At 32.3% G+C, this 72089-nt stretch overlaps 7 protein-coding genes across 10 annotated transcripts; 3 read left to right on the forward strand and 4 right to left on the reverse strand.

Annotated features, from left to right (window-relative positions):
• Positions 1–7729: 7729 nt before the first annotated feature.
• LOC133326187 (protein Malvolio) lies at positions 7730–23169 on the reverse strand. 3 transcript variants are annotated; one of them, XM_061534864.1, is made up of 11 exons: positions 22937–23169; positions 22671–22855; positions 22417–22581; positions 22198–22336; positions 19997–20152; positions 19752–19910; positions 19248–19684; positions 18697–18812; positions 18073–18164; positions 16837–16907; positions 7730–7826 (listed from the first exon to the last, which is right to left on the reverse strand). In XM_061534864.1, exons 1-11 carry the CDS (start codon positions 23138–23140, stop codon positions 7772–7774), a joined length of 1779 nt encoding a protein of 592 aa, XP_061390848.1. In that variant the 5' UTR covers positions 23141–23169; the 3' UTR covers positions 7730–7771. The 3 variants fall into 3 exon arrangements, with proteins under 3 accessions (XP_061390848.1, XP_061390849.1, XP_061390847.1); XM_061534865.1 differs by lacking the exon at positions 7730–7826 and adding an exon at positions 10202–10235; XM_061534863.1 differs by lacking the exon at positions 7730–7826 and adding an exon at positions 12659–12781.
• Positions 23170–32180: 9011 nt separating this feature from the next.
• LOC133326188 (hematopoietic lineage cell-specific protein) lies at positions 32181–34275 on the reverse strand. The gene is made up of 4 exons (XM_061534867.1): positions 34087–34275; positions 33357–33771; positions 32339–33271; positions 32181–32276 (listed from the first exon to the last, which is right to left on the reverse strand). Exons 1-4 carry the CDS (start codon positions 34245–34247, stop codon positions 32181–32183), a joined length of 1605 nt encoding a protein of 534 aa, XP_061390851.1. The 5' UTR covers positions 34248–34275.
• A 2323-nt stretch (positions 34276–36598) lies between these two features.
• On the forward strand, positions 36599–38482 carry LOC133326183 (large ribosomal subunit protein uL13). Its single transcript, XM_061534861.1, has 3 exons — positions 36599–36725; positions 37233–37473; positions 38006–38482. The coding sequence occupies exons 1-3, from the start codon at positions 36705–36707 to the stop codon at positions 38359–38361; spliced, it is 618 nt and encodes a 205-aa protein (XP_061390845.1). The 5' UTR covers positions 36599–36704; the 3' UTR covers positions 38362–38482.
• Positions 38483–41033: 2551 nt separating this feature from the next.
• LOC133326200 (3-oxoacyl-[acyl-carrier-protein] reductase FabG-like) lies at positions 41034–41807 on the reverse strand. Its single transcript, XM_061534879.1, has one exon. The coding sequence runs from the start codon at positions 41805–41807 to the stop codon at positions 41037–41039; it is 771 nt and encodes a 256-aa protein (XP_061390863.1). The 3' UTR covers positions 41034–41036.
• A 424-nt stretch (positions 41808–42231) lies between these two features.
• LOC133326204 (meso-2,3-butanediol dehydrogenase-like) lies at positions 42232–43002 on the forward strand. The gene has a single exon (XM_061534883.1). It carries the CDS (start codon positions 42238–42240, stop codon positions 43000–43002), a length of 765 nt encoding a protein of 254 aa, XP_061390867.1. The 5' UTR covers positions 42232–42237.
• A 748-nt stretch (positions 43003–43750) lies between these two features.
• Positions 43751–44671, forward strand: LOC133326199 (3-oxoacyl-[acyl-carrier-protein] reductase FabG-like). Its single transcript, XM_061534878.1, has 2 exons — positions 43751–43802; positions 43893–44671. The coding sequence occupies exon 2, from the start codon at positions 43898–43900 to the stop codon at positions 44669–44671; it is 774 nt and encodes a 257-aa protein (XP_061390862.1). The 5' UTR covers positions 43751–43802; positions 43893–43897.
• A 3868-nt stretch (positions 44672–48539) lies between these two features.
• LOC133326201 (transforming acidic coiled-coil-containing protein 1-like) lies at positions 48540–51410 on the reverse strand. 2 transcript variants are annotated; one of them, XM_061534880.1, is made up of 7 exons: positions 51306–51410; positions 51140–51222; positions 50999–51070; positions 49340–49444; positions 49111–49272; positions 48893–49042; positions 48540–48813 (listed from the first exon to the last, which is right to left on the reverse strand). In XM_061534880.1, the coding sequence occupies exons 2-7, from the start codon at positions 51208–51210 to the stop codon at positions 48630–48632; spliced, it is 744 nt and encodes a 247-aa protein (XP_061390864.1). In that variant the 5' UTR covers positions 51211–51222; positions 51306–51410; the 3' UTR covers positions 48540–48629. The 2 variants fall into 2 exon arrangements, with proteins under 2 accessions (XP_061390864.1, XP_061390865.1); XM_061534881.1 differs by having other exon boundaries at positions 51140–51219; positions 51306–51406.
• Positions 51411–72089: the final 20679 nt, after the last annotated feature.

Raw genomic sequence — 72089 nt, forward strand, 5'->3', positions numbered from 1 at the left:
GATAAAACCTTTTGCAACATTGTATTGTTTTATTAGTACTACTAAAATTTAATTGTTATCTATCGAACTTTTGCCGATTAGTGATCTTTCGAAATGGTTTACATTTTACCGTTTAACTTTTCTTTTTATTTTTTGTCCAACCGGTTGTATTTAAAACCTGGCCATTTTGAAGACCATCCGTTACGAATTGCACAAATTTCAAATTCATTTGTATCGGAGATGAGCCTGAGGCGCGTGAGATGATAACATTTTTTATTGGCAAAGCTGACATATTGGGCAAACCAATGTCAGGATTACCATGGGGATATTTTCTTAATACTTCCTCGATTTTTCGGGCAACACACTCATTGTCGTCAACTTTACATTTGGTTATATTCGGAGCTGGAAATTTGAAATAAAAAAATGGTAAAAAATTTTAGAACATAATATGAGACTTTGGCTTTTGTATTCAGAAAGTACTTAAAACTGGCACCGGATGTAGTTGTAGTTGAAAATGTATTCGATGTGATTAGCACTGTTTTTAGCTTTCACAGGATATTCATATAAGTTTAATTGGTGGGCATAAAACCGGTACAAATTCGGATATGTTTTCAGCGAATAAACTCTATCAACGAGTTTGGAATAATGATATATATTAGTATATGGTAAATATTTTTGACGAATCCGACCGCTCTTCATAATTTATAAGAAATTTATTAGTGTACATAGATTTATGGATTTCTTAGCATGGATCTTATAATAGTGTAAAAGGACGATAAAAACATAAAGATATCGATTTAATATCTTTGAGGACCCTAACTAAAATCTTATGAGCGTCATATTTGAGGATTAAAAATATCGTCCTGTGGTATTTAATTTAAAGTTCAATAAAATAAGATTGAAGGCGAAGACGCACAAGAACTGTAGATGCAAGGAGGACAAAAATATCCCTCATTCGATTCGACTGAACAAAGATTTAAAGCCTTTTTACCCTACACAACTATGTTGTCAGGGTATTATAGCTTTGTGTAGCCCCAAGAGTTTGTAACGCGGCGAAATATTGGTCCTAGACCCACCTTTAAGTATACCGATCGTCATATCTCGACTAGCTGAGTCTATCAATGCAATTATGGTCCAAACATCGCGAATTTTACATAGAGAAGGGAATCGGGCCAAATGGACCCTGACTTTTGTGTGAAAAAGACAAAATTTGTATTCGATAGCGTATAGATTTACTCCTGAAGAACATAGACGCGAGAAGTTGATAGTATTTCAAAGAGGAGTTGAATTGATACCAATTATATTGTCGTATGTACTCGGATGTGGGAGTTACACTTAAATATTTATATTCTTTAGAAACCCATTACCACACTAGAGGGCGAAAATATAGCGCTGATCCCTTTGAAATTTTATATGAGGATCCAGGTATGGTCAAGGATAACACCTATAATTTTCTAATATGATCAGACAATAATATTAGGATGAAGTGGGCCGAAAACTTAATTTGTTGTGTTTTTTTTCGATATAGGGAATCTGTACAAGTAATTAGAAGGGCTTTACTGAATATGTGTAACTTTCGTTGACCTCTAGGCGATCAAGAGATTGAACCACAGAAATTTATATTTTCGTGGAAGTTATGTAGGGTATCATATGGCCGGTCCCGTCCGATAGTGTTGCCAGCAAAAAAATCAAAAACTTGACCTATGACGATTTTGTTTTGTTAAATGTTCTTGAACAATTCCGATCGGATGGTATATCGAGTAAAAACTCTATCGATATCGACTGTCAGATTTTGCCCAACTTCGGACTGGCTGGTGTGTGGATTTTGATGAATTGGAATCTAGTTTTCACATATTCACAAGTTTTCTCTTTATTTAATTTTTGTGTTATGTTGTTTATAACTTCAATCATAATAATAATAATACCTTTGAAAGGAAATCAATTACAAATATATAAAAAAAAATCAAATTTTCGCTACACTTATATATCTCTTTTTAGTTTTTGTTTTTTCTGAATATTTTAAATTTGTTCTTTATTTTGTCCTTTATTTTTTTTTTCACTCACGTAAATCGCCAGCATAGGAACCGAGTATTAAACATAAGATCACAGTTATCGATAAAAACATTGTATTGTTTTATTAATAATTCCAAAATTTTATTTATTTTTATGTCGAACTTTTCCGGTTTAGCGATCTTTCGAAAATGTTTACATTTGTCCGCTTTACTTTTCTTTTTATAGACATGTTTAATCTTTTTCATAGAATAATTAATTAATTATTAATTAGAATCGCCCTATTAAATTAATTGCGAAGAAATCTATTGAAAAATAAGATTAATAATTATATGATATTGATTAAAACATTTTTCATTCCCAATATTGATCCATAATAATTTATGTAGACTAATTCCTTTTGTGACTTATTAAGGGCTCACTGACTCTGTGTAATTTAAGGTTGAAAAATGATAAAGAAAATTGGAGCGTTAATAAGTGCTTGTTAATGGTAAATGGGTGTTAAATTGCCAGCTCATTAATTGAAGTATCTGTTTAAGTATCAATTTAGTTTTTCAATCGATTTGTAACATGTAGCCATTACATTTTCCCACATAGCTTCTTCAAATCCAAAAATGCTTGAATGCTAAGTTATATTCACAATTTTTTTGTTTTTTTTTATATATATATTTGCTGGTCCCTTTAATTGACCTATATAGTAAATTCGAATAATTTTGCCCAAAAATATGTACATTCAACCCAAGTCTGCTTGTCAATTCCCTGCGAATTTTCTACTTTTCCCCTTTCGACTTATTTTGAGCAGCAATTCACAGTGATTTTTTTCGTATTCTCACTTGTTTCGTCTTTTTTTCAGATTCTAGCATCATCCAAAAGGCAAAATTAACCGATTTGTTATTTCATAGCCAATTTCTAGTTTTTTTATTAAGGGAACCACCCCCCCCCCCCCCCCCCCATTCTCGATTTTAATTTTTCAAGATTTTCAATGGGCTGGTAAATCAATACCAATGCTTGTTAAGGTTTGTAACTTTGCACATATATAATTGAAGATTTAAAAGAGAAGAAAAATAATTTACAAAAAATTGTTGTTATTATTTTGTTGTTGTTTTTTGTAATTAAAGAAAAGTCCTTATTTTTGATGGCGGGCATGATAACTCCTCAATGGAACATCGGAATCCGAAAATTCCAACGGTGTTAGAAAGAGTACATGTCTGGCTCTCGTATGAACTAGGATTATTACTTCGCTCTAAAATTAACAAAATGGTGGACCTTTAAAAAAATATTTTTGGAAAATCGCCGATTTTTTACCAAAAACCAAATTAAAAAATAAGGAAGATCTTCACCGATTGGCTTTATACTAGTTCATACGAGAGCTATACACTCCCAGAGGAACGTTGCAAAATTTGGAACCGATTGGATTATTAGTTTTTGAGTTATCGTGCCCGCCATTCGCAAAAAAATGTTTAGAGAAAAACGCGTTTAAAGTTTGAGAAGCCCTTCAGCCGTCACTTGATGCTGATACAATAAATCGGCTATATCTTCAGGAATTCTTGAGATTTTCACTTGAAATTTTGTAGAGACATTCTTCGAGTCTAATGAAAAAAATTGTTTGCGTTTTCAGAGTTGAAAACCAATTCACAATAATAGATTTTGACAGGAAACTTGAGAGGCAGGCTGATATCCAGGTGGTATCCCTGGATGACCTTATTTATAGGCCTTGAACTTGTACAACATAAAATAAGAATTTGCAATGTATTATAATATGGCAACAATTTCTCTTTTCCCCCTTCAATTAGAATAAGACGAGAACGTGAAAAGGAGAAATTTGTCACTTGTGAGATCATTTATATTTATATTCCACTTTTTCGATAATTAAATGGCTTGGCCATTTCATTTACATGTTTCGATTGTAAACAATATTATTAATCTCAATTAATTTAAATTCTGCAATTATTACAAAAAAATTAAATAATTATGAAGAAGGGTATTCAATAGTTCTTCTTTGGCCTAATATCGAATGATATGACACGTTTATAACTAAACGTTCTTTATAAAATTATAATTTACTAATAATTAAATATTTAACAAACAATAAAACATTTGATCGTGTGTCGACACAAGGGATAATATTATTATTGTTTTTTTTCCAATTAAATAAGTATGACTATATACGATGCGGATATAAACGTACCAATGACCTCGTTCAATACAATTGGAATTAATTGCAATAAAATTGAATAAGAAAAATAAAACCTTTTTATTGTCAAACAGGAATGGATTAAATACTTCATGTTAGAATTCAAAGTAGTTTTTCTTCCACCCGATATAAACATTTTATAATAATTCACTCAATGGCCCTTCCGCCTATAACCCCGCGGAAAATGTTTCAATACTATAAACAAACAATTATTTATATATTGATTTTGTTTTAAATCTTTACAATTATTATTTATTTCCTATAAACAAAATGATACAATTCCATTTGCATATATGTAATTATTTTTTTTTTCTTAATTTTAAAAACTAATTAATAATAATATTTATTAATAAAAATTGATTATAATTAGTTATTGGTTGTGGATTCTATTATTGGCGTTATAATTATATTTTTTATCGTCTATTAGATTAGATCATTGATTAAATTATGGAAAATATTATAACGAAGGAATTTTAAATTGAATGTAAGGAAACAGTTGTTGTTGATTTTATAATTTCACAGCCTTTAATCTATAAAAAATTGGGAAAGGGAATGTGTGAATTTCTTTAAAATTAGGCAGTTATCTCAAAAAGTTAAGTTTTTTTGTGTTTATTTCTATAACATAATCTATTGTCTAAATAACTATCAGTTTTCATTATTAATTGTTATCTTTAATAGCAAACCACTTATATAAAATTTAATTTTGAAGTAGGCATACACTTAACTTTAATAGAATTTCTTCTTATATTATAATTAATGTGACATTGATTGGATTAACATGAAGAAAATAATAATCAGCCTTATTCCGGACATAAATTCACCGTGAATTTTTTCTCTTTTCCCTTTAAAGTTATTCTGAATCAGAATTCGAAGCAAATTGTTTCGAATTTTCACTTTCTGCTGATTCTGAATAAAGTTCGAAAGCGAAAAATTTCGCTTTGGGGAAAAGTGTGTTATCTTGAAGTAAAGGGAGTGGGAGAATGTGATCACATTTTGTGCGAAATTTTTCGCTAATAAATTTAAAGGGAGCTGACTACAAAATTATAAGTATTAAATATTTTTATGAAAAATATCTCCACCATAGTTATTCTATGACTATTTTGAATAGTATAAATGGTTGTATGCATATTTTCAATTGAAAAACAACAAATAAAATGTCATTAGAAATCCTATTGATAAAGATGCATGCTCAACCAAATATTGCCACGGAATGTATAAGGGTAATAAGGAATATTTAAGCCGAGTTTGATGCAATTTGGAGGCGAAATAAATATATTTTGTGTGAGGTTCTGTCTCTCCAGAAAAAAATATTAAAAATTATGGAAAACAACATAGCCAACTTTGCCTGATGAGCCGCTTACCAACGGCTAAACGCGTAATGGTGGGTGCGTAGGTTCTATCTCTGGCTTTCTTTCCATTGCTGAACTTCGATCACTTATCACAACTTCAAAGAGAAACCCCGAATCAAATCATAGAATTATGTTCGCCTTAGTATTGGAGAACTCAAATATACAATAAAAAGGCTACAAAAAATAATTTTTATTTCAAATTTATCGTCTACATGATATAAGGGACAAAAAAAGCAGGAGGAGAGAGAATGCCATAAAAAATTTGGCCACTTTAAGAATTTGGGGAGATAAATATCGAAATTAAATAAAATTATGTAGCGAAATAATAAACTGCGAATTAATTTAACCCAATCGCAGATTTCTTCCCATTATTCGTTGTGTCTTTGACATCGTTCATCGTAATCTGTTGTAGTCGTTGGACTAAATTTCATCAAAACAATAAACAGGTGTTCCACATATCGTTGTATGTTGCCACATTTTCAAATTCTAGTTTATTTTATTTTAATTACGAATCAGTTTTACAGCGGATTCTTGATATTTCACATTTATATTGTTGTAATGTTTAAATAACAATAAAAAGTAACAATTAAAAAATCCACAAATAAAATATTGAAACCTATTATAAAATTAAATTACAATGGGGCAACACACATTACAATTTAAATTACAATATGGCACCACGAATCTTTTTTCAACCACCATTTTCGAAAATTCCCTCTTCAATTAGAATAAGGCGGGAATGTGAAAGCGAAACATTTTTCACAGGCGAGATCTCTTCCTAGCGAATATCCAGAATAAGGCTGAATACCTTCTTAAGTTTTTCTACAGAGAGTAGACCTTTCACAGATGAAACAATTTTATATGAAGGACTTCTAAATGTTCCAGATACAAGATTTTATAAAGGTTTATGCAGAAGTCAGTATGTTATTTGTATAAAATTTCCATAGGTATTCTATACATAGGTGTTAGTGTTCGTTAGAAGAGTAGGTCTTCTATAATTACAATATCATCTATAGGTATTCGATAAACAAAATACCGTCTATTCTTCTTGTTCATATATAGGGTCTTCTATAGATAGAAAATATTTTAGTAGAAAAAATGGAAAAAATCAAGAAAATTAAATAAACATTTTGATATATAATTTCAAATATTACAATGCAGCATTTTATTCAAGAAGGTGATACTGAGAGACAAAAATAAGAGTATTTGAAATAGTTTGTAATAATTATAAAACAAAAAAAAACATTATAGAAAAAGAGAGCAAAAATAACAGTTTTCACAATAAAAATTAAAAATAAATGAAAGCAAATTATAAACATATTTGGAATTTTTGTACATAAGCTATTAAATCTTTCAGCCGATTAATTAGACATATATTGCACATTTCAATTATTATATGATTCTATAAAAAAAATGGCTCCAATTTTGTATACAAGTGTTTTTTTTAACATATACATTTTCGTTTTTTAATAGGATTCAATTATAATACAAACTGGTATTTCAGATAACAAGGCAATGAATATAATACAATCGACTTCAGATCTTCAGAATTTTATATCGACAATATTTAAATCTATAACTCGATAAAACAAAAAATAAATCACAATTCTAATAAAATTTAAAAACACAACTTTTCGATACTTTATAGCCAAATAATACTTTTAAAAATATATTTTCAATTTAAATGAACTGAATGCACCAAAGGGGATTGTATGACATACTCATTGCTGTTTCTTTTTTTATTTCAATTAGTCTACTTAAGTATTTATGAAATCTTGAACCACTAGATTTAAAAATTAGCACGATTAGCATACATATGTATATAATCTTACACGGTGTATTTTCAAAAATCTAGGGCTTAAGGTTGATTTTTTTACTTCTATTATTCTAAGTTTTTTATGAGAATTTGTGATGCGATTGTGTGTATGTCTGTCTCTTTTAAAACTTTGGTGTAAATATGTATGCATGTAATTTCGTAAATGATCTATACAACAATAATATTTAAAATACATTTAAATATTTCTATTTTTGATGTTTGGAATATTTTTGTTAATTTCAATTTCAGTTGATGTTAGCTAAGAACACTACTTCGAGTGATGTCCTCATCAGCATGACTGGAATGGAATTGTGAATGAACCTCAACATCACATCGGTATTGGGTTTGATTGAAAATTTGGAAATCTTCATCGTTTGAATGACTGCTGCTGCTATCATCGGTATCGGCACCACACAATAATGGCTACGCATCTTCTTCGTTGTTGATATCAACTTCGGTATCGGGATTTGTAGATATTCTGCAAAAAAAAAATAGAAACAAAGCAGGTAAATATATTTGCAAGTATAATATGAAATATTAATAAATTTAATTTTTAATTGAATACTGGCTGAGCACACGCATTAAAGCTCTCTTTATTTAGACGTTATTTTATAAACTTCTTGTTTAAGAACATTTTATCTTGTTATAAAGCTTGCGTGTTAGTAGTCATTATTTTTATATAAGTTCAAACGAAGCTTTAATTAGTATAACGCAAGCTTTTATCTGTAAATACAGCTGTGTTGCCGTTTCTGCGTATTATCCGTAGAAAATCGACCAAATATCTCGTTCAAAGAAATTAATATTTTTTATTAATAAAAAGTAAAAAAAAGCGAACTTCTTCAGAGAAGTCACTAAAGAAATAGAATCTCGAATGAAAGCACTCTCTTTATAATTTTAACATTAACAAAATTTAATTGAATTTCTGAACACAATTTTACACTCATAATCGAACTGTAGCGTTAAATTTATTAGGAAATTCAAGAAAGAAAGAGTACCTAAACGAACAAAATCTGCAAATGATACTAATTCACAAAATCTCCAAACTAATGAATTGTTGGGTCTAAGACCGAAGCGTTAGAATGCGTCCAATTTTTAATCAACGGTATATTTGAAGTCGCGAAAAATATCACTACTGTTCAGACAACCGCACCAAGCGATCCAAATCAGTCAATTTCAGTAAATTCTCAAGAAATGGGGCTCATCCAGGACACATTCAGCCTTATTCTAGATATTCGCTAGGAAGATATCTCGCTCGTGATAATTGTTTCGCTTTCACATTCTCCTCTTATTCTGAATGAATAGGGAGAAGCAAGAAATGCGAGATGCGGATTCGAATTTTCGACAATTGCCATATTGTAATTTAAGTTGTAATGTAAATTTATTACCGAAATTTATCGCACAAAATGTCATCACATCTCCCACTTCATGTAATCCAGAATAACTAGTTTTTCCCCAAAACGGATTTTTTCGCTTTCGAACTTGATTCAGGAAAATGAAAATGCGAAAAAAATCGGTGCGAGTTCTGCTTCAGAACAACATGAAAGGGAAGAGCGAACAAATTCACGGTGAATTGATGTCCAGAAAGGTTGCAGATTTTGGAATAATTCAGCCTTATTCTGGATGTCAATTCCACGTGAATACGCTCTTCTCCTTCGACTTATGCGGAACAACAATTCACAGCGAATTTTTTTGGTAGAATGAGAAGACATTTTGTTCGAAATTTTTCGTTAATAAATTTAAAGGGAGTTGATTACAAAAACATAAGTAATAAATATTTTTATGAGAAATATCTACACAATACTTATTCTATGACGATTTAGAATATTCACACCTATTCCGTATGTCGTCGTCGACACAAAACTACGTCGAAGAGAGTCGTCTTTTGCAAATTGGTATTCTCTATGTCGTTGTCGACATTTATCGATAACTATTGAAACTTTTTTGGTATTCCGTAACAAAGTGTGACGACGACGACGATGTCGAAGATTTCTTCGTCATAGTTTTTGTTGACGACGGATGATGACTGGACAAGAACAGGACACATCATTCTAGAATCTATTCAATACGTAATGCAAATTAAAGTGTAAATAAAGACAAATATATGGGATCTATATATAAATCTGAACTGATTTTGACCAATATCAATAAGACTCGTCTATGTGCCAAATAAAATTTCATGCCAATTGGATGGATTTTTCGAAATTTCATCCCGTTCGGATCATAATGGTGTCATGTAACTTGTTTAATATAATACATGGATAGATGGATATGCATAAATCGACTGAAAAATAATTCTATGTATATACTAAAAGGTAACTATGGGTCTATCTCGTTTCTTTTTGGATGTTGCAAACACATGTACCAAGACATAATGTCCTGTGCCACGGTGCGGTGAAGGATACAAACACATTTTTGCACAAAAATATCAAACAAAATAAACAGCTGACCACAATTTTAGAGAGGTGTTTTTTTTTTTTTTTTTTGATATTATCGATAAATAGTCGATATCGTCACATGAGTGTTACAGAATACCAAATCAGTGTCGAAGTGATGTCGATGTCGTTGCGAAGTGATGTCGAAAGATAGATGATGATCGGAATAGATATGTTAATATATGGTAAAACTCTTTTCAAGAAATGTGTTGCCCGCACATTTGAAATCGCGCCAGAGCTCGCTCTAATTTATATTCATAAATACTTACGTTAATATCATTATATTTTTTAATATTAACAAATTAAATAAAACAATTGACATATTAACATTTTTGTCTACTCAAAAGTAAATAAAAGACAACACTACAATGCAGCGATTATAAAAAATATACAAGTTTATTTTTAATAAATTCAATGTATTTTTACAAAATTATTCAAATAATTCATAAGCAGGGCTAAAAAAGGAACAAAAACAACAATAAAAAATTGTAAATAATAAGTAACTAATGGTTATAATGTCGTGTGATGTGGTAAATTTCTCAAAAGCAAGAAAATTAAACTACAAAGTAGGAATGTTGACAGACAGTGAAAAACATGTATGCGATTTAAAGCAAGGTTTTTTTATAATGGAAAAGGGGGAAGTTTAAGAAACATAGCACTACTAATGTAATTAATTATGAAATCTGTTTCTGTTAAATTTAAAAGGAAAACACCTGAATACCTCCACCATAAATAAATGGAATGACACAAATAAAAAAATATTTTTTAATGGAAATAAATATCTTCTAATTTTAAATATACCGCCCAATCATGAATACCAATTCCGTAAACTATCAGCCTTATTGTGGATACTCACTAGCGAAAGATCTCGCTTGTGAAAAAATTTTCGCTTTCACATTCTTGCCTTATTCTGAATGTGAATAGGGAGAAGCAAAAAATGCGAGATGTGGATTCGAATTTTCGTTGAAAAAAGATTCATGTTGCCATATTGTAATTTAAGTTGTAATGTGTGTTGCCTCATTGTAATTTAATTTTGTAATATTTTTCAATATTTTATTTATTGATTTTCTTTTTTAAAATTGTTACTTTTCATTGTTATTTAAACTTTATAACAATATAAATGCGATATATCAAGAATCCACTGTAAAACTGCTTGTAATTAAAGGAAATTAAAGTTTGAAAATATGGCAGCATACAACGGCATGTGAAACAGCTGTTTATTGCTTTGATGCAATTTTGTGCAACAGATGCAACAGATTAATAATAAAAGAACATTTTTTATGATGGCAAAAGCCGCATTGAAGGATGCCAAAAACACAACGTATAATGGGAAGAAATCTGCCAGTGAATTAAATAAATTCGCTGTTTATTATTTCATTACATAATTGTGTGCCTTTTTAATTAATTTCGATATTTTCAGTCTTATTGCGTCTCCCTATGTGAACGAGAAAAATGTTTTACATGCGAGATATCTCCCTAGCGAATATCCAGAATACGGCTGTATGTTTCTATTCCCTATTAATATCGTTCTAATTTCATTTTGGAATAAAAAAAGACACAGGTCTGGCGAAGAGTCCCACATCGGATCAATTAAAGTTCGAGCACAAGCAACAATGCACAATCATAAATCCCAAATTTTCTCCCACATAACATTCTTATGGGATTGTACGCCCTTTTGCAATAACTCAATTGCACTGGAAGCTCAATGAAGACTGTTGCTGTCCCATTTAACACCTAAAGTCATGATTGACACCGGATTTACTCACTGAATCAGTCAGTCTGACAATCGATAACGGAGTCTAACAACAAAATAAATCCTAGATTCTTCTTGAATGAAATAGAGTAATTTTAAACAAAGCTTTCAGCCAAAGGCTTTTTTTAAATTCGCCTCATTCTTTAAAGAAATTCATACAAGACCGCAAGATTTGGTAAAGTAAATCAAATTTGTCTTCTATACACATAGTCGTCTATGGACATCAAAATTCGGCATATAGCGCTTTTAGAGAAAATGAAGAAACTCGAGATCGTCTATATAGCATGCAAGTACCCCTCAGTTTTACTCGTTAAAAGAATTCATTTAGGTAGGTAGATTTGTAGTAAAGATTATATGTTCTAGAAAACACAGTGTGTTTTTACACTTCCCCTCAGAAGTTACCACTTCTTCTGCTTCTCACGTGAATTGAAATTTTCTTCTGTACAACCATAAAATAAACGTCAACATGGTAATTTGCAGAAATTGCGATTCCATACATGCCCGATAGTTTTCAAATTTATGTATTCCATTTTCATTATTCCTTCAAAGTCCGAAGGTACTCCTATACTTTACCATTCTCTCTAAAATATATATTTGGTGCTTTGGTTTGTAAAATCGTATTCAAAAATTCATATCGGTTTGATTATTGCCGATTAGATTTCAAAGACTGAAGACATGAACTTCTTTTTGAGATTTATAGGTCCCCCATACCATTAAAGACCTATTTTTCTAAGACCTCAATTTTCTATAATGTTTTCATAATTTCTGATTAGACTTCAAAGACGCTTCACGATCCCCTCAATATCCAGTCGTATGTCACATCTTGATTTTTAGTATTAATGAGAATATATTTTAATGACCATGTACAAATTAAAACCACAATAACCAAATAATTAATTATTTATTAACAAAATATAAGAAGTTTGTTCTTAATCAACGTATTACTAAAATTAAGTACCCCAAATTTTATAACTATGTACTTATGAACTACTAAAAAAATATAATATACAATTATGAATGGACAAGGAACGGAAGCAAAAAAATACAAATTTTATAAAATATTTAATCATATGTATATGTGCGAATTAAACAAAGCTTTATACAAAGAAAAATTGTATATTTAAATTGTAATAAATTATTAAATAAATATAATCACAAGAGAAATATAAAATAAATAATAAACATTTTCAATAATTTCGATATGATAACGAAAATACCGGTATGCCACTGTCATGTAATGACAATTCACTATAAAAAGTGTTATTTTTTTCAAATCCATGAAGAGATATGGTATTTAGCGATGAAGCGGTGGTTGATGATGATTTCCCCCCGAAAAATGAATATTTAAATTATGGCCATTAACAATTTTGTTTATTATGTAAACCATACATGTAATGTTGATCGATTCCAAAATCCGTACAATTGTTTAATCCACAAACATAAGATGATCCAATACCCATTGAATGGTTTCCATTTGATCAAACAGAAAAACCCCAATTATAATTGATTATTTGTTTTTTTTTTTTTTTAATTATTAAATTAAATTGGATGGTTTTTCCAAATTGCCATCAGAGCACAATCCGTTTGTTTCGTTTTTATTTTTTTTTTAATTTATATATGGCACATGACATTGTGCGGCAGCCAGCATCAGGTCCAGATGATTTAATATCAATTATGGTGGTTGTTCATATATCGTTGTATATATATCGAAGATGTTGAAAATATAGAAAAATCAATAAATTTCTTTTTGTGCTTTTTTTCAATATTTTTTGATTTGATGCCAACAATAAACATAGATTAGAGACACTTGTTTTTCACCATCTGGCTAATTTTTGTTTTTTTTTTTCTTTTTTATATAAAATATAATTTATTAGATTATAATAGTAGGGTAATGGGACGTTCAACTAGCACTTTTGAAATCTTTGCAAATTATAAGAAATACTTTTTGTTTTAATTTTTAGTTGTTATTAGTTTTCCACAGACAAAAAAATACGAATTGTATTTTGTTGTTATTGTTAAAACACATATTTTGGGGGAAGATTATTGGTATTGTGTGTTGTTCAATTCCATTACAATAACAAATTTCATAGACAATTTGTTTGCCAAAAGGGAATGTATTTTTTGTGTTGTAGTGTTGAGTGATTTTTGTTTTTGTCCATTTTCCAAAATGTTTTCAACGGTCATCGTCATTAGAGAAATTTTGAATTTCGATTTAGCAGTCATTATGGCCAAATTGTGTATAATTTCAATCAATTTATGGAGGAGGCACACACCAAGATACCGTCACAATACACACAGGAATACAATTAAAACAGATAAAAAACAGCAATACAAAAAAACAAAATTGGACAACAAATGTTTTGTTGACATGAAACAGAAAACAGAGAAATATATATTTAATAATTAATTATAATTGAAAGTATATAAAAAACATGATAATACACACATAAACATAAGTTAAATGTAAGGAAAAGCCAAAACCATTCAAAAGTTTTTTTTTGTTCGTTTTGAATTTCACATAACACTAACCGTAAGAAGTATTTATACACTAAACATTGAAGAAATGGAAAGTGGATATAGGATTTGAATTATAATATCAGAATATTTGAATTAAGTTGTAGTTTCTTTTTTAAATTCCATATATCCTACATACTATACTCCAAATCCACCAACCCTATATTCCCAATGTTTTGTTTACCATGCATAGTAGTTCCTATACAACTCAAATAATTGGGTATTCATGCATTCCAAAATAAAAATAAAAAATATTTTTCTATAGATTTAAGAGAAACGTATTGTAAGTATAATCCCATGCAACATTCCTTTTGAATCCAGTCCTAGTCCATATTACAAATACTAGTTGCTTTAAAATATAATTTGTTTTCCAGAACTGCAATAATATTCTATGTTTCGAAATCTTTTTTGATTTTTCATTTACAATTTTAAAAAGATTCACCAAAGAACATACCACATTGATTTGATATTTTTGTTGATAAATTGAAGAGAACAAAATTTAAAAATTAAATTAAAAAACATTAACAATTAAATGTGGTTTCATTACAATATCCTTATTCTGGATATTCGCTAGGGAGATATATCGCTTGTGAAAAAATTTCGCTTTCCAATAGGGAGAAGCAAAAAATGCGAGATGCGGATTCGAATTTTCGAAAATGGTTGTTGAAAAAAGATTCGAGTTGCCATATTTTAATTTAAGTTGTAATGTGCGTTGCCCCATTGTAATTTAATTTTGTGATATTTTATTTATTGATTTTCTTTTAAAAATTGTTAATTATAAAGAAAATAAATTATGTGAAACAGCTGATTATTGCTTTGATGCAATTTACAACAGAATCCAAATAAAAGAACAAAGAAACGACGAATAATGGGAAGAAACATGCGAATGAATTAAATTAATTTGCAGTTTATTTTTTCACTACATAATTGTATGCCGTTTTATTTTATTTCCCAAAATTCTTCAAGTGGCCAATTATTTTATGGTATGCTGCTCCTCCTTTATTTCGTCCTATAAATCAGACACACGATAAATTTGAAAGAAAAAATTTTTATTTTATAGCTTTATTATTGTCCTTTCATAATTTTTATTTGAGTTTTTCACTGTTAAGCGGCTCATCTGGCAATTTTGGCTAAGTAGTTTTTCCATAATTTATACAAAATGAATTTATTTCGCTACCAAATTGCATTAAACATGTCTTAAATATTATTTAGCCTTTATAACTTCCGGGGCACTATTTGGTTGAGTTTGCATCGTTATCAATGGGATTTCCAATGATTTTGAGTTAAAAAAATATGCATACAACCATTTATAATATTCAAAATTGTCATAGAATAAGTATTGTGTATATATATTTTTCATAAAAATATGTTATACATATATTTTTGTTGTCAGCTCTCTTTAAATTTATTTGCGAAAAAATCGCACAAAATGTCCTGTAATCCAGAATAATTAATTTTTTCCCAAAGCGGATTTTCCGCTTTTGACCTTCATTCAAAATAAGGGAAAGTGAAAATACGAACAAATTCGCTGCGATGTCTGGTTCAGAATAACTTTAAAGGGAATAGCGAACAAATGCACGGCGAATTGATGTCCAGAATAAGGCTGTTTATGTTACTATGCATCAAATTTACAGTTCGGAGGATGTAGGTACAATATTAAAAGAACAGAGGCCGAAGCTATAAATTCTCACCCAAAGAAATACTTATTTCGAATAAGTCTGTATAATATCTCAAAATCTAATCAACGGATTTCAACAATTCCATTATTTCAAATGATCAGAAAAAAGTACAAAAGTTTACATGGAAAAAGTAATCAAATTAATTACAGCACGCTGTCATCAATTCTTGTGCGGATAAAACATACAAATAATTTATAAAGAGTATTAGGTTTGGATTTGATTATTGTTTCAATACCACCCATAAAACAAAAACCAAGTAATTAAAAAAAAAAAAAACATTTTAAATAATACACAAAATTAAAATAATACACAGCGTTAAATATTAAAAAAATAAGGTTATAATATTTTGTACTTATTTCCATATACATAAAGCACATATATATACAAAGCAGTTAGATATACGATATTACACTATATAATTATTTTTATAATGGTATTTACATTTACTACTTTTACATATTACTAAAAAAACTTAAACAAATAATTTATTAGCATAATTAGTTAAATATTAACAAAAAAATAAATATAAAATATAATATAATGTTTAAATTTTAATTATTTACAAACACTTGTTTAATTATTATGTTATTTGTTTATTGCCCTTTACAATTGTTTATTTTTATTTAGCTTGGGAAAGCATGTGGAGGAGTATTATGATGGGATTATTGGATTTTTTCCGATACGGTGGTAATGGAAGGAGGTGGTAGTTGTGATTGTGGTAGACTGTTAGGTATATTTGCATTTACTATTTCTATTGATACACCACTGTTAGAGAAAAAAATTAGGAAAATTTTCCAAGAAAATGTTGAAAAAATTAGTACAAGTTTACATGTTATTTCGGAGAAAGTGATAGTAGAAAAGACATACCAAGGAAAGAAGACAGAGATAAAAACTTAAAGTTTTAGTATTTATAGAGTTAAATTGTGGAGATTCTTGTTATAAATCTTTTAAGAACGAAAAAATGGTGCAAGGAAATTGGAAAATAAAAAATAATAGAGGTGCATTTGTTAGAGATTCAATAGAGTGCGTGCTCAGCCAGATTTGTTTGTTTTTTGTGTGTGTGCATATTTTTTGTGTATAAATAAGAGTTTTGTATAGATTCCGACTTACCTTGCATATGTGGAATTGGCATTTTTTATTGAAAAACTATTTTGGCTTGGAAGTACCCATTTTTGGACCCACTGTAAATATAAAAAAGAAACCATTATGTTAACTTAATTAGATAAGCAAGGATATTGGGTTATAATAAATATTTCAATTCAATAACAATTAATAAAATTAAAGATATACACTTTGGATATACAACAGTTCAGTTGAAAAGTCCTGGTCTGACCTGTCGATTGCAAAGTCTTACCCTGACTACATAAATTTAAGCTAGTCCTTCATCATTTCACATCCTCGGATTTTTAATTTCATTCGAGTCGAGTGATATTGATATTTAACATTAGTGTTACCATGCTCTGTATATCCGCCGTTCTTATTACTGATATTTTACCTTGAAGTACAAAATATGCTGTCAACATTGTATGCCTTTGAGGGTTTAAATAAAGTTTGAATTATAATTCTTTGAAAGAAAAATACAAATCATACTAGAATATTGATAATAGCATTTAAGTATTCTTCATTGTTGAAACTAGTTGTCTAACAATATTTGTTATACCTACAAACGTCTATCAATTCAAATGACAACTTTAAAATCTTCCAGATATTTTGTAATTTTATGATATACAACCAGAATCGAAAGATAATAAGAATTTTGTTATCTATCTACGTGATTGTCGGGGCGAATGTGCAAAAAAATGTGTAATACCTCAAATAAATGTTGTTGTGAACGATAGCAACAATTAGCACGTTAGTTTAATCAATACCCTTTTGAGATTGAAGTTGTCAAATTGTTTTAAAGTAGACGATTTTTGAGTCATAAAAAAATCAAAGGAATCCCCCTTCATAAGTATGGGTACTGATAAAAAATAAATACTTTTTTGGTATGGCAACAGAAAAAAAAATTATGAAACTGTATTCACATAAAACTCATAATTTTAAAGTTCATTAAACTGCTGAACAAAAATGGAAGACAAAAGAAAATTTTGAAAGAACTAATCCACTCTGACTGGCATACATAAGAACATTGTTTAATAGCAACAATGCCGCCGACAAGGAGGGGAATTTCAAAATAACATTTTTTACGTTTTGCATAATAATAAGCTCTAGTAGCCGAAACTCTTTCACAAAGATACGAAATACGCTTTTCCCAAATGCTGGGCGTCTTAGTGTACATACGATAATTGTAATAGAATTTGGCATAGAAAACAAATAGATTTTATATATGTGAACAAAAAAACTTACCCGATTATTCATAAAGCTTTTATTGCCCATGCACGCAATCATATGTATCACAAGATATAGATTAAATAATAAATATAAAATGGCAAATATACCTGTAAAAAACAATAGTTGATATTAAAATTTACACTTGAATGTATAAGAGGAAAAGAAGAAATGCCAAAAAAGTAATCAAAAATCACAATTATATGTTTTAATATGTTTGTTAATAAATATGAGTCATTTTTTTAATTTCAGTAGAAGAATAGCGTATTAGGCTATAAGTTCAATTTAATTCAGTTGTGCAGATTCTTTATAATGAAAAATCGACAAAAATGATTCAAATCTTAATGTAAAATTTCTTGAAATCGGGGTGTCAAACCCTATAAACAAGGTTCTTTCAAGACATTTACACACCAAAAATATATATAAATGAGGTATATCTCAGGTGGTGAAGATATTTCGTTTAGTATTCGTTTTATTACAGCAATTTTCATTCTCAATGATTCTCTTACACATTTGAATTACTTCACTTTTATTCTCAAAGATTCTGCAAAACGTCTAAAATGTTATAACAGATATCTTATTAGATTGTTCATCAGTTTTTTGGCATTTCATTACTTTCAAAATTAAAAAATGAGTACTTACAGACTACAGCTAAAACACCTCCTTCAATACTTAAAGCTTCAACTTGATTTATAACAAAATATAAATTAACAGCTATAACAACTATAGTTAATAAAATTGAAACAACTTTATTGCCTCTGTAAAGAAAAAAATACACAAAAATTATATTATTAATGAATTAAATTATTAAATTAAATATTAAAATAAAAATGTCAAGGTAATTGCTTTGGAAACTTTCATGATGAAAATGAATTCGATACAATTTGTCATGAAATCTCCGAAACTAGACACTCATTCTTTATTTATTTTCAAAACAAAATAAAAGTTTATTTTTACATGGAATTATCAAACAGTCTCATAGTGATCTTAATTTTCAAATTAATTTGTAAGTCAAAATATCGAAATGTTAAGAAATTAGAAAATATGAACTACCCCGACATTAATTAGTTTGCATTATCGAGAGTTCAATGTTTTGAATGTTCGCATTTATCGAGAATTCACCGTATTAGATTTCCATTTCAAATCGTTATGACAAATGAAATATGTTTCTGTCTGTAAATTAAAATACTTACACTCCATTAACAAATTCACCCATAATTGCTGAACACGATGTAAATGCTATTGTTGGTATGGCAGCAAATGGCAATTGCAATGACATAACTGCATTCAATATATCATTCATATTAGTTAAATCTTCCATGCGACTAAAGAAAGCCAAAAAGAATGTGGGAATAATGGCAATGAGCCGAGTGAACAAAACACGACGCCATCTGGGCCATTGCAAATTCAAGAAACCCTCCATCGAGAATTGACCGGCATATGTACCAGTCATTGTCGAACTCTGACCAGCAGCCAAAATGCCAACACCCCAAATATACATGGCGGCAGCACCGAATGTACAACCCAAAAATAAGCCACCTTTATACAAATCGGCATCAATGATTTCGGTATTATTGCCAAATGAGATGACGGCATCTGCGTACATTGGTTGATTTTCACAGACTTGTAACTGTAGGAGTAAAAATAATTGAATTGAAGTGATTCTTGCAAATCATGGTGGCATTATATCAACTTACCACATCAGCATTTGTTTTACCAAACATTCCATGGGCAAATACCGATACAACAAACAAATTAATAATGAAGGAAACGAACAAAGCCACTGAGGCTTCAATGAAAAAATAAAAATTGGCTTCACGAACTTTAGTTGGCTGACGACGATCAACATCACGAGACTGTAAAAGAAAATAAATCAATATTTAAATTTTATGAATAATTACAGATAAATATAAAATCTCATGTTTATCTTTGTCCGACATACCTTAACCAAAGCGGAATGCAAATATAAATTATGTGGCATAATAACAGCGCCCACTACACCTACTGCCTGCAGCAAAACTTGTGAGTCGCAATCTTTACACCAGGGTATAAACATACCCTCCAACACTTCGCCTTGATTGGGAGCCGAAACAACATACTGGAAAAAGAAAGAAGAAGGACAGGTGATAAGTAGGTATATGTAGGAAATTAAATTTATATAAATATGGATACAAGGGTAATACCACAGAATCTTTATAAGAATGTATTAATTATATGATAACTATATTATTTAATATAAATACAGTTATCTGCCTTTTTTAATACTTGTCACTATGATATATTCAGGAAGTGCCAAAAATTGTTTATTTTACTTTTCCATAAAAAACTTCTAAGAAAATACTAGATTTGTTTAATCATAAAATCCAAAGAAAAGAGTAAACATTATTCACGTAGACGATAAACCTCTGAAGTGGTTGACGCGACAACTATAAAAAAGTCAGTTAAAATATGAGGCAAGTGTCATAAATTTCACGAAATCAAACAAAACTACTGGGTAATTATCTCAAGTGTTGCTTCTCTGCCACGAGAAAAGGAAACAACCCGTACACATTCACACCCACTGTAAATATTTGAGCAATAAATGAAGAAGATTGTGACATATATGTACATATTTACAATATGCAGGCAGATAACTAATGTGATGAGTTTAGAATTGTTTGTATACCGTCTATACAAGAATAACAAAAAGAATAACTGAAAATGAAGGTCAACATGAGGCCAATATAGATTTTAATATACTATAGCGTTTGTTTTTAGTTAGTGTAGTTAAATTTTTTTATAGCTAGATCGAAAATTGGGTACCCTATAATTTCTTTGATTTCTGGGGACAAAAGAGATACTACCAATAGTAAAGCATATTTTAATTCAAAAAGCTTCCTCCGTTGATATTCATTTTGAAAAATATGAATCTAAAATAACTCTTTATGGCGTTACAAACGTTTGAATTGAAATAAATATACTCTCCTTAGACCCAAAGTAATGTAGTGGGTATAAAAAAACAATAGATAAGAATGTTTTATAGATATTTGTATGTGTATGTAGCACAAGTGATGAATGTAAATTTTAATATGTGTCTTGCTTTCTGTGATGTGCATTTCCCTTTCGTTAAATAAACAAAACACACAAGCTACAAGACATCCGCAATAAATAAATAACAGCTTTTTCCTGGAAATTTTCTGAAGTATGAAGCACATCTCAAACAAATTGAAAGTGAACCCCCTAAAAGGGAAAAAAGTACAAGATACCCACAATTAAATATATATGTGTAATTTGGATTAAGATATAGATATATAACATATTTCTATATCTTTTTCGACAGTTTTCAACACATTTTAAACGTATGTTATTTTAAAAGACAAACAACCATTAATTAATATCTTCTAAAAACTTGAATTTTCATATATATAATTTCGGCTTCTCTAGGTATATGTTCAAAATTCTTCCAAACCATTGTCCATTCTATTTTTTAATCTCTATACGTGACTAACAAAATCAAATCCTTTGGACATTAATTTTATAATCTTTAGTGAAAGCTTCAATAAAATTCTACTTGTGCTAGGTGTCTGGTATTTGAGTGCCATATTTTGCCTGTGATTACATACTCTCAACATTTCTTATCATATGTTTTCATCTAATCATAATTTATAATTCATCAAATTACAAAAGATTTACTACAACATTCATTAAATCAATTTCTCAGCTAAATCTGCCTTTGTGGGATTGTTCTTATTGTACAAATAAAAAGACTTGCTATAATTTCACACATTCTGAAAATATAGAACAATGGCAAAATTAACAGATATCATCATCATAAACAAACATACAAATACAGTAGAACCTTTTTAAAATAATACGAATCCAAAACCTAGATTATTTACTAAATCTAACCTCTCAATGTTTGGCAAATACATTTTAAATTTGCTCATGCTACTAACATAATGTTTCCACTGCAGATAAGTCGCGACACTGAATCAATGAAAAACTCATAAATAAAATAAACAAATATTTAGACTAAAATTAAAACACAACACATAAGCAGCGAACTGCGAACAAACACCTGTATCAAGACAAACAAACAGGCAAATTTTCACAGAATCAAATGCAATTCCATTTGATAAGACCTCAAGACAACACAATACATACCTCATAACCAAATGTCACAGCCATCACGGTGATAAGAAGACCGAATAGAAATTCAAGTTTACGTAGACCGTACTTATCTAAGAACAAAAATGTAAATGTGTCCACTATGGTTATCAATACACCGCCCCACAAAGGAATGCTGCAATGGACAGAAAAAGAAGAAGATGAAAATATGACTAACTTCAATTCAATTCAAAATAAATTATTTCATTCACTTACACTTTATTGGATAGTAAATATATTGCAACAGCGGTACCTATGACCTCTTGCATATCAGATCCAATGATTGCAATTTCAATCATTATCCATAATATAAAGCGTGGCACTTTTTTATATTGACGATAGCACATTTCAGCTAAATGTAGACCGGTTACAACACCCAATCTTTATTGTTGTGACGGATAGAGGGAAAGAGAAAGATAATTTACATTAATTGTTTCTTTCTTAATGACATTAGTAGTTCGGATGCCTACCTTGCAGCCAAGCGTTGCATCAACAAACCCAACACGGTCGCCCACAATAGAACCCATAGAATTTTATATTTTGCTGCAGCACCACTTTGTAGATCAGATTCAATGTTACCCGGATCGAGATAGGCAATTGACATCAGAAACCCTGGACCAGTGAACGCCCATAATTTGCGCCAACTGAAACCAATCTGTGAGAATGCAAAAAAAAAATTAATAAATTATTTTCATCAAAAAAGAATTAAATGAAAAAAAAACAGAGTGTCACCTACCGATTCTGTTTCGGGTATAAGAACTTTTTCATCACTGAAATAGGCCTGTTTGGATTGACCCTTTAGATGTGTGGCCTCATTTGGTACTATCTGTTGTTGCAGTCGTGTTGTAGATGAAGGCACTCTGTTGCTGGCCAGATCATCTGCTGATGAAATGCCATTGTTTGGATCCTCATTTCGATTATATCCATCATTTGATGACATTCTTTTGGTGGGATAATCTGAAATAAAAAAAAAAACAAAACTAATTAGAATGATTTGTAAGAATGCTTTAAAATACATGTTGAATATATATTTTTTATTTTATTAAAAGAGTAATATTTTTTTAGGAAGAGGAAATGCCATTGTGATAAGAATAGTTTGTGTATTTTATAGCTGCTATTTTACAGTTACAACTACAAGAATAGCAAATGATGTTGTTTTTTAATGATAAGAAGAAAGTAGTTGATGTGGCATGTTCATTGATGTTGTCGGTTCTTATAAAGGCATTTTTGAAATAATTCAACCTTATAGGGGTATGATGTGGGAATTTCATTTAAGTTGACAATTTATTCTATACATGTCTATGCCTCACAGCCTATGAATTACAAAAACGACTAAGAACTGGAACCTCATGGAATTGAAGGTAATCAATGGAACTAATGAAAATTTAAAATAAAACCGTACGAATATTTTAATATTCGACATCTATTTGAGAATTGTTATTTATAGTATGAATCTCTGGAATCCTGATTTTCTGTTGTCATAAACTCTTATTAAATTCACAGTGGTAATGTTTTTAACTCTTGTTTTTACACAGAAAGAAAAATTCCCGTCTCAGGAAGATAATAAAATTTTTTGTTATCCAAAAAATCACCGACTTTAAAATATTTGTCTTGCTCATGCTTTGATTTTATTTGAATTGTGTGTTTAACAATAATAATAACTATTAAATTATATTATTTTACAACTATAAAGATATCTATATCTTCTGTGCACACGCAATATTCTCAATGTGTCAAGAAAGTGATTTTTTTATCTGCGGTTAATGACTAACAATCAACGACCAATCATAAAACAATTCACCTTTTGTTGACATTAATTCATATTTTTATTATATATAATGCATTGATTATCTCTTGAACATTTATTAATTGACAACCTAAAAGCATACATTATTTCAGCTACGAAATAATTAAACTTTTCTTATGTGCAAATAATTATAAAGAAACCTTAAATAAAAGTGGATTGGGGATCGATAATTTTTCTATCTAGTGTATTTACCAATTCCGGTTAATTTGGAAAATTTATTTCAACCTTTAAAAGTGTGATCAGTTATATTTTTGATATTCTATATACCTATGACCAAATGATTTCAATAGATCTCTCTACGATGATTTCAACATTTAAACAATATCTGTTATTGCCTATGATACATGTGTCAGTTTTTTTTTTTTTTTTTTTTTGTTATTGTCTTCTAAAGAAGACATCATTTTTTTATTCCAGATATCAGTTACACACTTACATCAAACAGCATATTCATTGTCAATGGCGTGGCTTCTACGAAGTAAGTTCATTGTAAGAAGACACCTTTATAAACAATCGAAATAGTGAGAGAAAAAACGTGTATGTGTTTCGTCATTTTCCGCTATTTATCTATTATTCGATTAAATTGTTTTCAAAAAAAAATACACTGTTCGACTTTTATATCTTGCGAAATTATGAAAAACAAATATAAGCAACAACAACTAGAAATAATGAAAAACATTAAATATATATATATATATATATATATATTTTAATTTGAAAACCAATAATTATTTAAACAAATGTATAATAACATACTAAGTCGGTTCCCGAATCTATAGAATCTACTATTTTTATTACGATATCGTAGAAAATAGTAAAAACTAGTAGATTCTTGCAGAACGGGAACAGACCAACTGTCATATACTTCTAAAAAAATTCCCAAGTTGAAAGCCTTATCCTCGTTTATGTATTACCTTATAAAAATGTTGTTAATTGTCTAAATGATTTTTCTTTTCTTGTTTTTGTTTAATCTGCCTTTTCGAGTGCTTTTAATTTACACCTTTATAACTATCAATTTTACAAAACCAAAACTATTAGTAACATATTTATAACAGATATTACATAAATATTAAAATCTCCCATGCTGAATTATTTCCTATCTCATAGATGCGATTATCCCAAATTTGTAATCAAACCTCGCTTAAGAGATAGCTTTGAAAGCCATGCGGTTAAATTGTTCAATGCATTATTTTTATTTATTGTTTGAAGACTTTTTGTAACGTAATTGATTTCGTAAGGAAATCAATGGCGCGACTAGCTGGTCACTTCAATAGCACTTGGCTTTAAGTGTTTGACAGACATTCTTGTTACTGCCAAAGATGGTACCACATTTGAAAATTGTAGCTTAAAGGCAAACGTGATTTTTATTCCCGAAATAGGCATAATATTAATTGTGTGGCATTAATGAAGTTTTGCAGCATGAACACCATTGGAGATTTTGTGGTTATTTTTTATTAATTTCGATTAAATTGTTCTTGACATGGCAATACGACGCAAGAAGAAAACTAATTTACGTGGAATAGGAAGAATTTGGTTTTAATGCAGTCAAGATATTCAGTTGTGTTGTTGGTGTTCAGAAACAATATCCAACCCAATGATTAAAAAAGTAAAAAGTTTCATTACAAATTTTATTCGCCTTACTTTAGTATGGAAACAAATAATAATTTGCTTAACTAAGATTCTGATTTTGTTGCTATTGAAACAGATTTAAAACAACTCCAATTGATTTAATTAAATCAATCGGAGTCGCCTTTTGTTTATATTTGTATGTCGGTTCGGTAAAATTTTCCAGACCAGGTCAAAAAAATGGAACACAACTCGGATAAAGATGTAATAACTTGAACCAGACAAACTCAGGTAATCTGGATGACACTTGTAATGTTTTCCATACTGAAATATTTGAAATCAAAATTACCTATATGAACACAAAGCTGGGAATATACTCACCAATATACCCCCAATAATATTATTTCATTTTGACATGAGTCTTAAATAGCGAAACAAATACATTTTTATCCACTCTATAACTTTCATAAAATAATTTAACATACCAGACTATAGCCGTGACATTTGTCTTGAAAAATCAATTCCTCATTGCTATAGATTTTCCTTTGTTCCTAATGGGGCATTGCGAAAATATTAATAAGCAATTTAACACATATTTTTTGTATTTCAAAAATAAAAAATGCAGGTTTGTAAGTATTCAATTTGTTGTTGTAATACAAAGCTGTTTCATAAAAAAAACAAAGGGCAACGTTTTTTTTATAAAAAATATGTAATTTCCCTTACACAGACATTTCATAGCACGTTGCTGCCGCTATTAGCCAGAGATTATTTTTGTCGGAACCTTTAAGAAATAATTTGTATGTACACTGAAAGAATATTTTGAATTGGACAGAATATTTTTTTATTAACAAATACAAAGATTATAAAAAAACTCGGAACTCCTAAATACTTTCATGTATAATTAAAATTTACAGTGATGTTTTAAAGCAAATATTTGAAGATTTTCTTCCAAACATCTAATTTTCAAACGTTGAATTACCGATCAACGGTATTGTTTGTTACAATATTCAAATAAAACATTTTTGATCGACATTAATTTTTCTCTGTGCATTATTGGGGAATAAAGGTTACAAATACAAAATATTCAAATCTTGATGATTCGTGCGAAACACAAAAATATAATAAAAAACAAAACACAAACGACAACAAAACCATCGCAAATTGTAGGTGTCCGTCCATTGACTTATTGATAAGACAATCAAACGAAACAACGCGATCACACAGACCAGAAAACCCCTTCTCATGACGGACGGGTTTAAAATAATTTTGTAACCCCCTTCACCACCTCTTACATGTTTTTCGTTGTTTGTATTCCTTTATTTTTCCTCCCATTCAGAGTTTTTTTGTGTTATTTTATTTATAGTCATCAAATCAATTAAAAATTGTTGAGTCCAAATTATTTGCAATTGTCAAATGAAATTTTTGCGTTTTTTGCATTTGTTGTTTTCGACTGTCTGACGGACTGGAGATTGGAGTGTGTGCATATGTACAAACAATTTATAAATTATTTTAATAAATTATTTGTGGAAAAACTTCAATAATCACTTAGAAAATTACGGCAATGAAGTCAAGCGTAAAAACTTATTGCAGTAGAAAAAACACCAGAAAAAGTTCAATTATTTCTAACACCAAGGTTGCAGTTATGAAAATAGCCAACAAACGACATGGTCGGTCGATTAAAGCACGGACTACATACATTCTGCTAATTTTTTGTTTACTGAGTATACAAATTATTATATGACCAAACTATTGTACAATACTAAAACTATTTTAATGGAAAGTTTTATTTTTTTTTAAATTTGAATTTTTTTACAGAAAATTCTAGTCAGTATCGGTACCACCCTAATATATGTCTATATATATACTCAATCAACTTGCATGCATTTATATCAATTCCATCAAATAATTATTTAGCAGTCAACTGTTTCGCCACCGTTTTTAATGTCTATCCAATAATAAATTGAATTGTTGAGGAAATTAGTGTTTTCAAATTTATTATTTAACGAAATAATCTCCTATAAACGCAACAATAAAAGAAATCGCCTGCATGTGTAAACTTGTCGTTGGTAAAATAATACAAAAAAGTCAATGTCAACAGGTATGTGAAAATTTAAAAATAAGATTTCCAAATGAATGTACATATCTATGTGATTTTCCCATTAAAAATCTTCTAATTGAGGGTTTTCAAAATAATGAAATATAAAAAATTATTTTACAGATCGAACGCAATGTTTTATAAAATCAGGACATCATTTGCAATGAAATTAAAATAAGATTTTTATTTGCGCTGGCAAATGAATACCAATGCTTGTTGAGGTTTTGTAACTTTGCACATAAATATTTGAAGATTTAAAAAGAAAGAAAAATAATTTACAAAAAATTTTTGTTGTTGTTTTTTATGATGAAAAAAAGTCCTTATGTTTGATGGCGGGCATGATAACTCGTCACTGGAACATCGGAATCCGAAAATTCCAACGGTGTTAGAAAGAGTACATATCTGGCTCCGATGAACTAGCATTTTTGTGTCAAAATTTGGAACCGATTGGATTATTAGTTTTTGAGTTATCGTACCCGCCATTTGTAAAACACTGCTTCGAGAAAAATGCGTTTAAAGTTTGAGAATCACTATTGCCGTCACTTGATGGGCTATATCTTCAAGAGTTCTTAAGATTTTCACTTGAAAATTTGTAGGGACATTCTAGAATTAGAGTAGATTCGAATTAAATAAAAATAACTGACACAGAGAATGAGGGGGGTCCCCTTAAATTTATATTTTTGTAAAATTTTTTCTGCTGAAAGAAGTTCAATATGAACATTGTATATTTGGAAATATCTTTACTACTAAACTTAACCTTACTCAATATGCTAAGGTGGGAGTAATTGTGAAGTCCGAATCTAATACGTCAGTGCTTTTCTAGATATACTCCCATATTTCTGTAGATGGTGAACATTTGTGTGACTTCAAAATGTTGTTGAAATATTAATAATTGCCGTTTTATGTTTAATATATGTAGCTAATTTTTATTAGTTCCGATTTTCGTAAATACAGACTTATCCCTTTTTCACGCTAGAGCAATAAATTTGTTTATTAAAAAAATATGCATCACATTCACAATTAGCATTAAAACCGGTTTCCCACATTTTCGAAGATCACCCAAAAATACAAATACAAAATACAAGACATTTTGCCCTCTTTATTTACAGGTTTTACTTTCAATGGCAACAAAACATAACCCGGTTTCATAATATGTCATCTGGCCTATTCAAATTTAAATATTTTTTAGGTAATCTAAATAAATCAAAATACAAAAAAACGAACATTTCTTTAAAAACAACAAATCCGATGTGGTGTGTAAACTATTTATTTCAAGAGCAAAATAATTATTAATTGGTTATTAAATTTAGTTGCCACTTTGAATAATTGTCAATAAACAAACATCAGTATTCAATATGAATCAAATCGACAAGTATTTTCAAGAAATAAAGAATGGAAGAAAACACACAAAAACATTGTACAATTCTTATCAGACAAAAGAAACAAAAACAAAACTGACAAGTTCATATTTGCCAATTACTGTGAGAGACGGGGACTGGGTGCAATGAGAAAATAGCTCATTAATGAATATGGGAGCTGAATGTAAACAAAGAGAAAATAACGTAACGTGGATATCTTGTGAATAGTCAGCCAGTAAATAAAAACGCAACTATGCTGTGCTGCAAACATTTACCATAATGTTCATATACAAAATTAATTAATTGGGCTTTAATGTTATTTTCTTTTAAAATAACAACTATTTTGTATTTTTATTTATACATAAAATAATAATTTTCACACGAACAATACGTTTACTTTTGTTTAATCATGAAACAAATAGAACACACACACCCTCTCTCTCTCTCCCAACATGCCAAAGAGAAAGAAAGTTATCAGAGAAAAAGAACAGTAGAAACAAAATCTCATATGCTGTTGGCATATCACACACACAAACATCTACATGGAGATTTGCACACACATTTCGACTCACTTCGTAATGAAAACACGATAAAAAAAACTTATTAAATGGCACACATTTCTGTAAACTTTACAGTGTAAAGTTTTATTTTTTATAAATTAAAAAGCAAGTAAAAAACATAAAGACCTCCACCATTAACCAGACTCACTTATAAAAATATTTCGAAGAAGAAATAGTTAAAGGCGCGTAATTGCAGCTCGAACAGATGCTTTTGATCTATTTGTAAATTAGTAAGTTTTTCTTTTTTGTTAAGAATTGTGTTACTGGAGTTCTTTCGTTGATGCCGTCTTTTTTTGTATTTATTCAGATTATTGTACAAATCACACGTTGGCGCTCTTTGTTTCGTATAACAGACAGAAAAAAAGAATGGACTATTTCATTTCCTATTTGGGTTAACAACCAACGGTGAGGGAATTTTCTTTTTACCACATACAACACACACACGCACCCATACACATCAATCAATGAATGTCAAAGGTATAAAAACACTTGTTTCAATAATTCTAATTTTTGTGTTGTCTATTTCATTATTTCTTCTTCAGCACTACCACTTTCATCTTCCTCTTCTAATTAAATTGAATATTTTATTTTCAATTTTTTAGCTAAATAAAACAACTTGTGCAGTTTAGCATACTTTTTGTATAATTTTTCTGACGATTTTATAGAAATTAATAATTTGGTGATAGATTCTCGCGCAACAAACAAAATAAATCGCACTCCACCAACGAACGACAAACGTCAAATAACTGAGAGCTATGAGTTGACTGTCAGCTTATATATGTTTTCTCTTGAAATTTTGACGTTTGTTGTTATGCTCTGTAGTGTGAGTAAAATAGACTGGGATTAAGAGTATTTGTTGTCCATTTGTGCTGTTGGAGAGCAGGTGGACGAAAAAGGGGTTGCCAATTCATTGATAATTCAAAATAATGAAATATTTTAAGCGGAAAATAATTATAAATAAAACGAATTACATTTTTTAAAATAAAAGAATTTAATTTTTTATTGAAAAATGTAAAGAAACTTAAGGGGGATTTTGGCCTTACTGTTAAATTGGCTTTGTATGAAATGTCAATTTATAAAGGAAAACCAACTTAACATGCAAAGCCTGAAGTCCAAAATGCTGCTATTTAATGTGGAGTATATATCAAAAATGGCAAAAAATTAGTACTCGTTTATAATCACAAGGGTCGCATAAAACAGTTGTTTATGAATCCTTAAAGTTTCGCATATTATTCGCCTTCAAAACTGGATTAAATTTCTAACATATTTTGAAGAAGTGGGTATAACATTCAAAATTTCTATAAATTGTTAAGGACTAAATTTGATTAATATCCATGGTAATAAAAGCAAATCCCCATTATTAAATGTGTAGGAGGAAATTTTGTATATAGGCCATTCATTACAACTACGCCAAATTTTGTAATAGATTTTTCTAAGATTTTACAATGTATATTGTATTGGAAAAGCAACTTTGTTTCCTAATTAATTTTCTGCTAAGTGTAATGCTTATGAATATTGAGGAATGCAATAAAATAAATTGTAATGTAAGAGTTAATCTGTAGATATATTTAAAATAAATTTTTATTATTTTTCTTGTATGGTTTGGCGTATTGTAACGACTTACATAATACCGATTTGTCGTATAAATACAACGGTGCCAAATTCCAAATTCGACACGACTACGGTAACCGTAATAATGGTGATTATTTCCCACGAATTATGTTATAAATTCAACAAAAATTACATGTGCAATTTCTGGTTTTTGAAGGTTACATTTCAATATATGTTTTCTACATATCAGTATATGTCGCTATGTGTGCACATATCAAGTCAAAAATAACATCTCCAGTAATTTATTTTTCTGACTATATAATACATAGGATTAATATTGATTTGACAACACTTTGAGTAGATGTTATTCACCGCCAGTCTGTTGTCTGGTAGCACGCATTTCTTATCGTTAATACTACCACTCATACTTGTATTTGGGGTCCCATCAAAATTGACTGTTTGAAACAGTATATAGATAATATACATTTTATATTTTCTATTGTCTACCATGTTCAAAAAAATGATTTTCTTTCCAAATCAAAAATCTAAGATTTAACATTAAATCAGATATAAAAACAAATACAAACACAATTATTATATTTTCAAAGAAGAAACAATGTATATTTATTTGTTGTTTTAAGTTTTGTGTAATTTCATACAGTCTGTTAGTTGTTATTTTATTTATTGATGCACTTGCTTCAGGATTTTTAAAACTTTGAAATAATAAATAAAAAATATAATCTGGTAGATAATGTCCATACTTAATGCCTTTGTGTAATGAATTTTTGCAATGTAAAAATATAAAAAATTCTAAAATAATAATCATATGTTTGAAACATAAAACAAATACGAATGTTGTTGACGCTTATTATAATAAACAAAATGAAATGTATATCTGGTTTTACATAAATACATAATTAAAATGTAATCGTTGTCTCGATCAAATACTTTTTGTTTTGTTTCTCCAGAAATTGGCAATTTTGGTAGATATTAGTCACATGTCTTATATTTCTTTAACCTGGATACGTATAATGTTGCAAATGGACTTAGGAATCATTTTTATTATTTATAACTTGCACATAGTTAGCTGGGAAAAGACCATAACGATTTTTACACAGACCACGCCACCAACCTTCATCAATCTGGAAGTAAAAACATACAAATAAATATAAATGGAGTCAAAATTAGAATCAACATTACATACCATTTCAATGTGGGTAATAACATCATCCGGATCAAATGAAATTTCATCATCATCATTTGCCTGATAATCGTACAAAGCAATCGCATGAATATTTGTGTCTTCAATGTAATCTGCTAAATTTTCGGAAGTAGCAGATACAACTTCTGGGGTATCTTCAACTTCAGACTGTTGTTGTGCTGCTGCAGCTTCTGTAATAGATTGTTGCACTTCAGCTTGATTTTGATATAGGGGCTCTTCAACAACAGCAGGAACTGATTCAGCAACTGTCTCCACAGGCTCTGGGGAGTGTATTTGGGGTGGTGTCGCTACTGTATCTATTTCAATAGATGGTATCAGATCAGGTGGTGGGGCAACAGCTTTAGGGGCCTCTTGTTCCACAGGAGCAGCAATGACATCTACCTTTGGCTCTACTGGCACTACAGGTGGTTGTTTTTCCTCTAATTTCGGTTCACTTTCATTGACTACGCTCTTAACGGGTTCTCTGGGAATGTGTATTGGTTCTTTGCGAACAACTGGCGCCTCCTCCTTTGTAGGCGATTGCATTTGATTAAATGCGCTAATGGCATTACCAATGCCGCCTTCACGTCCAGTGACTATGGTCGATCGAGCACCCTTTGGTGGTGGTTGTTTTGCTTCATCAGCTTGGGGTAAAGGTTGATTTTCCACCACAACCTTTTTGGCTGCCTCTTCACGATCGCGTTTATCTTTAGCTTCGCGTAATCGTTTTTGCTCTTCAGCCTTTTTACGATTTTCCTCTTCTGTCATTTTGGCTAGATTTTCAAATTTAGCACGTAAATTGGAGGGTTTAACTCCTTCGATAACGGGTTTAGTCTTGGTATAATTTGTGCCTACTTTTTGTTTTTCCCCATCGTCGTAGGCAACAGCAGAAGCATCCATTCGGTCTTTTTGTACACCAAATTTGCCTCCGAACCCCTATAAAGAAATAACATACATTTTTATAAAGAATTATTTAAGGGACTTCTCTTCAAACGACAATAAAGGTGGACAGTGTACTTACAATTTTATGATCAACTTGACTTTCATGTTTTTGTGGCGCCTCCCGATAATCCCAACCAACAGCAGAAACATCTTTACGATCTTCCTGCACACCGAATTTACCACCGAAGCCCTTGGCGTAGTCTTTTTGCGACGCATGCTTTTCCACTTTTTCGATATGATCCCAACCAGCGGCAGATTTATCCACACGATCCTGTTGAACACCAAATTTACCACCAAAGCCCTTAGCGTAATCTTTTTGCGATGCATGTTTTTCTACTTTTTCTATATGATCCCAACCGGCTGCAGATTTATCAACACGATCAGTTTGCACGCCATATTTTCCACCATAGCCATAACCTGGGTTGATTTCTTCCAGTTCTTTTTTCTTTTTAGCTTGATCGGCCTGTTCCGTTTCAGCCCGCAGTTTTTCCATGCTGAAGGGAAGAACATAATTTAATACGACATACATACATAAAAGTTTTAGTGGTAGGATAAATATTTTTGAAACTACGACGGCTACTAAGTGCATGCCCTTATCAGTCAAATTTGCCCAATGACAAAGAAATCATTGTTTTGCGAATCATAAATTTATGATTCATAAAATATTTTGAAAAAGAAATTGTTCATTGAACTGCGTTTCCGAATGCATTTTCTTCGCAGTACGGTAAGCGGGTTTTATAAAGATTTCCAACCGGTTCATATATTTCTTGACAAGCACAACAATAACAAAAATAGCACAGGTAACTTACTCTATTGCACCTGCAGTACGACCACTGCCTTCTATTGTTTTCGATCCCCATCTTTGTTCCTGTTCACTGACATCGTTTATAAAATCTGGATCAGTTTCCCAGTCATCGTCTTCGGCAGTGTTGTCAGCCTGGATTTGAATACCGGTGGTGGCCTTCCACATTTTTTGTTAACTGTTCTGCAGAGATAAATGACAAAATGCCGATATAATAAATATTACAATATTACTCATCGAATAAATCATTTAGGTCACAACGAAAGATAACAAAGGCAAGTTAATACACTTGTTTCTTTATTGATATGGGAGTGGTCTCAAGGAATCTCGGTTCTCATTAAAATTACAAATAAAAACTTACCGATTTATAGTAGCAACTGAATAAATAATTTTTATAAAATGTTGCTTTTGAAAGGCAATTAATGTGTACTTTTTAAAGAAATGGATTATTTTCTCTTAACCAAATTCCGTGTTGATTTGAGTGATGCCCTGCTTTGCTCGCTTTTTCACCGACTTCAATTAAAAACGTTCCACCTGCTGCAAATACAAATAGAGAGAGGGATAGAAAGAATGCATGATAAAGATGGAACTCTAAGCGAACAGATAAATGTTATGAATGAGGTGTGATGAGGACATTGCTTGAGAGAGCCGATTGTTGAGAAAGGAGGCATGGGAAACAGGCAATTGAACTGTGTTCCACTGAACGATTTCCTGAAAAGAGCAATGCGACTGAATTGTGTTAATGATTATTAAAAAAAAAACTAAACGATTTATTCAAACTTAATGCTTGATATATAAATTTAATGTGGGAGAATCTATAGGCTAGTGCGTATATTCTTAAAATCAGATAGATTTGTTATATATATGGGAGCTATAACATAAAATTTAAATTTGCAGCAACTGTGTGTGTACAATGGTCAAATACTATATGGTCGTCTATGTTTTGACAACAAATGACAAATGCAACTCTAACATGTGGCTTGTTAATTTCGAATAGGTAAAAATAAATGCTATACATTGTTTTGATAAAGCCTTGCGTTCAGCACAAATAATAAGTAAATTAGTTTAAATAATAGCATGGTGCAATAATAATTTTGCCATGAAAAAATTGTTTTATTCATTTACTTTCTGCAATTCAGTATCTAAATTTTTACTTTTTTTTTTTTTTTTTTTTTTTGAAAATTTGTAAAATTTCTAGTACACATGCTTTTATTTATAAAGTTCATGTTTAGTTATGCTGTCCACTGGGAATTATATACTCTGGGAAAACACACAGACCATGAAAAAATTGTGAATGTAGCTTGTGCCGTGAGAAATAAAGTAAATATACGCAAAAAATTTCGTGTTTTTTGTCAACATATAACTTTTTTCCAAATGTGGAGTCTAGAATAACATTAAATGTTTTTTTTTTCTTTAATAAATGTTTTTTTTCAATTAAATTTGAATTTATTCTTATTTAATTTGTATTTATTAAAAACAATGGTAAAATTAACGAAGGTTTATTAATACGATAAACCTTCTTTTCGATTACATATTTTGTAAGACCAGCTGGAGTCTTAATGGACTGTCAAAAATTATTGCTTGAGGCCCGTACCTAAATTCTTGCGTATGCGTACGATTTTATTTACCTCAAAAGTTTAATACATGTATTCCAAAGAATGTTAGAGCAAGTTTCGCAATGCGTATTTGGATAAAAGTATGTTTAGATTTACGAAATTCACTCGATCTCAAATGTCAATTCCATAGCGTATACGTCACCTTAATCATGTTAACAAATCCAGTGGATTGTATTTGACATATACGCTATGGAATTGACATATGAGATCGAGTGGATTTCGTAAATCTAAACGTACTTTTATCCAAATACGCATTGCGAAAATAAATATGAAATTGCATAATAATAAGAATACATAAACAAAAATATTTTTATTTGGACCAAAAAAATCGTACATATTTCTATCATTAAACTCCTTGTACATTAGAACTTTTTACCGAGTTAACCTACTTTATGAGGATTTATTTGGCATATATGCAAAGGAAATGACAATTGAAACCCGGTTAAATGTAAACTTACTATTACGTTTTTTCTTTGAAGATATTTTTAATTTTCATTCAGTTCTGCTTGGTATTTCGCGATTAAAAACTTGACTGCAAGAGAAAACTCAGCCATACATTCGCCACCCAGTACACCTTATTTAAGAGGTCATGTACACGGTTGTGTATTTCCTGGATGTCCTGATATTTGGGACATGATTGATATTTACCTTGTAATAACCATCGCAATCTGTAAGTTGATATAGGTTAAATCGAATTATTGTGCAGTGGGTAACCCTTATATAGCTATTTTCATTTTATTCGATTGTCTAAGATTTAATTTTTATTAAACTATATAAAAATTGTAAATTAACCTTTTTAAATAATTTCCTTTTATGGTTCATATATATCTCTTTTAAAGATAAATCGTTCAACTTGCAATGACAGCGCCCCCTATACTTCATTCTCTAGTCGCATGAAAATAACGCCATACGCTGCACATTCAACGTTTACAAATGTCAAAATTCGTATGTCAAATTTTCAAGATGGCCGTTTCCGTCCGATGAATTTCTTTCCGTGCGGTTCTTAAACATGACTGGTTTAACGAATAGGGTAAGTGGTGATAATTTTTATAAAAATCACCAATTTTCAACGAAAAATTGTAAACAATTACATACAAACACCGCCCCAACTACCAGAGAATGGATTAAAGTGCGAAAAAATAAAATTCCAAAAAAACCCTTTTGTAAAAATGTGTAAATACTGAAATGAGTTCCTTCACACGTGCCCGTTCGTATAAGTGACGTCTCGAAAACATCTGTCAAAAGTGTAGTGTGGTGGACCAAACAAAGATAACGCAAAGCAGGCAAATAATTACAAATGCTATTAAATTAACCTGAGGATATTCAAAACCAGCTCCCTGGACGCAATGTGTGAAAATCTGTGCCTTGGAAAAATTCCTAAATGAGTTGTGTGTATAGAGAACTGTTTGTGGGTTTGTTTGTTGGGAAGAGTGTGTGTGTTTGTATGTGATGTTTATGATTTGACATAACCTCACACGTTTTTATGGCAATATTCTATTTCTGTGAACATGCTCTAATCAATGTTGTTTTATTTTAGGCCGTTGTTATTGATGGTCGTGGCCACTTGGTCGGTCGCTTGGCTTCCGTCGTTGCCAAATACCTGTTGCAAGGTGGCAAAGTTGCTGTTGTCCGTTGCGAAGAATTGAACCTTTCTGGTCATTTCTACAGAAACAAGATCAAGTACTTGGCTTACTTGCGCAAACGTTGCAATGTCAACCCTGCCCGTGGTCCATTCCACTTCCGTGCCCCTTCCAGAATCTTCTACAAGGCTGTTAGAGGTAAGATTTTGTAATATTATTGTCAGCAAATCCAAGGCGTGTGCTTCATTGTAATGCTCGGATCGTGTACCTCAAAGAAATTCATTTCACAGTGTTATTTTCCTTTAAATATACAAAGGGGAACAACATAGCAACAACATCCCAAGAACATGATCGGAACATTATTAATAAACACTGCCACATTCATGATGACCAATTTTTCTTACCTACATTATTTGAAGTAAAATATGTAACCAACACTTAACAACTGACAATTTACCATAACAAACATTAAAAATATTTTATTATTATTCACTATAAACTAATGTATGGTTTTCTTTTCCTCTTTCAGGTATGTTTTCTTGTATTTGGATTAAATGTATTTCAACGTCATCGCTAATTAACTGATGAACATAATTATCTTACCTACATTATTTGATTGAAAATGTGAAAAGAATCAATTTAACTGATATACCAACTTAACTAAAATTATCGTCGTTTATTTTCACTAGAATATTATATTAATGCAATTGTATTTTTTCTGTTCCTGCAGGTATGATCCCACACAAAACCAAGCGCGGTCAAGCCGCTTTGGCTCGTCTCCGTGTCTTCGATGGTATCCCATCGCCCTACGATAAGCGTCGTCGTGTCTGCGTACCCATCGCTATGCGTATTTTGACCTTGCGCTCTGACCGCAAATACTGTCAATTGGGTCGCTTGTCCAGCGAAGTCGGCTGGCATCACCAAGATGTCGTCAAGAGCTTGGAACGCAAACGCAAGGCCAAGTTGCAAGTCGTTTTGAAACACAACAGACTCATGAAGAAGTTGACAGTCAAGGCTCGCGAAAACATTGCCAAGCAAGCCGAACCCTTCAACAAAATCATCAAGTCCTATGGTTACGAATGTTAATTTTCGTATCTAACATTTATAATAGCATAGTTGTGAAGAGCAGTTTTTTTATTTAAAAAAAACACAAGATGAAAATAGGACGGCCTGAAATGTTTTTAATAAAAAATAAGTTAAAACAGTATTTGGTGTTGTTTTTTTTTTTATTGAATTGTTTAAAAAGGATCTAAGGTGTAAACAATATATAGCTTGTGAACATGAATGTCAACAATTTAGCATTGCACTTGAACAAAGATGACAAAATTTGTGTTTGTTAGAAAAGTATTAGATTTATACTCATACCATAAATTTAGGTTTCTAATTTTTGAAACAAATTCTCAGCAAGCTCTTTAGCAATGTTAATTAAAAAAGGATATGTGGTATAAAAATTCATGGCATAAGAAGGTATAAAATATATTCAAAAGCAATATAAATAAAAACATTGTCCATATATGGACAGAATTTACCATAGAAATAAATTATCAATTCATTCCAATTAAATTGTCTCATTATAAACTCAGCCTTATGACTAATAATAATAATATATACACTGCTAGGAGATATATGGAAATATTGGTTTTAGACCCCGATTTTCTTTGGACCCAATCCGTTTCAGACCATTTGGAGTCGATTCACAAATGTCCGTCTATCTGGCTGGTGCGAACGAATTATCCAAATATATTGATTTCAGTTATCCTGGTATTTGTAGTTAAAAATTTCAACATCACCTGTTTCTTCTTGCATTTTATTGATACACACAAAAACTACACTATTTCGCCTATCTAATAGTGAAATTTTCATCCAAATATCTCTATTCATCGCCGAGTTATGGCCATTTGATATTGATCCTGTCTCAAAATGTAGCTGCTACACGATTCTGTTTGCCTAGTACGGTAAATAAAAAAACTGTAGAAATTGCAATTCCATAAAAACAGAAAAATACAGGATATGTTGCCACATTGTTTTCTGCATTGTGTAACGCCTAAAAGTATGCTCAACATTTATTAATTTACATAGAAACAAAAAGCAAACAATCTGGCAACACATATGCATATTTTTCTGTTTTGCGGAATTGCAATTTCTGCAATTTTCCCATTTGCGGTAATAGGCAAACAGAATCGTGTAACAGCTATATTTTGACACATGGTAAATTTTAAATGGCCATAACACGGCTTTGAATGGAGATATTTGGATGAAACTTTCACTATTGGATAGGGGAAGACATGTAGTTTTTATGTGTGCCAATAAATTAGAGGAAATTTATGTTAAGTGGGAATTTTTTTAATGTTTGCTAAACATACCAGGGGTGGATTTCTTAAAGGAAATTTTTATGTACCGATTGTGTGGAGATTTTTTGGAATATTCATCCAAGTTTCAAGGATTATTTAAATAATATTTTTTCTACTGTTAATAGAGAAATAATATGTTTTTGAGTACAAGGGCAAATTTGTAACGAATAATTTTAGCGATTTTATTTTTTAGATTTTTTTAGAGCTTGGATTTTGAAGGCCTAACATAAGACGTGAATTCTTTTAATTTTATACCCTCATCATTATGGCTAATGAGGGTATATACACTTGGTTTTAGAGCCCATGTTTCTTTGGACCAAATCCATTTCACACAATTTGAAGTCGATTTACAAATGTCCGTCCGTCTGGTCGTTTGGTGAGAACCATGGGAGTAACAGATTTCATCCAAACTTTGCACATTGTAATATTTCTTCCAAACATAAATCATGCAGTAAGCTGGGCAGTATGGGTTCACACCTTCACACACAAAATGGTCAACATTTTGCTGAAAATTAATTTAATAATTCATACGAAGCGAATTGAATAACCGATTTATTTCATTGTTGCACATCGTAATATTTTACAAAACCTATTTATTCGAAGATGGGATTAAAGGGCAACCACTTTTTGTACCTCTCCACAGATAGTCAACTTTTTGATAAAAATATTTACATTTAATTCAACGAATAAATGTATTCATACACTATATACAAGTCCTATCATTATCGAATAAAATTAATACAAGTTCTCAACTCGGTTAGTGGTAATCTACTAAAGGGAATGTTAGTCATCCTGATCACAAATATTTTAGAATGACTTTTTCAATAAAAACATAGTTCTGTTAGTCCAGACCAAATTTATTTTTTTGTTTTAAATTAAAATCATAACATCACGATTAATTTAATACTTATTTTATTTGAATCACTTATTTCTCGAAATCGAATTCAAAAACTTGACTATATAATTTTTTATTTCAGTTCCTAAAGTTATACGGCATTTACATTAGAACTTTTTACCGGGTTAACCTATTTTATGAGGATTTATTTGGCATATATTCAAGGGAATTGAAAATTTAAACCCACTGGTTTAACCAAATCCGGTTAAATGTAAACGACCTTTTAAGGTATTCCTCGTTTATTCACAAAAATAGTTTAAAGGGATTGTTTTTAAAATTATTTTTCACATATCATTAAACATCATCTATACCAAAACAATTGTTATTACAAGGACTTTTATTTCATATTAAGAATCTCATATATAAAAATAATGTATGTATTTTGTATACTTTAAAATTATTTTTAGCAAACACAATTATCTATTTTTTTATTAATACATACACACAATATACATATATACAATAATTTCACAATAGCCAATCAACCAACATACATACATAAATGCAATGACATCTTATCTGGGACACATAGCATGACGTCCACCGTCAACTGGCAAACTGGCACCAGTGATAAAGCTAGCCTTATCACTAGCCAAAAATGCTATAACTCCTGATACTTCATCCACTTGCCCAGGTCGGCCCAAAGCATGTGTGGTGCGGGAGTGTTCCAAGAATTTGGCATATGTCTCTTCATCCATACCACCTCTCTTGTGAATCTCGGTAATGATGACACCGGGATTAACGGCATTACAACGAACGCCCTTCAATGCCAATTCAAGGGCAACACAACGTGTAAACTGATCCACAGCTGCCTTGGAGACATTATACGCCAACACACCGGGGAAAGATCGAATACCATTAACACTGGAAACATTTACAATCGATCCTTTGGTCTTAATCAATTCCGGAACAGCCAACATGGTTAATTGATAGACGGCACGTATATTTGTGTTCATGACGCGATCGTATTGTTCCAGGCTAGTATTTTCTATGGTACCCGTTTCCAAAACTCCAGCATTATTGACTAAAACATCGATTTTACCATATTTAGCAAGAGTGTCGGTGACAATACGTTTTACGTCATCTTCGTTGTTCATATCGGCCTTCACCAGGAGAGGTTCCTCGCCTTTGATGGCCTTAATTCGATTGGAAGTTTCTTGGAGTTTATCAACATTGCGCCCAACTATGGTCAGGAGAGCACCCAATTCGGCAAAATGTACAGCAGCACCGGCACCAATGCCCGAACTTGCTCCAGTTACAATTACGACCTTGCCAGAAAAATCCATGTCGTCCGTATTGATACTAAGTGATATTTTAATTGATTGTTATGTATGTTTATATATATATATGATTGTTGTCCGGTACTGATTATTTCGCGGTTAATTGGGACGTAATGTAACGTAATGTCGGGATTGGCTGATCAAATTATTCAAATTATTTTTATATATGTATGGCTACAATGATGAAAGAATAAATATAATAAAAAATTATCGTTCCTAGTACAATATATTAACATATTCGTAACCTTTTCCGAATAAATAATAAAAATATTGAACTTGAAAGCTTTCCATACGTTACAATAGAAAGTCGTGCGTGACTACTATATGGGGTATTAACGCATTGTCAAATGTTAATAAACAAAAAACATATGTTTGCTGGAGTCTGTCCACATTTAATTAATTGTTGTCAAAACGCAAAACCACTTTGCCGCATAACATGGATTTTTCCGGAAAAGTTGTTCTTATCACTGGCGCCAGTTCTGGCATTGGTGCTGCAACTGCTCAAGAATTTTCCAAACTTGGAGCTCAGCTAGTTTTGGTTGGACGCAACGTGGAAAAACTCCAGGAAGCAACAGCAAAATGTCTCAACCCGGAAACTCATTTGCAAATCAAGGCCGACATGACCAATGAGAATGACGTGCAACGTATCATCAAGGAGACCTTGGATAAGTTCCAGAAATTAGATGTTTTGGTAAATGCGGCTGGTATCATTGAAAATGGCACTATCGAAAATACTTCGTTGGAGCAGTTCGATCGTGTGATGAATACTAATATGCGTTCACTATATCATTTGACCATGTTGGCTGTACCCGAACTGAAGAAGACCAAAGGAAATATTGTGAATATTTCCAGTGTCTGTGGTTTGCGTGCATTCCCCAATGTATTGGCATATAACATTTCAAAATCGGCTGTGGATCAATTTACTCGTTGTGTGGCCTTGGAATTGGCTTCGGCTGGTGTCCGTTGCAATTCTGTCAATCCTGGTGTTATCATTACGGAGTTGCATAAACGTGGCGGTATGGATGAGGAAGCTTATCAAAAATTCTTGGAACATTGTAAGGCCACACATGCTCTGGGCCGTGCCGGTGAAGTGAATGAAGTCTCGGGTGTTATTTGTTTCTTGGCCAGTGATAAGGCCAGTTTTATTACAGGTGTTAATATGCCTGTCGATGGTGGCCGTCATGCCATGTGTCCAAGATAAATATTAAAATGTGTATATGTTGTAAATATACATATTTGTCAAATAAATGAAATTTTGTATATGATTAAAATAATTTGTTTTTAATTGTGCAAATGCAATAATTGAGGTTATGGTTAAAAATAGCAAGCAAATTAAATAAGTTTAAAGATAGATTAATTTTTGTAAAATGTTTTAGGACTTTTAAGACAAAAAATTAAGTCGTATGTAACTTGTTTTTTAAACATTAGCTGCATGACCGACATATACCAAAAATTGTGATTTTTGACCTTATGATGCAGAATAAATCGCTATATCAGACTTTATATTGTGTAAAAAAAATCAAATCCTACCCATTCTGCTTGGAGGGCTCTAGATGTTACACTGTCCCATATAAGGTGGGTGTTAATTGAACAATTTAAAGGCATTTTCTGAAAAATCGATTTCTTGAACGATATAACGCCTAGAGTTGACTGTGATAAATCCGTTCAGTTATTATTGATAAACTTTGATTTCAAATTTTTTATAGAAAAAAATACACTTTCAAATACACAAAGTCATTTTATAGCATCATAAGAGACTTTGAAAAGTATATACTTTTACAAAATATTTTTTCCCAAAGCCCCAAAGGGGTTAACCTCAGCCGGCTAAAAAACATATTGAATTATCAGAATGCGAACCGGCTACCTACTTTATACTGAGTAATCAAAACAAAAATGAATAGGAGACAGATGAAGATGATGATGGCGGTGATAAGGGACAATCACAACAAAGAACGAAACAAAAATCAGACGATCTCAAACAATTGTGGAAAAAAGTACGGAGTAAGTACAGAAGAAACAAACAACAAAATTACGCAATTCCAAAATAAGTAGGCATGTTTTCGAACTAATTTGAATTCTTGTTTTCTACAGATAAGATGAACTTTGCTGGCAAAGTAGTTCTGATCACTGGAGCTTCATCGGGTATCGGTGCTGCTACAGCTGTGAAATTCGCCCAACTTGGTGCCACTTTGGCATTGAATGGTCGCAATGTGGAAAATTTAGAAAAAGTAGCTAAGTTGTGCGCCAACGAAGGAAAGAAACAAACACCCCAACTGGTGGTGGGCGACATTTCCAAGGAAGCGGATACGGAACGCGTTTGGCAAGAAACTTTGAAGAAACACCAACGCCTCGATGTTTTGGTCAACAATGCCGGTATTATTGAAACGGGAACAATCGAAAATACCAGTTTGGAACAATTTGATCGTGTCATGAATACAAATCTTCGATCCATATATCATTTGAGTATGTTGGCTGTGCCGGAATTAATTAAGACCAAAGGCAACATTGTCAATGTGTCCAGTGTTAATGGCATTCGTTCTTTCCCCGGTGTCTTGGCTTATAATATTTCTAAAATGGGTGTAGATCAATTTACACGTTGTGCCGCCTTGGAATTGGCTGCTAAGGGTGTACGTGTCAATTGTGTTAATCCCGGTGTGACTGTGACTAATCTACACAAACGTGGTGGTATGGATCCGGAAACGTATGCCAAATTTTTGGAACATTCTAAGACAACACACGCTTTGGGTCGTCCTGGTACTGCTGATGAGGTGGCTAATGCCATTTGTTTCTTGGCAAGCGAATTGGCATCGTTCAGTACCGGTGTTAGTTTGGCTGTTGATGGTGGCCGTCATGCCATGTGTCCTAGATAAATGACACCTACAATGATAATCAGTTGATGAAAAATAGAGTCCTGCATTGATGTCTGTATTTTGCATTTATTACTTTGTATTTTTGTTATATTGCGAACTTTTTGAGCCATACTAATAAACTATTTTGAAACGAGTGTATATTTGTCCTTTTATTTAATAATAAAAAAGGGTTTAATATAAAAAAATAACATGATATTATGCCCGAGTACTTTGAATAAAAACAAATGGCATTCCAAACAAACCGCCAATAAATCCTGAAACGGATTTGGGTCATTAATTCCTACCTGTATGCTTCTTTAAGGTGCATGTTTTTAATATTGATTACAGCCTAAAAGTATGTATACATTTATAGTAACATTTTTGGTTTATCTTCCGCCATTAGATTGAGGGTGTAGTTGTGCCTGGAACATGCATTTGACATTATATTCAGAAAAAACATTTATTTAGACCCAAAGCTGACTCCAGTGCTAAGCGTTCATTTGTATTGATTTTGAAATTTACAGTCGTTAAAAATTGCATTTTCCAAATCTAGTTACTATTGGAGCTGACAATTTGTTTTTGTTTTGCTGTTTTTACTTGTCTCTTTGGAATTCCTTATACCAACCATGTAATATAATACATTAAAAAAAAAAAAACACCACACCTTTTTAGTATATAATGTATTAATATTTATTTATATTTAGTATTTCTTCTTTTTTCATTAGTGTTTCTTTTCTTTTTTTATTGGAGTAATGATTTTCTTTTATTTGCAACTTCTTTTTATATCTTTTTGTTGTTCCTCTTCTTTATCATTTCATAGGTTGTATTTAAAACTAAATCTCGTCTATATAAAACTATACCGATGCTGTGTTTTCTTATTTGTTTGTTCATCATATGAGGGAGTTGTGAACCAGCTCAACTGTTTTGAGCTGTACAATGTTTTAATATATGTTAAGAAATAATAATATTACTAAATTACTTTGTTTTTGTCTTGTTGTTGTTGTCGATTTTATATATTAATGTAGAAGTATGTGTGTGTATTTTTTATTTGCATTTAACAATAACTTAAAATCCAACTAATATATATAGTGGCATATATATTTTCCTTCCTTTATATATTACAAAACAAGCATTATTAAATTAAGTGTTTATGATTTTTCTTATAATTTCCATAGTTTTAAAGCTTCCTTTGCCATAAAACTATTTTGTTCTCAGAAGCAGTCATTATTTTATTTTTTTAATTCTGTTATAGGTTCATGATTTGGTACCTCTACAAATAGGCATAGATATTAAATTATACATACAAATAGGATATACATAGGAGATTCATATATATATATATATAAATATAAATATAGGATTTGTTTCCTTTTTCCAGTTTAGTGTGTTTTGTTTTTTTAATGGAGGATGAATAATGTCCTATATGGTTAAAAATATATATGAATGTTTGATTTTATTCTTTTTTAATGCAATTTAGTTTTAAGAAATGACTTAAACGGAAATGTTTGCTTTAAAGTTTTTTTGTGTTTATTAGTAAGAAAGGATTTTTGAATTTTATTTTTTAATAAGCAAATTAAAAAATAATAAAATATTCAGCCTTCATTTTTATTTATTTTTTCAAGAAAAGATTTCAAAAATTTTACAATATTGCAAAATTGTATATTTTTTCTTACGATAAGATTTCATAAATTTTACAATATTACAAATTGCCATAGAATGTGAATACATTGTTGGAACGATGTGTGTATGTAAATGTTGAATAAGAAAACCCCCATATTGGATATCATGGTAAAAAACGTATTAAAAGAATACGTGTTTTTAAAACACAGCAACATCAAATAATCCAATTTTTTATTTAGCAAAAAAATCTTGAATTACTGTGTTTTAGTTTTCGTGATTTCCCAGAATTTCAAACTTTCATTATATCCTTTTGCTACATTTATTGAAATGAAAGTGAAATTCCATTTAAAAGAATTGCATGGCGTGCATTTAATTGATTTGGTGGTTTCCTAACAACAACACATAGGGAATAGAAAAATGAGAGTAAATTGCTGAAAACCACATTCCTAAAGTGGATTGCTTTGCTTCATGTTATATAAAATTATACTTAAATTTAAGAACATGGTACCATTAAAACTTTGCGTAATATTTTTGGAAAAAGTTTTTCCATCAATATTTAGATACAAATCAGAAATAAAACATAAAGCTCAAACTTTATTACATAAAGAATAATACATATCAACGACGTATATAGGAATTACTTTTTACTTATGTTGTTATTGGTTCCACAGATTGGATTAATAATTGCTTCGATTTTAATTTACTATTTACCATGTAATATTACCAATTAATTTCTTAACTTCAAATATTTATTTTATGTGCATTAATTGTACCTGTAACATTTTTCGAATCGTCTTATTGATGTTTGAGAACCTAGATTTAGCAAATATTTAAATTTCTGTGCAATATTGCTTTCAATTGGAACTTCAAATATTGAACAATTTTCAATAACTTCAAATTTCACCACTTGGAAATTCTCCTTTTCTACTTGGAAAATGTTCAGAAAAAAAAAACATTTGAACATTTGTGTGAATATATTCTCGTTTAATGTGGCGCTGAAGTCGTGGTTTTTGTGTTGGTGGTATAAGTAAGAAAGTATGAAATTTCATCTCTTGAGGACTTCGTAAAGTGAATGGTTCACCATTTTTCGTCAAGCAGTTTACTACATAGACGTTAATTCAAACAATTTATCTCAATATTCTCAACTAGAAAATTTATTCGATTGTTGACACATTTTAGAAACAAATTTGAACTGTCAGAAAAGATATTATTTACCCATAGAAATTATATTCTAAAAGACAATCAAGCCTCATTTCTATTCAGTCGAGACTTTGGACATTGGGAATGTTAAAATTTTTTTTTATAAGAATTTTACATTTTAAAATGAGTTAAAATGTGGTTTTTTATTCCCAAAGTACATGCTTAGGAAGACAAAGTTTTGGTTTACAGTGGGTGAAATGTGCTCCAATGTTTCTTCAATTCTTTGAACTTGTTTCAAATTGTGTAATTCCTCTTCTTACGAATTTAGAGAAAACTTTCCATTCAGAACATGGCATTAAAATATTTCTTTATTTCATTCTTTAGAATATGAATTATTATTAAACCTTTTTCTTTATATTTTAATTTAGTAGTTTTAAAAATTATTGGCTGTATCTTTTGTAATTAAAATAAAAAAACAATACATTTGTAAATACTAAACTAAAATACAATGAAAGTTAAAAAATTATAATTATAAATAAAATAATATTAATATTAATAGAGCCTTTCAAGAGTTCAGTTAAGGTTGGTGAGTATAAAGTTGTATGAGAAGATGAAAAAAAAAATAAATAAATAAAACATAACCCAAAGACTAGTTTTAACAACAAAAGACTGAGATTTTTTCAATAAGAACAAAAAAAAGTTAACTAAAATCTTACAAAATGATGTATCTTTTGTTGATTGTTTTCATGCGCTCTCTTCCGCAGATCTTTTGAGTTACTCATGGTGTTTGCTTGTGTAGTAATTTTTTTGTTTTTTCTTATAAAATAAATTTATTTTTAATGAATTGAGAGTTTTCTACAATAGTGGGTTTGTTGTTAAATATATTTTTTAAGCGCCTTCGTTTTATGGGTTTCGATAGATAGATTAAGAGAGAGAGAGAAAAAAAACAACAACCAGGATTTCTATCCATACAAAATAGAAAAATAAAAACAATAAAATGTTCTATGTGCGCTTTTGTTTAGATTTCTTATTATTCGTATTTTTTGTTTGTTGTTTTGTTTGTTTCTTTTAGTTAAATCATCGCTTAGGCAACTAAAATACAAATTAGAAAACATTAAATAAATTAGTATTATATTATAATTATGTAAAAAATATCATCTCTCATTGCGGAAAAGATTTCAATTGTTTAGAAATTGAAATCCAGTCCTCGTAATTCTCTTTAACTTCCTTGGCCCGATATTAATTCATCACATATCTTAACAAGCTCTGCATTTTCTTTAGCTTTTTGGGCGAGTTGCTCGCTCATAGACGATCGCGCAATTTCTTCTTTTTTAAGTAAGGCTTTCAGTTTTGTTGTCTCCAATTGGTGCTCTCGTGCCAGAGCTTCTAGTTTTTTATTGGCTCTGAAAAATAAATGTGATCAAATTGAGTATTTTGCATTTCATTTAAATGAGTGATACCAAATCTTTTTCAATTACTTACATTTCCAATTGTTGCATTGCATGGTTTTTCATTTTATCATATCGTTGCTCCTGTAATCGCAGATTTTCAGCATTTTTACGATTTTCTGCTATTAAGTTTTCTTCGTTTCCTTTTAATTGGCAGGTCATTTCTTTGCTCTTTTCATATTTTCTAAAAAATACGGAATAAAACAAATGAATTAAAAAATTTGAAATGATGATCAAAGCAAATTCACTTACACATGCAAATCGGAAAATGTTGTTTCCAGTGATGTTAAATGATGATAATTTGAATCACGATCAGCCTTTACTTCGGCCAATTGCTTTTCATAATTCTGTATTAACTGTTCCTTTTCGGCAATTAATTCAGCTATGGCTTTTTCATATGCTTCAATTACCCCACTAAAAAATACAAGACAAACAAAAAATTAATTTGTTGAAATACTTAATTTCAAATAGAAAAACTTACGTCATTTTCGCTACAGTTTTGTCTTTTTCTGTGATACGTTTTATTAAAGCTTCTTCCCTTAGCTCAGCTTCTCTCAGTTTTTTCTCAATGTCCTCAGTTTTGAGACTGAAATAAAATTATTTTTTTAATTACAATACTGCGTATGTGTTTCTTTTGGCAAATACACAAAATAATAGCTAATGTATTACAAATAATATCAACAAGTTGCCTCTTTTTCCATTACAGAGCGTTTAATTTGTACCAAAAATGAACTCAAACAAATTGCAAAAAAAAAAAAAAGAAGAAACGACAACCAATAATGAGTCATTTACAAGCAGCAGCAACAAGAACAATAAAACAGCAAAGGTCAGATTGCCGCAAACACTGTTTCCAGTTTTTGGTTGTAATGTTTTTTTCGTGGAAGGTCAATAGATTGCATAGAAAATAATTAAAAAATAAAGGTAAATGAACAGTTACCAGTTGGTAGATATTTCAATTGCAAATATTAAAATCATCACAATTTTGTAGCAATACCAAAATTCTTTTCGAGGGCAATTTTGGATTTTTTTGTTTCTTTGAACCAAAAGAAAAGTGAAAAAACTGCCCATTGAAAGGTTTCTTAATCTTTGTTGACAGCAATTGTTTATTATAAAACTACATCTTCTCCATATTTCGATGACCCTTTGGACTATTCCCAAGTTTTCAAGGTTAGGTAACATCAATTGTTGCAGCAACATGTCGGAAACAGTGTGTAACAAAAGTGTGTGTGTGTATGAACATGTACATTCAAAGTACAAATAAAAATGACATCAGAACAAACAGTGAATGACAAAAAATCCAAAAAGAGTTTGATGCGACCATATATCAAGATATATACAGATACAAAAAAAATCGATAGGGATGCAACACATAAAAAATAAATACATGTGGCACAGCTGCTGCACTAAAACCTACAACACATGTGAGAGTAATAGAGAGGATGATAACACATACCGTGTCATAATTATTAGGAACGCCTATCATATATGTGTGATAATAAAATCGTATATTTTTAGGGAAGTAAAAATGGACTCTGGAATACTATAAGTCCAAATCCTGTAAATAATATCGCCAATTTCATTAGCGGTGTTTAAATTCTTCAGTAATGAAGGCGACACTATACTAAATATTATACCGGATTAATTGCATTACTGTTTATGGTGCGATAACTGATTGAATATATCTTTTACGATTATTTTTTTTATTTCAAATGGGTCGTCGCCATTAATGCTAAATATGCGTAACATTGGGCCTTAAATACAGGATTCCTAATATAAAGATTTCCTTCAAAATGCCAATTCTGACAATATGTTGTCGAACTTATGGGATTAAACCACAGATAAATGAAATATTCTTCTTTACCTTTTAGTACCAAGAACTCAAGTATAAATCAATGTAATAAAAAACACAAATTTACTTTTACTTCTATATAAAATCATGTGATTTACCACAGATGCAGTGCCACTCAAATTAAGATCAGGGACATTTACATTTGAAGATTTATTTCAGCGTGACTGCCAGAAATATCGTCTCTTTTCACATTTTGCGACAAGTCATAAAATTGCAAATGCATACAACAAACAACCCACCCACGCGCATTCAAACAAATTTATTTATGCGGAAGCATGTGAATATACTTACACTTCATTTTTGACTTTCTTTTCAAGTTCATCCATTTTATAGTTGATCTGTTTATCATCGGGTTGTGTGGAACTATAAAAAAAATATGACACAAGGTTAAGACCAAAATTCGAATCGACAATAATGACAAACAAAACTTACTTGGAATTTTCAAAGGTTTTATTACAATCGTTATTATCTAAACTCATATCCTTAATCACATCGACACTCATTGTGGCATTCTTCTGTGGAATATTAAAAAATAAAACAAAAAAAGAATGAATCATAGATAAAAAAATATAATTTTATTTACAATAAATGCACTTACCTTTGTTCCAGGTTGTGGTAATTGACGTTTATTTTGCTGTTGCTGCAATTGCTGTTTGACTTCTTGTGACCGTTCCTTTAGTAATTTGGCACTTGAGGGTAATGCAGATGGCCGGCCAAAACCACTACAAGCACCACCACTACCTAGCGATGTTCTGGCGTTATCTACAACAAATGAACGATTTGTACTTTCGTTAAGCTCGTCCTCTTCTATGGTTGGACTTAGACAAGGATTATTATTGAGATTAGTTGGTATTTGTAAGTGTAGTTGTTGCTGCTGTTGCGTTTGTTGTCCTTGATTGGCTGGCACTGGACAACCGAGTAATGGATCAAATTTCAATAGCAACGAACTACGATCCACTGGTGTGTTGTTATTCCCCTTGGTTAGCAGATAATCGAAATCGGATGGATTCAAAATAACTGTGTTAGGTCACACAAACAAATACATAGATGAGAGATGGTGGTAGTACAGTAGTAGTAGTTGCAAACATACATATAAATATTAAATAGAAATAAAAATATTATTAAATTAATATTTAGTGAATTTTAGTAAATAAAAAAAAGATATTGTGTGTGTATATATTGATGTAATTCGTGTTTAGAAATTATTGCAGGATGTATCATCCATCATCTATTGTGGTATAATGATACCAAAGGTAAATGGCTTTTAAAGTGAAATCACATTACTGACAATATAAATGTTCTCCTAAGGTATTAAGAGAAGTAATCCACATACTTCAGTTTGGCAAACGATGCAGTAATCTTTTCATTACGAGGGGGGTCTATGATATTCGAAAGGAAGAGGCAAAAAGTTATCACTCGAAAAAAAAATTATAAAGGACAGTAAAATATTTTGCATATGAAAATAAACCATAATTGTATATTATTTCAATTTTTAGTCTTTATAAAATATTTAAAAAAATAATGTCTTAATGATCGCAAAATAAATTGGAATATTTTAAATACTGTTTAATATTGATATGTATTATTTGTATCGTACAGCTGTACAACTCGATTTAATTTTTAATTTGAAAATTAGCTTAAAGCGATAGAAAAGGAAGTTTGACAAATCGATTCCTCGCCATTATATAACCCTTGCAATTTAGAAAAATCCATATGCTCAATGTAGGACCACTAATGAGATTATATACTTCGATTTAACGAGGCCATTTTATTATTGTCAAAGTTTTGGCATAGCTTTTAATATTTTCATGATTAGCAAACCTGAATATTATTATTTTTTTAAATATATTGTCTTCATCAGTAGTGTTTGGCGGGTTATTTGGGATCCCATTTGTATTTTGTTTTTGCAAAATAGTCAGTCTTAATCCCAGTTTGTTGTTTTTATAAAAAAAACAACTATTTATTAGTGGGGAATGTATGGCATTGTCCGCCGAGGGGTAAGGCAGGGAAGACTATAGTTTCGGATCTCGCCACTGATCCTTATCAGTTCCCTTAGTTTTTTGTTGGGATATTCTCCCCAGAAGCTATTAATAGCTTCTTTACAAAAAACCTTTCAAACCCAAATGTCTCTTGTGACAATTCGAAGTTCTTACGTTACCAGCGATACGACCCCAATGAGAAGTTCGTTTCGTTGACGCCTGACTTCGTGGTCAACAAGACATTTACAGACAACTACAATACATTTCCCGCTGCTACAATTACAATACATTTCCCACTGCTAAGAACTTCGAATTGTCACAAGAGACATTTGGGTTTGAAAGGTTTTTTGTAAAGAAGCTATTAATAGCTTTTTTTATAAAAACAACAAACTGGGATTTTGGACTGACTATTTTGCAAAAACAAAATATATTGTTTCAGTTAGAAAATTGGCATATTATTCCCATCAAATAGGAAATTTTGATGGGAATAATAAATATTCGCAAGAATAAAGCAAATTTTTGATATGTGAATAAAAACTGATTTCATTTTCTCGTATTGGAGGTTTATATTTTCTGTATTTGGTTTGTCTTTCCAAATTACCAATACTGAGAGAACATTTCAAAAACAAACTAAAAATTTATAAAGGCGAAAACAATTTCAGCTTCTTTTGATCATTTTGAATAAACGTGTGTTATTATCCATCTTGGAATCAATTAGCAATCCTGTGTAAATATAAATTTCCATTGTGTTTAGAAGACCTTCTCCACTCTTGATATGAATATCATTACTCTGTGAATAATATCTCCTTAGAATGTATTAGATTTTCAGCTATATAAATAAAACAGTTTTTCTTTTATTCCGCAATTCAAATATTTTATTATTATACAACTTGTCTTCACTATGTATCACAAAGGACTGAATGAAAAATTTTCTTAATTCCAATATGGAAAAAACAAATTTGAAAAGCCTACTATTTCAAAAATAATACATTTCGGTAAATTATAAAATTAATGAAGAGAACAAATAAATTCAAATACAAATTACAATAACAAAAGAAACGAAATAGAAAAGGATAACAATATGAATTACTGAACAATGTATTTTTGCATGGTAACAGAAATTCAATTCAAAATTTAAAACATAATATGTTTTCCCAATAAACAATTTAGTTTATGTTTCTCCAACACAACCCCTCAAAAATACATTGGTCATTACAAGTAATATACATATTAAGTTATATTAAATAGTGGTATCATAAAAATTACTACATAATGTGACAAGTTGTTATATCTGGGGAAAAACAAAAATATAGTCCAACATTTGTTGCAAGGATTAGGAAAACCCAGTAAAACCTAATCAGACCGAATAAAAAAAAAAAAAAAAAAAAAAATTATTTATCATCATTTAAACCGAGTTGACATCTAAAATCCAGAAATTTAGCAGTTGGCAGGGGTTTCGTCAGAACATCAGCTATCTGTTTATCTGTAGGAATATACTCAATGGTAATTAGTTTATTTTCCACCTGTTCTCGGGAAAAATGATATTTAACATCAATATGTTTAGATCGTTTGTGGCTTGATGGATTTTTAGCTATGCTTATACAGCCTTGATTATCTTCATATAATTTAATTGGTGCTTCTAACTCTGTTTTGATACTACTCAATAATGATTTCAACCATATTGCTTCCCTTACTGCTTCAAACAAAGCCATATATTCAGCTTCTGTGGACGAAGCTGCAACAGAATTCTGCTTCCTTGTATTCCAACAAACTAGAGAAGTTTCGAACATTTTAAATAGGAATCCTGTTGTACTTTTCCTATCAAGCTCACTTCCACCCCAATCAGAGTCCACATATCCAATAATCATGTCACTATAACTAGAATTCCTTTTGTATACCAGTTTTAAATTAATAGTACCTTTAAGATACCTCAACACTCGTTTAAGACATTGCCATAACTCTATGTTATTTTTATTGCTATAGCGACTCAGTATATTAATTGCAGTACTCAAATCTGGACGTGTGCACAACATAACATACATTAAGCAACCGATTAAGTTGCGACATGGTGCATCATACTTTTTATCAGAGTTAAGTTCTTCATAATTTGGTTTAGTGGGCATGGGAGTACTTACTGGTCTACAGTCATCCATTTTAAATCTTTTTAGAATATTTCTGGTATATATGCTGACTGATTCAAAAATATTTGATCTATAAATCTTTCTTTCATTAAGTATTTCTTAAAATTAGTAATAGTTTTTATTTATCCCAATGAAATATTAAAAACGCAGTCTTAACATCCATATGGTGAACTTTTAAATTGTATTGGTTAGAAAAAGCTAACAAAAACCGAAAACTAGAAATTCTAGCCACTGGAGCAAAAGTTTCATCATAATCAACTAAGTACTCTTGGGTAAAACCACGAGCAACTAGTCTAGCTTTGTATCTAACTGGGTTACCCATTTCATTATGTTTCAATGAAAAAACCCACTTACTGTCAACTATGTTCTTACCAACAGGTTTTTCTACAACAGACCAAGTCTCGTTCTCAAAATGCGATCTAAGCTCATCATTAATCGCTTCTTCCCATTGTATCCTATCGCTCCTATTTTTAATTTCGTCAAAAGTACTTGGTATATCAGTATTAGTTTGGACACCCATCATACATTCATAAAATGGATCTTCACTTTCTTTGTATGAAACTGGTGGCTTTTCTCTTAGTCTCTTACTTCTTCTGATTTCAGTTGAAGGTTCCAAGTCAGACAACTGCCTGTTGTGTTCTTTTGTATTTTCAAATACAATGTCACCATTAATATTTAGATCGACATTAGTTATCGTATCATTCATGTTGTATTCTCTTTCCGTACTATCATTCGGGAAAGTTTTCATCATTTCCGTACTATCATTCGGGAAAGTTCTTATCATTTCCGTACTATCATTCGGGAAAGTTTTTATCATTTCCGTACTATCGTTCGGGAAAGTTCTCATCATTTCCGTACTCTCATTCGGGATATTTTGGTCACTTCTGAGGTTATTTTGTTCTATTACTTTTTTAGTGGAATTTCTGGAATTTACCATATTTATCTCATCCACAATAACATCTCTTGCTATCAAAAAAGTTCCAGTTTCAACATCCAACACCTTATATCCATTTGGTTCATATCCAACAAGGATACCTTTTGATGACTTTTCATCAAACTTGCATTTTCTCACTTTATTATGTACGTACACCGTTGAACCAAACACTTTCAAGTATTTTAAATTTGGTTTTTTATTGTGCCACTTTTCATAAGGTGTTTTCGTCTCTTTTCCCAACGCTTTACTTGGAATTCGGTTTATTAAATATGTTGCTGTTAGAACAGCCTCTCCCCAAAAACTCTTGTCTAATTTAGCTCCACTCACCATAGCACGAGCTTTTTCGGTTATAGACCTGATCATGCGTTCGGACACACCATTTAATTGAGGGGTATATGGAACTGTCAAATGGTAGCTTATCCCTTTTTGAATACAATAATCCTTCATCTCAGAAGATAGATATTCTCTACCGTTATCTATGTATAGATTGACAATTTTTAAATTGAAATGGGATTCGCTTTTAGCAACAAAATCTTTAAAAACAGAAAATACATCTGATTTATGTGTCAATAAATATGTCACACAGTAATGTGTATATTGGTCAACAAAAATTACATAGTAATTCCTTCCATCAATTGTCGAAGGCGTTATTGGACCACAAACATCCGAGTGGACAATAAATAAAGGCCTTCTTATATGCTGTTTATCTTTACGTTTATTAAATGATAGCCTACTTTGCTTGCCATTTATACATGCTTCACATAAGTCACTATCAGGCTGTACATTTTTTATGAGACTAGTGTCACTAAATAAATCCTTCAGTTTTATTTCTAAAAATTTTCCTCTGCTTATATGCCCTAATCTTTCATGCCACAAACGATAATCACAATTTTGTAAAGTTCTGGACGTATATACACTTGCAACAATATCGAAATTTACAGTTGGTATATTATTGTTATATTTACCATCCATAACAACATGTCCACTTTTTGTGACTACAACACCACCTGGATTAAATTCAACAGTTAAACCCGCATCTTGCATTTTTTTCACAGACAGTAAATTTTGAGGCACATCTTTGCAATATAAGACGTCTTCTAAAGTGATATGTTCTTGATTATTGCTCCGCAGTTTTACTATACCCTTCTTGGTTGCATATATAAATACTCCCTGTTTGGCAATTCCAATCTTGATGGGAGTCTCCATGGAAATACAATCCGTAAACAGACTGGAATCATTTATTATGTGATCTGAGGCACCGGAGTCCAAAAGAAATGAAATATTTCCCGTTGATGTGGTGTTAGTATGTTGCCTTATCATAAATGCGAATCCTTTTTCTGTCTCGGCTGTTGCAGTTTGGACCGTTTTAGCATTATCTCGATTTTTCTCACTCAATAGTTTTTTGTAACCATAGCAATCCTTTTTAATATGTCCTTTTTTACCACAATAATGACACTTAGCTGTTGTTTTAAAATCATTTTTATACGATTTAAATTTGTTTCTATTTTTAAATTTATGTGAAAAATCTTTGTAAGTGTTTCTTTGATTGCTAACCACAGCTTGTAAGACTTTTGTGCTGGTATCTCGGTTATCATTCCTTAATTTTATTTCGTGATCCAGTAATCGAGTTTTCACAAATGCCAATGTTAAATTATCTTCAGATAGTGTCTCTATAGCTGTTATAACGCCATCATAAGCTGAAGGTAATGTTAGCAGCAAATGTGATACCTTGTCCATTTCTTCTATTTTAGCTCCAGAAGCCAACAGCTCAGTAATAAGATCATCGAATATTATAAAATGGTTTATTAATACGGTATCACCTTTTAACTTCAAAGACAATAGCCTTTTCCGTACAGCCAATTGTGAAGCCAAGCTTTTCCGCTCATATATTGCATCCAGGTCCTTGAAAATTTGTTTTGCCGTACTTTCAGTATTGGCAAAACCAAGAAAGGAGTCGCCTAGATATTCGATGATTATACTCTTTGCATTTCGTTCACTTCTTTTCCAATCTTCTGTTTCTTTTGGAATCTCACAATCAATAACTTTTAATGCATCAATTTCTTCCAAAAGTGCTCGTACTCTAAACTTCCAAACCGAATATCTTTCGCCATCAAATGGTTTTATATTTCTTTTCACTTTATCCATTTTTATTTTATTGGGCGTAATCTGGGCCCATAACCTATTAGATTTTCAGCTTTGTGAATTAAAACAATTTTATTTCTTCAGCACTTCAAATATTTTATTTTATATTTTATATACAACTTGTCTTCACTATGTATCACAAACGACTGACTGAAAAATTTTCTTCATTCCAATATGGAAAAAACATAATTACAAAGCCTACTATTTAAAATAAATACATTTTGGGAAGTTAAAAAAACGAATGAAGAGAACAAATAAATTCAAATACAAATTACAATAACAAAAAGAATGAAACAGAAAAGGATAACAATATGAGTTACTGAACAATGTATTTTTGCATGGTAACAGAAATTCAATTCAAAATTTAAAACATAATATGTTTTCCCAATAAACAATTTAATTTATGTTTATCCAACAAGAATAATAAAGAAGAGGTTTTGCAAAATATAACGCGAGGACAGAACCTTAAAAACTATAAAAATCAAAATTCTACAAACAAATTATTAAAAAAAAAATTCGCGAAACCCAAAATTTTTGACTTCGAAATTTGTATGGTCCTTATTGATCTAGGAACCAATATATGCAATGTAAATACCAATAAGGGGGTCAGATTCAAAGTTATGACCAGTTCTAAAGCAATAGTAATAAAAACCAATACATGAAGTTGGGAGAAAACATCATTATTCGTCAAATCCTATTGTCTTTTGAAAAACTGTGGTTGCTGGTGGCGAATACGCATTCTATATTTTATCTCCGATTAACACCATTAGTTGCGAATAAAATGCAGTAGGGAATAAACGGGTCGATGTATTTATTTTCGAAATAAGATGTATTTCTATTGCCAGAAAACCGTCCATATATACATATACATATCGCTATTTTCATCGTATATTTTGGTTCCTAGATCAGTAAAAATGAACCATAAAGTTTTCGAAGTTAGAAAAATGGGGTTTCGCGATATTTTTTTAAATAATTTGTTTGTCGGATTTTGGTTTTAATAGTTTTTAAGGTCCTGTCCTCGCGATATATTTTGTAAAACCTCTTTTTATTATTCTTAACATATTTGGGATGTTTTGAAGCCCCGACGACTATATTTAATGCTCTGATTTTGAGATTAGGACGAGAAATTACCAAATATTGAATGAAATGTTGCTGCAGAATGTATTGAACGTAAATGTGAGAAAATACTCGCGAAAAAATGCCGTGGTTTATTGGAATCGTTGCCAAATCGCTTATAGTATGTCGTTACCCGCAATGGTAACCACAAAAAGACCAAACGTGTTCTATGTAACAATTTTTTCTAAAATAATAAAAAAAACAAAATACTTTTTTGTGATAAACATTTTTGGATTGTTATATATTTCGGCCGATATCCGAAATACGATCTAAATATGTCCACAAACGTACTCCATTATACATAATTCATTTTACATCTTTAGTTTGCTGGCTTCAGGCGTATAAATTGGAATTTTTTCAAATTTTTATTGAGGCAAAATACTTATTACACTCACTGTATGTGCACATTAATATCATTTCGTTTTCCTAAAACACATTTTGATTTTTTATCCTGTTCTGGTTGGTATTTCGTGATTAAAATGTTGACAGCAAGAGAAGACTAATGCATGAATTCGCCAGCCTGTTAGGTTTATGAATAAACCTCCTCAGGAATTTTAGGGTTATCAAGTAAAAAAAAACCTTAAAGTTCGGCTGGACCTAAGTTTCCCTCCCTCCATCATGAGGTGGAAATTGAAAATACTTATAATCGATTGGGGATGATACTTATAATATGGGGATGATATCAACCCAGTGGGATTAAAGTGTCAATTACATTGCATAGTTGTCAAATAATTCCTCATAATGAAGGTTAAGCCTGCAAAAAGTTCTAATGTACATGTCGTTTAACGGGCTATGACCTTGAACATACCTATGTAGGAACATGGACTTATATTGACAATGTTCCGTGAAGAAGTTGTTAACCCATCTCCTCATTACAACCCGGAATGACAATATTGCCTATTAAGGGAGAAGGACTTTTATATTTTTGTTACCAGACAATGAGACCACAAAATATCAAATTGAATTTAGGTCAATATTAGTTCCGTTCCAGAACCTAAAAGAATCTACTAATTTTACAAGTGATGCAACATTTTACTCGAAAAACATTCCCCAACCCTCAAAACTAGTAAAACTTTGGACCAAATTTAAGAAAACACAAAACAAAATCTCTTTTTGTAAACTTTTTACTCGAGAAATTTGAACATTTTTATTCGTTCAAATTTATCGAGTAAACAGGAATGACAACTTCCGATTGGCTGTAAAAGGTCGTTTACATTTAACCGGATTTGGTTAACCCAGTGGGTTTAAATTTTCAATTCCTTTGAATAAATGCCAAATAAATCCTCATAAAGTAGGTTAACCCGGTAAAAAGTTCTAATGTAAATGCCGTATTATGTTGATTTTGAAGTATTGCCATCTAATTTTTGAATATTTACTAGATTTGCGTTCCCGAACTTTTTTACTCCGAGAGAGATTTTGAAATGTTTTCCTTTTACTAGTTTTACTATTAAAAATGTACTGGAACGAACCAATTGATAACTTTTGGTAGAGACCATGGCCTATTAAATAAGGTCTACTGTGTGGCGAATTCATACCTTATGGTACGTTTTCATTTAACCGGATTTCGTTAACCCAGTGGGTTGCAATTCTAATGCCTTTGCTTATATGTCAAATAAATCATCATAAAGTAGGTTAACCCGGTAAAAAGTTCTAATGTATATGACAATTCTCTTGCTGACAATATTTTAATCGCGAATTATCAACCAGAACAGAATAAAAAACCTCAAAATAACTTTCAAAAAATGTAATATTAATAATGTATACGTATATTTCGGTTCGAATAAAAATATTTTTTGTTTATTTATTTTTCAAACAATAAATTTGACAGTCAATGAAGAATTCGAATTCGCCTCTCGGTTAACCCTTTTTACAAAATGGGAATTCTAAATATACAATTACAATTTGGTCGAAAAACATGGCAAAATCAAAATATGTGTAATGTGGGGAAGTTGAATATTTTTGTACGACCTGTCGGATAATAGGTAACGTTGTTAGAAGCCAGTAAGGCAAGCTGATATCTTTTTTTTGTCAAAATATATTGAGATCAGAAAAATAACCATAATATAATAAACATATCTAGCTGGTCATTTTTAATTTACTTCCCTCAAAAACAAAAAGGAAAAAAATCAGTAGGTCAATGAAAGAATCGCGATTCGCTACAATTAAATTTCCTGATTAAACAAACACTTTTTCAATTGAAATGCCGTTCTTGCTTAAAAACAGCAATAAACAAACCGTAACTGGAGTAATATTTCTGTTGTTGAATGATTCCGAAAATCAATGTAATTGATATGACCCAACAACGTTTCCCGGATCATAAAGGAATAATAAAGTATATAAAGAATCTATAAAATCGATATACACTGGTGGCCAAAACTAAAGCAAATAAAATTGCAAAATTTTTAAATCTCTTTTGATTTTGCTATCTATGATATTCCAAAGATTTATCTATAGGGTGAACAGCTTATTATTGTGTTGGACATTATTAAATCCTGAATTTTTACTGCCGCAAACAGTTTTTGACACATTTCGGTGTAAGTTTGAGGTTGTTGTCAAGGTGAAACAGCCAAACAAGTGCTATATTTTCTTCAGCGAAGACACCATAGCGTTTTGCAACACATTTGTATAAACAATCCGAGCCATTACTCCATAAATCTCGTAAATAGATCGGACTCCATAAAAAGAAAATCAGCCCAATACCATTATCGAAACACTTACTCTTGCAATACTGAGGTCAGAGTCTTTCATTTTGAAGCCTTCTCGCCGCAAATTTGTTTGACAATTTTGTTTTGTTCATACATTATTTTTTACTTCAAAATGAATTTTTGTATGTACGAAAACAATAAGCTAGTGAAATAATACATGTATACATTACATTGTACATAACTTACATTAGATCGTTTTAGACTCACTCCAGTAAAATATACAAAATTCAAGCAAAATCGGACAAACTTTGTGAGTTTGGTGCACCATTTACAAGAAAACGGACGAAACAATATATGGGGGATATAGGGTAGAGTACCGTTATCTTCATATAGTTCATATAAAAAACAAATTTGAGACCCTGAACTGACATATACTTGTTTTTTTGTTGCGCTGTTCATTTATTTTGTACTACATTTTAATTTAGTTAACTCAAACTGTATTAAGGACAACCCCTCCATTCTCGACTATACCAAGAATGTCCCTACAAAATTTCAAGTGAACATCTCAAGAACTCTTGAAAATATAGCGGATTTATTGTGTCAGCATCAAAGCAGCGTTTTTACGAATGGCGGACACGATAACTCAAAAACTAATAATCCAAACACTTCCAAATTTTGACACGTTTCTCTGGGTATTGTTATCGTATGAACTAGGATAAAGCCAATCGGTGAAGAACTTCTTTATTATACCCTACACAACTATGTTGTCAGGGTATTACAGCTTTGTGTAGCTAGGACCGCGAAATATTGGTCCTAGAGCCATCTTTAAATATACTGATCGTCATATCTCGACTAACTGAGTCGATCTACACATGTGTGTCCGTCCGTACGTCTGTAGGATTGGTTGTGTCTATTTATTGACCCCTATTGTGTTTGGTAAAGATCGGTTAATATTTAGGGGATGAAATGAACCAAATACTTAATTTTTGTAGGTTTTTTTCTGGTCGCTCCAGAGACCGCAATTATGGCCCGAACATCGCGAAATTTTACATAGAGAAGGTGATCGGGCCAAAAAATAAGCATACCTGTTTTGATAAAGTTCGGTCAATATTTAGCGGGTCAAATGGCGCCTGACTTTTGTGTGAAAAATTACAACATTTGTATTCTATAACGTATATATTTACCCCTGAAGGACATATACCCGAGAAGTTGATAGTATGTCCAAGAGGAGTGGTTGACCTTTAAATTGATACCCATTATATTGTCGTATTTACTCGGACACTTAAATATTTACAGGTGCTTACGTATTCATATATTATTTAGTAACCCATTAACATTAGAGGGCGAAAATATAGCGCTGGTCGCTTTGAAATTTTCCATGAGAATCCAGGTATGTTAAAGAATAACGCCTATAATTATCGTTGATGATCAGATAATAATTTTGGGATGAATTGAACCGAAACTTAATTTTTTTCGAAAACTTAATTAATTGTATGCCGAACATCACAACCCAAGCCACTATGAAGAGAATCTGAACAAGTAATTAGAAGGGTTGTTGTATATTAGTAATATTTGTTGACCTCTAGTCGGTCAAGAGGGTGTAAATATCACGAAATATTGCCCAGGATCGGAATAAAATTCTCAGAAAGTTACAGTTCCGTGGTAGTTGAGTATGGTATCGTATGGTCGGCCCCGTCCGAATATACTGCTCCGCTCACTGGTTATACATTCACCACACTGTGGTACAGGACGTTATGTCTTTATGCATATGTTTGTAACAGGCAAAAGGAAACGAGATATACCCTTGGTCCCTTTTGAGAAAATGCATAACATCACTTTCTGTATAGCATCGATTTATGCATGTCCGTCCGTCTGTCCATGTTAAATTGTAAACAAAATACAGGTCGCATTTATGATCTGAATTGGATGAAATTTGGCATAGCTCATTTATTTGGCCCAAGGAAGAACCCTTTTGAAATTGGGATAAATCGGTTCAGATTTTGATATTGCTCCCATATATAGTTTCGTCCGATTTTTTTGTACAACGTACTGAAGTTAGTATAACCTAAGGTGTGCCAAGTTTCGTTGAAATCGGTTCAGATTTGGATATTGCTCCCATATATAGTTTCGTCCGATTTAATATCAATAATAAACCAAATACCCAACGTATGGCCGATAAGCACAAAATTTCATCATTCTCAAGTTAGTATAGCCTAACGTGTGGCAAGTTTCCTTGAAATCGGTTCAGATTTAGATATAGCTCTCATATATAGTTTCATCCGATTTTAAGTTAATGGTGCATCAAGGACCCAAAACGTACTGAAGTTAGTATAATATCAATCGTTTAAATCGGTTCGGATTTGGATATAGCTTCGATATATACATTCGCCCAATTTCATGTAAATGTTGCACTAAACTCTTAATGTTTATGAGATTGCGTTTTGTAGAAATGCAGACATTGCTTAAATATATTTTCGACATGTCTACGATTGATTTAGTCGGTTCACAGTTAAATAAAGATCATATATTTTAGTTAATCCAATTTCATGTTAATGGTCCTTCAAAAATGCGATGTTTAAAAGATGCATCTCTTGAATATACTCAAAGTGGTGAAGGGTATCATATAGTCGGCTCCGTCCGACTTTACACCTTTCCATATTGGGTTTTAACTTAGTTTGTGGTAAAAACAATTCATAGGTTAGCCATTTTGATAATTTTTAAGCGAATTCAATAATCCTAGTTCATGCAAGAGCCGGACATGTACTCTTTCTAACACCGTTGGAATTTCCGGATTCCGATGTTCCAGTGAGGAGTTATCATGCCCGCCATCAAAAATAAGAACTTTTCCCCTTAAGTGTACAATACAATACTAAAGAATAATCGAACCAATTTTTTGAATATGATATTTTCATGATCGAGGTGTGAATGGAAAATAATTAACGAATTGACTTAGAACCCAGAATTACTAAAAGTATAGTAATTCTGCTCTTCAAGCTCTTTCGAACATCTTCCCTTTTGGAGCGCACAACAGTATCTAGCTGTTGAAAGTGAGTGTCCATCTGAAGGGCATGTGATGAAGTTAACATTCGCTCTTTTTAATCTCACATTAACTGCCTCCTTTCAAACGCAATGAGTGTAATGTGACATTTGGATTTATACCAAATTATACCCATCCCTTTTCCAGGTTTAAAGTTTTTAGCTGCATTTGGAGGGTGAAATATATACTAATTTTAGTTGTGGTTAATATAGGACCATAAGGAATTTTTGTTTTGAAAAATCGGTATAAGCTCCAAACACTTATTTATTTAATTTCCTTTACGCAGCATCCCTGTTGGCATATGGTACCTGTAAAAATCCCCATCAAGAAAGCGGCATTTGCATAAAAATCATAGAATGCGAATATTTACTCAATATTTTGAATACCAATTTGACTGACGACAATCGAAAATTCCTAACAGCAAGCCAGTGTGGTCATGATGGTTCACAGGATTCAGTTGCCAAAAAAATATTGGTAAAATTGTTGTAAAAGTATATTTAGAAAAGTCCATTAAATATTATTAACATCGTTTTTACAGGTATGTTGTCCGGAACGATATCGTAACAATCGGACATCGAATAGTATAAAAGATACAACGCCAGGGAATAAATTACCCCTACCGGGAGAGTGTGGCAAAAACTTGTCGAAACGAATACTTGGCGGCAATGTAACCGAAATCGATGAATTTCCATGGATGGCTTTGATACAATACAGAACAGGTAAGATGAGAGATTTATTTTTCTATGGGTGACCCAATATTTGATGAAAATCCAAACAACACAATAACTTATAAGACAAACAATTATAAATAGTTTTAACTACAAATTTTTAGCACCCGATCGTTTTGGATTCTATTGCGGCGGCAGCCTTATAAATTCTCGCTATGTCCTAACCGCTGGACACTGTCTCAAACATCCGGATATGCCGGCCAGCTGGGAACTGTACGCGGTTCGTTTGGGTGAATGGGATATAACACTTGATCCCGATTGCACGGTTGATAATGGCATTAAAGATTGCATTGAACCCTATATCGATGTACGTATCGATTATGCCATTGCCCATCCATCGTATTTACCAACATCGAAGGACCAATTTAATGATATTGCCATTATACGTCTCATGGATAGTGTAGCCTCCTACACACACTTAATTCCTATATGTTTACCGGTGGCCGCTAATATTCGTAGCAATTTTTTTACGGGGCATGCTATGGATGTTGCCGGTTGGGGTGTTACCGAAAAGGGCACTACCAGTCCAGTGAAATTGAAAATTATGGTTAATGTTTGGAATGCCACGCGATGCCAGAAAACATATCAAACTTTCCAATTGGCCATTAATTCGGATTATCAAATGTGTGCCGGTGGTGAGGATGGCATTGATACATGTCGTGGTGACTCGGGAGGTCCTCTAATGGTAATCGAAAGTGTCGATAAGCGTAATGTTTACTTTGCCGCTGGAGTTGTATCGTATGGACCACGACCATGTGGTTTGGAGGGTTGGCCAGGTGTCTATACGAGAGTTGGCAGTTATGTGGATTGGATAATTGCGAATATGTTACCGTAAATATTCGATGATGATTTAATATCATAGACTAGACTTGGAGATTATTAAATATTAATAAAGGAAGAATATACTCGTATGTATGGGTTTTTGTGTTTTGCTATGTGAAGTGGAGATTAATTATATGTTCGTTTACTCTTGGGGGTTTCCGTACCCTTTCTTGTGGAATGCTATCGATTCTGTTGTTGTTGTAGCAGTTTATATGAATATAGTTTTCCTATTTAAATTCGATCTGATTCTGTCTCCAATTTAAGAAATGCAGCTACTTCCACTGGCTGCAACCACAGATCTTCAGGAGTAAGACGAGTAGATTTGGCTGGACAATTGAATAAGTGCAGTGTGGTATGAGGGCCCGTACCACATGCTGAGCAGATATTCTGCACCTGGGGGGTTACTCTGTATTGCGTTGCGAAAGCAAGTGCGATGCGAAAGCTAAATGCGTTAAAAGTACAATTTGGTACTCTGTAACGTTCACGCAAACGCATTCGCAAACTAAATTGAAAATAGGGCAACATTGTCGCCTCAAAGTAAACAATAACGAAGAATGACAAAAGGAAACGTCAAAAAATTGTAAATGAAAACATATTTTTGTGTGGTACGAGTGTTTTTTTAAACAAAAATGATGAATGAATTAAAAAAAAACCAGTGGGCGGAGCAGTATAGTCGGACGGGGCCGACCATATGATACCCTACACAACTTCCACGAAAATCTAACTTTCTGTGGTTATATATTCTGAGCATGGAAAATATTTCGCTATTTTTACACCCTCTTGACCGACTAGAGGTCCACACAATCCCACGACGGCCGGTTCTATGCACCGGATTGACTCGGAGGAATCAACTTCCGACCAAGGGCTGTCAACCCAGCAAATACTACGTGTATTTTTTCAACATGGGGGCATCATTACCCGGAATGCTTGCTCCGGATTCTTTTGGTCCGTGCCGGGATTGAGACAAACCCCGGACCATGGTTCTGCTCAGTTTGTCACAACAGCATCCACCACAGATCTATCTCGGTGAGATGCAACGGATGCAGAGAATGGGTACATTTCAGGAGTTGTTCCGGCCTTAGCCGGATACAGGAGTATAGCGAAAGGGACTACGTTGCTTCTTGCTGCGCCAATGCAGTCCCCAGCGAGTCGTCGTCGTCACCGTGGTCCACGTCATCATCGTCGTCGTCTTCGGATTACGTGACTCCCCCGCAATCTCCGCAGCAGCAACCTGCGCCGCAGCCGCTAACACCGCACATTGCTGTCGCAACTCCTGATAATGTATCATTTCTTCAATTCAACTGCGATGGACTTCGAGGGAAAATCAACGAGATAGTGGATTTTATGAGTCGGAGAAGTATTATGGTCGCTGCGATCCAAGAAACGAAGCTGAACAACAACACCTGCAGTCTTCAGAGTTGTGATGGATACAACGTTATTAGAAAGGATCGTACAAGAGGTGGAGGATTAGCATTCCTATTGCACCATTCTGTCCAGTACAGACCTATCTCGCTTGAGCTAGACTCTAGTGACCCATACATGGAATGTATGGGGGTAGCGGTCAAATGTGGTACCGCCGAGGTAGAGGTGCTTAACGTTTACATTCCGCCGTTAAATAGCTGTGCCCCGCGTTATTTGCCCGACATTAGTCATCTTTTGGAAGGCAATAACCGTCTGGTGCTAGGGGATTTCAATGCACATCATGAGTTATGGCATTCCGTCCTAGGTAATGACCAGAGGGGCATGGCGCTGGCCGAGCAAATTGATAGCTCAACGTTTTGCACGGTGAACGAGGACATACCCACCAGGATGAGGGGAGACCTCCAAAGCTCACCGGACATATTCATCGTGACTCCGGGTCTGACGAATGACGTGGCTTGGCAACCCGTCATATCATTGGGGTCAGATCACCTCCCTATCATCATATCCATCAACAGACCACCCGATTTCATAACTTCTGAACGCCGTACTTTCCTTAATCATGGGAAAGCCAATTGGCAAGAGTTCAGAAATTTCACCAATCGTCGCTTTAGAGAACTGCCCATCCCTTCTGACGCTCGGGTAGCAGAAAGGAATTTCCGGGACATCATCACTGCTGCAGCCGCTCGCTATATACCTGCGGGTATATAGCGAGCGGCTGCTCGTATACCCGAACTAAGACCGAACTTCCCAGCAGAGGCAGCGGGACTAGCGAATGAGCGTGTTGAGCTTCGCCGTTCGAACCCTACTAACCACAGAGTCAGAGAACTGACGTTGGAAGTGAACAGGTTAGTCGGCGAGCATAAGCGGAAAAAGTGGCTAGAGCATCTGAAGTGTTGCAACATCAGTACCGGAGTGAGTAAATTGTGGGCAACGGTTAAGTCGATCTCGAACCCTAGAAAGAAGGAGGATCGGACTTCTGTCTCGTTTAACGGCGTTGAGGTGACAGATCCGAAGAGGTGCGCGTGTTATTTCAACCGGCAGTTTATAGAGTACCCCGAGAGTGACCGGGCGAAGAGAAGAGTGTTGCGCCGTATACGCTCTCTTCAGGTGGAGGAGGAACCACCACAATTTACGTTGGAGGATGTTGCAAATGTCATCAGGAACGCGAAATCGTCCAAAGCGCTTGGTCCAGATGGAATCTCAATGGTGATGTTGAAGCAGCTTGATGAGCCAGGAGTAGATTATCTCACCAAAGCCCTCAACTTGTCGTTATCCACCCTAGTAGTTCCCGACGCCTGGAAAATGGGCAGGGTGGTCCCGCTACTGAAGCCGGGCAAGGATCCCAGCAAAGGTGAGTCATACAGGCCGATCTCACTTTTGTCGCCAGTAGCCAAGACACTTGAGGCTTTACTACTCCCCAGCATTCGTGAATGCTACTCGGTTGCTGATCATCAGCATGGATTCCGGAAACAGCATAGCACAACAACAGCTTTGCACGCCATTTCCACACACATAGCAGAAGGACTCAACCAGAACAGGCCGTGTAACAGGACAGTCATGGTGGCGCTAGACCTATCAAAGGCATTTGATACCGTCAGTCACGCCAAGCTGTTCGAGGACATCGAGAGAACAACCCTCCGGCCAAGTTTGAAACGTTGGATCGTGAACTATATGTGTGGACGCCAGTCGTACGTGGAATTCAGAGACAGGAAATCGAAGGCCCGTAGAGTTAAACAGGGAGTTCCCCAAGGAGGGGTGATATCTCCGGAACTGTTTAACCTCTACCTCTCTGGAATTCCACGCCCACCGGACGGCATAAAGATCGTGACATATGCGGATGATTACACGATTATGGCGTCAGGACCAAAAATTGATGACATTTGCGAGAGGCTAAATAACTATCTCGTAGATATCGCAGATTTTTTCCGGTCGAGGAATATGAAAATATCCGCCACTAAATCAACGGCCACACTGTTTACCACATGGACAGCGGAAATGAGGCTATCTTTGAATGTGCAGGTCGAGGGGTCCACAATTCCGACCACTAATTACCCCAAGGTTCTAGGGGTCACATTCGATAGCCTATACAAGTCGTCCGCGCATGCCACAGCTATTTGCGACAAAGTCAGGAGCAGAAACAAGGTTCTCAAGTCGCTAGCCGGCAGCACTTGGGGAGCTAACAAGGAAACCTTGTTAACGACTTATAAGGCAATAGGCCGGTCTGTGGTAAACTATGCGGCGCCAGTGTGGTCCGCTAACGTTAGTGCAACGCAGTGGAAAAATCTTCAATCCTGCCAAAATGCCGCCCTGAGGACTGCAACAGGGTGTCTCCTCATGACTCCAATAGACCACTTGCATGAGGAGAGGAAGATCCTTCCTGTGCGTCAACACAACAAAATGTTGTCGATGCAATACTTGCTTGGGTGTTATAGGAGCAGCCATCCGAACCGCTACCTAATGGATAGGCACCCACCACCCAGGCATGTCAGGAAGGATCTCCATGATCTGGAGAGAGAGGTCCAGAGATACAAAAGGGAGCCTCTAGATCAACAGGCCTATCAAGCAGGATTGAACAGTATTCACACGGACGCAGTTGAGGAAGCAGTTCAAGAATATCGTGTGAATACCATCCTCGATGACCATCCGCCTGAGATAGCCGCAGAAGAGCAGCAGCTACCTCGACAAACTAGAGTGGTCTTGGCACAGCTGAGATCTGGATGGTGTAGCCGCCTCAATTCGTATTGGGCACGGATTGATGGAGAGGTCGACAATGTCTGCCCGACATGTGGTAACGGACCACATGATACGCTACATCTGTTTAATTGCCCAGCCAAGCCCACTCTCCTAACCCCATCTTCTCTCTGGACTCAACCTGTACAGGTCGCAGCCTTTCTGAATTTGGAGTTAGAGGCAGAACCAGATTAAGACAAATTGGAAATACACAGCAGTACTAGCTGGTACAACAACAACTAGAGGTCCACAAATATTACTAATATTCGGTAATTCCCTTATAACTACTTGTCCAGATTCCCTTCACGGTGGGTTGTGTCATGATGTTCGACTTTCAATTGTGGACTATATATGGACTAGAAAAAAAATTTTTTCGTCCACCTCATCCCAATATTATTATCTGATCATCACCTAACATTTTAGGCGTTGTTCTTGACCATAACTGGAACCTCATGGAACATTTTAAAGCGATCAGCGCTATATTTCCGCACTCCAGTGTGGTAATAGGTTACTAAATAATATATGAATACGTAAGCACCTGTAAATATTTAAGTGTATCTCCCGCATCCGAGCACCTACGACAATATAATTGGTATCAATTTAAAGGTCAACCACTCCTCTTGGATATACTATCAACTTCTCGGGTCTACGTCCTTCAGTGGTAAATATATACGCTATAGAATACACATTTTGTAATTTTTCACACAAAAGTTAGGGTCCATTTGACCCGCTAAATATTGACCGATCTTTATCAAAACAGGCATGCATATTCTTTGGCCCGATCCCCTTCTCTATGCAAAAATTCGCGGTGTTTGGGCCATAATTGCGGCCTCTGGAGCGACCAGAAAAACCGATAAAAATAAAGTTTTTGGTCCATTTCATCCCCTAAATATTAACCGATCTTTTCCAAAAACAATAGGGGTCTTCATTGGCCAGAGCCCATCCTACAAGCAAAATATCGTGAAGATTGGTCCATAACTGTGGCCTGTATCGTGTTTACAAATTATAATGGACGGACGGACGGACACACATGTCTAGATCGACTCAGCTAGTCGAGATATGACGATCGGTATACTTAAAGGTGGGTCTAGGACCAATATTTCGCTGCGTTACAAACTTTTGGGGCTGCACAAAGCTATAATACCCTGACAACATAGTTGTGTAGGGTATAAAAAGAATTTTATGAGATCTATCAAATATACTCTCTCAGTAATCCAGGAAAACTTGAGGAAAGCTTTAGGACTTATAAGGTCAACACCGATACCCATTATCTATAATCTTGCGTCTGAACTACCTCCGACTTACAGGTTCCAGCTTGCCACTGCAAAGGAACTAGCTAAATGTGTTGCGTTCGAATTACCAGGAGCATCTTTAGTCAGAAACAATAGACAAATCAACACCAGTTATGCCAAGGTATGGACGAAATTTGGATCAATATTAAACAATATTGCTTCTACTAGAGTGCACGGGTTAGGTTCGGACAAAATTTGTACTGACCTTCTCTTTTTTAAAGGAATCACTGCCAACAAGTCAGAAGTCAATCAAGAAATCATTGCGCAACTTGCTATAGAGAAAACAGACCAGCTTCAGGATGCAGGCTATGAGCTATTCTTCACGGATGGGTCAGTGGCCGGTGACGTTACTGGTGCTGCCTTTCATCATGTCAATTCAAATACAACAGAATCC

The sequence above is a fragment of the Musca vetustissima genome, unplaced genomic scaffold (genome assembly GCF_032173495.1).
Source record: "Musca vetustissima isolate MV318-11 ecotype Yass unplaced genomic scaffold, APGP_CSIRO_Mvet_v1 utg14365, whole genome shotgun sequence".
Lineage (NCBI taxonomy): Eukaryota > Metazoa > Arthropoda > Insecta > Diptera > Muscidae > Musca > Musca vetustissima.

Coding starts and splice junctions, on each gene's coding strand:
- LOC133326199 (XM_061534878.1), top strand. CDS start 43,898: ATGAACTTTGCTGGCAAAGTAGTTCTGATCACTGGAGCTTCATCGGGT.
- LOC133326183 (XM_061534861.1), top strand. CDS start 36,705: ATGACTGGTTTAACGAATAGG. Junction 36,726..37,232: donor TGACTGGTTTAACGAATAGG/GTAAGTGGTGAT, acceptor GTTTTATTTTAG/GCCGTTGTTATTGATGGTCG. Junction 37,474..38,005: donor CTTCTACAAGGCTGTTAGAG/GTAAGATTTTGT, acceptor CTGTTCCTGCAG/GTATGATCCCACACAAAACC.
- LOC133326187 (XM_061534863.1), bottom strand. CDS start 23,140: ATGTCATCAAATGATGGATATAATCGAAATGAGGATCCAAACAATGGC. Junction 19,911..19,996: donor TGCATTCCGCTTTGGTTAAG/GTATGTCGGACA, acceptor TTTCTTTTACAG/TCTCGTGATGTTGATCGTCG. Junction 18,165..18,696: donor AGGTGTTTTAGCTGTAGTCT/GTAAGTACTCAT, acceptor TGTTTTTTACAG/GTATATTTGCCATTTTATAT.
- LOC133326188 (XM_061534867.1), bottom strand. CDS start 34,247: ATGTGGAAGGCCACCACCGGTATTCAAATCCAGGCTGACAACACTGCC. Junction 33,772..34,086: donor CGTACTGCAGGTGCAATAGA/GTAAGTTACCTG, acceptor TCTTCCCTTCAG/CATGGAAAAACTGCGGGCTG. Junction 33,272..33,356: donor GTCAAGTTGATCATAAAATT/GTAAGTACACTG, acceptor ATTTCTTTATAG/GGGTTCGGAGGCAAATTTGG.
- LOC133326201 (XM_061534880.1), bottom strand. CDS start 51,210: ATGAGTGTCGATGTGATTAAGGATATGAGTTTAGATAATAACGATTGT. Junction 51,071..51,139: donor AAAACCTTTGAAAATTCCAA/GTAAGTTTTGTT, acceptor TTTTTTTTATAG/TTCCACACAACCCGATGATA. Junction 49,273..49,339: donor AAAACTGTAGCGAAAATGAC/GTAAGTTTTTCT, acceptor TGTATTTTTTAG/TGGGGTAATTGAAGCATATG.
- LOC133326204 (XM_061534883.1), top strand. CDS start 42,238: ATGGATTTTTCCGGAAAAGTTGTTCTTATCACTGGCGCCAGTTCTGGC.
- LOC133326200 (XM_061534879.1), bottom strand. CDS start 41,807: ATGGATTTTTCTGGCAAGGTCGTAATTGTAACTGGAGCAAGTTCGGGC.